The 72,089-nt window shown below is 32.8% G+C and overlaps 1 protein-coding gene and 1 long non-coding RNA gene across 2 annotated transcripts; both read left to right on the forward strand.

The window, feature by feature from the left end:
* Positions 1-41,462: 41,462 nt before the first annotated feature.
* On the forward strand, positions 41,463-43,868 carry LOC139891285 (uncharacterized). The gene is made up of 5 exons (XM_071874240.1): positions 41,463-41,542; positions 41,686-41,824; positions 42,218-42,349; positions 42,460-42,550; positions 43,177-43,868. Exons 1-5 carry the CDS (start codon positions 41,475-41,477, stop codon positions 43,335-43,337), a joined length of 591 nt encoding a protein of 196 aa, XP_071730341.1. The 5' UTR covers positions 41,463-41,474; the 3' UTR covers positions 43,338-43,868.
* Positions 43,869-46,015: 2,147 nt separating this feature from the next.
* Positions 46,016-46,593, forward strand: LOC139891286 (uncharacterized). Its single transcript, XR_011773600.1, has 2 exons — positions 46,016-46,404; positions 46,498-46,593. It is a non-coding gene; the product is annotated as an uncharacterized lncRNA (long non-coding RNA).
* The last annotated feature ends 25,496 nt before the right edge of the window (positions 46,594-72,089 follow it).

Below are 72,089 nucleotides of genomic sequence, written 5' to 3' on the forward strand. Positions count from 1 at the left end.
ACATATTGTTAGTAAACAGGGAATACAAGTTGATCCTGCCAAGATTGAGGCAATCGAGAAGTGGGAAATTCCGAAAACTCCTACTCAGATTCGTTAGTTCCTAGGGTTGGCAGGTTACTATAGAAGGTTCATTCAAGATTTCTCTCGTATAGCGACACCTCTGACTGCTTTAACGCACAAGGGGAAGAAGTACGAGTGGAAGGATGAACAAGATATTGCTTTTCAAACTTTGAAGAAGAAGTTGACTACCGCTCCAATATTATCACTACCGGATGGTAATGATGATTTTGATGTTTTTTTGTGATGCTTCGAGTCAGGGTTTTGGTTGTGTTTTGATGTAATGAAAGAAAGTTATTGCGTACGTTTTACGCCAGTTGAAGATTCACGAGCAGAATTATACAACCCACGATTTATAGTTGGGAGCTGTTGTGTTTGCGCTTAAGATTTGGAGACATTATCCTTATGGGGTCAAAAGTACTGTGTACACTGATCACAAGAGTCTTCAACATATTTTTGATCAAAGACAGCTAAATATGAAGCAGCGATGACGGGTTGAGATGTTGAATGATTATGATTTCGAACTTTTATATCATCCTGGAAAGGCTAATATTGTGGCCGATGCTTTGAGTCGAAAAGAAAGAGTTGAACCTCGTAGGTTTAGAGCCTTGAATATGACATTTCGAACTAACCTCGCAAGGCAGATTCTTGCAGCTCAATAAGAAGCCTTGAAGGAGGAGAATTTCGTAACGGGAAGGTCTGAGGCTTGAGTAAACTGTTAAATGTACGAACCGGTGGTACTCGGTATTTTGCGGGACACCTTTGGGTTTCGAAGTTTGGTGATCTACGACAACTTGTGTTAGATAAGGCCCATAAGTCTAGGTACTCTATTCATCCTGGTTCAGGAAAGATGTATCATGATCTTAAGGAGCTGTATTGGTGGCCTAATTTGAAAGCTGATGTGGCTACGTATGTGGCTAAATGTTTGACCTGTGTTAAGGTTAAAGCTGAACATCAGAAACCGTCTGGACTTTTGGTGCAACCTGAGATTCCCGAGTAGAAGTGGGAAGGTATTACAACGGATTTTATTACGAAACTACCGAGAGCTGTGGAGGTTATGATACCATTTGGGTGATTGTTGCCCAACTTACTAAGTCAGCTCATTTCTTGCCAATTAAGATAACAGATTCGAAGGAGAAGCTTACTCGTTTGTATTTGAAGGAGATTGTTTCTAGACATGGTGTTCCCGTATCTATTATTTCGGACCGAGACAGTCGATTTACATCGAGGTTTTGGCAGTCCTTACAAGATGCTTTGGGAACTAAATTGGATATGAACACTGCTTATCATCCACAGTCAGATGGTCAGAGTGAAAGGACTATCCAAACGTTGGAAGACATGTTACGAGCGTGTGTTATTGATTTTGGTAATGGGTGGGATAAATATTTGCCGCTAGCTAAATTTTCGTATAACAACAGCTATCATGCAAGTATTAAAGCCACACCATTTGAAGCACTGTATGGTAGGAAGTGTAGGTCTCCTGTCTGTTGGAATGAGGTTGGGGATGCTCAACTCACAGGTCCAGAGATTATTCATGAGACTACCGAGAAGATCGTACAGATTAAGGAAAGATTGAGAACCGCCAGAAGTAGGCAAAAGAGTTATGCTGATAAAAGAAGGAACGATATTGAATTTTAGGTCGGTGATCATGTTATGTTGAAAGTATCACCGTGGAAGGGTGTGGTAAGTTTTGGAAAAAGGGGAAAGTTGAATCCTCGTTTTGTTGGACCGTTTGAGATTATTGAGAGAGTTGGACCGATGGCTTATCGTTTGAAATTGCCACAAGAACTCAGTGCTGTTCACGATGTTTTTCATGTATCGAATTTAAAGAAGTGTTTGGCCGAGGCCAATAAGACTATTCCTCTAGAGGAACTTCATGTTGATAAGCAACTCCATTTTATTGAGGCACCTGTTGAAATTATGGGTCGAGATGTTAAGACTCTCAAGCAGAACATAATTCCTATTGTTCGAGTTAGATGGAATGCCAGACGCGGTCCCGGGTTCACTTGGGAGCGTGAAGATCAGATAAGGCAGAAGTACCCGCATTTGTTCTCAGATGCCGAGTCAACCCCTGCATCTGCTTAAATTTCGGGACGAAATTTCCGTAACGGGAAGGTACTGTAACGACCCTACTTTTTCCGTTATCTTTTACCGTTAATTATTTAACGACCGTTAACTGTTATTCATGCCACGTCATTTCTATGACCTATATTATTATTTTTGTAATAATATATTAATTATTATGTGTTATATGAATATTTGTATTCATAGTTCAAGTTGTACGTTTCTACGTGTCGTGGATTTCTATCCGGCGAATCTTTTCGGTTTTTAAACCAACGGTCGAGCTTTTGGGATTTTTAAGTCCTAATTATTTTAAATATGATATTTTGAGATCATATAATTATATATAGTATTTATATTTATTTTTCGTCGCGTATTTGTTATCTCTCCGAATTTTTAATCGCGTAGTCGTGTTTTCGTGTTTCGTGTTTCGTTCGAGCGTTCGGCCCACAAGAATTTTATCAAAGTATGAAGATGGCCCACTATGGGGCCCACCCTCTCAAAAATTTGGCCTAACCCCATCATGTAGTGGGGGAGAGCCTTACTTTTCATTTTTTTGATTCATTTTTGCAAGTCCACTTTTCATTTAACAAAACCTAGCATTCGATTATTTTCTTTCCTCTCTCTTTTCTCCCATTTTGGCCGTCACCTACTAGCATCACCATCACCATCATTTCATCAACAATTAAAGCTTGGATCATTCTATTATTTGTAGAAACGGATTCCTCTCGTTCTCCTCTACACGATTACATCTCTTGATTCTTGATTAGGGTATAAACTCTAACCCTAGATTTTTAATTTTTCTTATATTTTCTGTATTTTGATGTTATATTGATAGTATGATACTTACATGTTATTGTATTGATGATTGTATGCGTAAAATTGCTCGATTATACATGTTTTCGGTTTGATTAAATTGGGACAGCAGCATATTCGTTCATTTCTGGTTATGTAACTGTTATAAAAGTGAAAATAAAGTATTTAGATGAGTTACTCTCATCAAGACATTAACTTTGGACTCCGGATTCATGTCGTTTCGATTCCCGGTGCCCTAGATATGATCAAAGTGGTATTTTGTTAAAATTAAAATGTAATATTGATATGAACCAGGTTTGGTCGGACTTTGTGACCATATTTGGTGACTTTAGGGTGTGTTAGTGTGTTAGGATTAATGGTGGGACGAACTTTCATGTTCGGGCCATCTAAATCCGAGCCACGAATCACCCGTTATGGCTAAAACACGATTTTGATTGAATTGAAGTTCCAAGTGGTGTCATGGCTGATCACCACGACTTGTGGAATGTTCTTGGTGTGTTCTTGAGTGTACCAAAGTGTCGGGTGGTTTGATTAGGCGGAGATATATATAAGGCTCGCCGAAAACCGACACCCGGGGCTCAAGATGCAACCCGATGAACTGTTGATTTAAAACTTATGATTAATTATTAAACTTATGATATAAATAATGAATTTCATTATCATTTAATTACTTATGATATAAAAAGTAATTAATTTAATTTAAGACTTATGATATATATTTATTATATCATTTATTAATTACTTATGATTTAATTAAACTTATGATTAATAATACTTTTATTATTAATGAAAAATACTTATGGTAAGTATTAAGCTTATATTTTGAGATTATTATAATAAGACTTATAATATGGATTAATTAATTCTTTAATTATTATAAGGCTTAGTTATTATTTAATTATAATTTAATTATAATTTAATTATTAAATACTTATGGTTTAATAATTATAATTAGAAACTTATGATATGATTAATAATTCATTATTGATTAATTATACTTATGATATGATTAAAATTTATTATTTATTTAATAATACTTATATTATGACTAATATTTAATTAATTAATTAATTACCTATGTTATATTAATTATATCATTTAAACTTATGTTAACTTAATAATTCATTTTAATTTAATTAAACTTATGTTATGACATAATTATACATATTTAACGTTAATTAACATCATAACTTATATTATTATAACAACTTACACTTTTAAAATTAATGTTGACTATGTTTGACCAAGGTTGACTTTTGAGTTGACTTTCGGTTGACTTCGACTTTCAGTTGACTTTTGTTGACTTTCTAATTAAGGAAACTTTCCTAACTTATAAAATTTCCAAAAATAGCAACTTTCTAAATTTGGAAACTTTCCTAAAATAGAAACTTTCCAAAAATAGAAACTTTCCAAAAATAGAAACTTTCCTAAAATAGGAACTTTCCAAAAATAGAAACTTTTCAAAAATGGAAACCTGCTAAAAATAGAAACTTTCTAAAAATAGAAAGTGTGTGTCCGTACGCTGTTCCGATCAAACTGATGCATGTTGAGTGTTGTTCTATGTCTACTTGCAACATGTACAATAGCTATCATACTAAGACTTGACCTAAGTTAGTTATTTATATGCTTTATTTATAGGTCGGCGTTGTGATCATTCCTGATCACTTTACTTCATTTGTTGTTCGCATATTGTGTGGTTACTTCGTTTGCTATTAAGGTGAGTTATAGTCCCATTTTTCCATTTTAAATCTTTTGGGATGAGAATACATGCATTTTATTTTTACGTATTGGACACAAGTGGAAGTTGGTTTAAATTATTCATTGTGAATCGAACAAAAATATTCCCTAATCTGGTAATTGTAATCACTAGTTTCTACTGGTGAACGCGAATCCTACGGATAGATCTATCGGGTTTGACAACCCCATTTCGAGCTAGTCGCGCTAGCAATTTATAATCAGAATGTTTAGTACTTCGTATTTAGTTGAAGATACACTTGTTCGGTGTATATTATTAATTGTGTTTGGCAAGGGTAAATAAATGGTTAAGTGGTTACCAGGTGGCTCACGGAAAATGGAATAATGTTTTATTATATGTTTTCTAGCATATAGTTTTATGGTCCAAAAAGGAGTTTTTATGTTTTCAAACATAAATTTTTATGATTTAAATTAAATATTGTTTGCAATATTAAACCTATAATTCACTCAACATTTTTGTTGACAGTTACTCGCATGTTTTATTCTCAGGTTCATGATTAATTGCTTCCGCTGTACTTAGAGAGTCTGCATATTCATGATGGCAGCTTTTGTTAAACATTAACTTGCATTCTATTTTGATACATTTAATAGTGGATGTTGTTGACTTTGTTTTGGTCAACTTTTGGTTAAGTAATAATGTATGGTTTTTCCAAACTTACATATTTTGGTAGGTTTCCTCTATAGGAAATTATTTTTAAATAAAGAATGCAATGTTATTTATTAAATTCATATAGAGTTATGATCAAGCTGTGGGACCAAGATAACGATGGTCGTCAAGTGTACTTTGACGGGTCGTTAAAGGCATTGTGGTGTATATGTATATATATGTGTCATGTCTTTTGTTTCGTTGTTTAATCTTCTCCATTTTATAGAATGAAGATGAGAAACGGACACGACACCGAACATGATAACGGAGGTACGAGTGAGGACGCCGAGTTGACGGCCAAGATAGAGGCCATCTTTAAACGTCAAAAGGCGGAGTACCTGGTGGAAATCAAGAAGATGTTTTTAAATTCAATCGACGAGCAACTAGTCGATGTAGTAAAGGAACAAGTTAAGGCCGTTCTTCACGATGACAATGTAGGAAGACGGGACTTTTTTCTTTAAGAATTTTAAAGATGCTCAACCTCCCACTTTCGATGGCGAAAGAGACCCTCTTAAAAGTGCCCGATGGATCTCTGATATGGAGGGGGCTTTCTGTACTTGCGAATGTCCTCTCGATAAGAAGACAAGGTACGGGTGTAGTATGTTGAGGGGCGATGCTAAGTTATGGTGGGACGCAAAAATTCAAGTGTATGGTGAAGAACAATGCATGGATTTCACTTGGGATGAATTCAAGACGGAATTTTTCAATGAGTACCAAACTTCGGCCGATCTTACTAGGCTTAAGGACGAGCTACGTTCCTTGAGGCAAGGTTCGATGGATTTGAACACTCTCAAATCCGTGTTTTTGTCCAAGACCCAATTTTGCCCGGAGTATGTCAGGAATGATAAAATGTTGAAAGAAGATTTCTATCGAGTCTTGAATGATAACTATCAAGAGAAAATTAGTGTGAACGTGGTGAAAAGCTTTGATGAGTTGTTCAATATGGTGAAAGGTTTTGAGGCGCTCGTGTTAAGAAATAGTGGTTTTACTTTTAGTAAGAGGAAGTTCGATAATTCGAGTCAATCGAGCTTTTCCAACAAAAAGAACAAGAAGGGCTCCGAAAGTGTTAATAGTGTGAAGAAAGGGGGCTTCGGTGGTCATGTACCCACTTGCTATACTTGTGGGCAAAAAGGTCACATCTCTCATGATTGCCCAAACTCATCTTCTACAACCAAGGTCACTTGTTTTAATTGTGGTAAAGAGGGGCACAAAAGGCAGGAATGTCCCGACTTGCGTAATGATAATGTTAAGAAGTTAGAGAAGGCGGCGGGTACGGCAAGGGGTCGAAATTATTTGATGACCAATGATGAAGCTAAGCAATCAAACGAAGTTGTCTCAGGTACTTTCATGGTTAATTCTAATCCGGCAAGGATACTTTTTGATAGTGGTGTTAACTTGTCGTTCGTGTCACCAAAATTTGTACCTAAACTTAATAAACCATTAGCTAAGTTAAGTCGTCCAGTAGAAGTCGAAATAGCAGACGGCAAGACGGTGCTATTGGTTGATGTGTGTAAAAATTGTGATGTTGTGTTTGGTGCCGAAAGTTTTGAAATTGATCTCATCCCTATGATTTTGGGTGATTTTGATGTCGTTGTTGGTATGGATTGGCTCGATCGAAATAGAGCCGATATAGCATGCCATGAAAAGTTTATTCGTGTGAAGACCCCAAGTGGGGGAGAGTTAATTATTCATGGCGATAAGCGAAGAAGACTTGTGCCGATATGTACTTTTGCACGGACACGTCGTTTCCTTGTTAGTGGTGGCATGGCTTTTCTTGCCCATATTGTTGACACTCGTGATGAGCCACCACCCATTCGTGAAATTCCGGTGGTTAGTAAATTCGAAGACGTTTTTTCGGACGAGTTACCGGGTGTTCCGGCGGAAAGACAAGTTGAATTTCTCATTGAGTTGGTTCCGGGGGCTACTCCCATTGCTAAAACTCCTTATCGTTTAGCACCAACGGAAATGCAAGAATTGTTAAATCAAACACAAGAGTTACTTGAAAAGGGTTTTATCCGACCGAGTGCTTCGCCATGGGGCGCTCTGGTTTTATTTGTGAAAAAGAAGGATGGTAGTATGCGGATGTGCATCGATTATCGGGAGTTGAATAAAGTGACGATCAAGAATCGTTATCCATTGCCTAAGATTGACGATTTGTTTGACCAACTCCAGGTTGCAACGTATTTCTCTAAAATCGACCTATGGTCCGGCTATCACCAAATGCGGGTCCGTGAGGAAGATATCGAGAAAACGGCTTTTCGAATGCGTTATGGGCATTTTGAATTCGTAGTTATGCCTTTTGGTCTTACGAATGCACTGGCGGCATTCATGTATCTTATGAACCGAGTGTGCCAACCTATGTTGGACAAGTCGGTGATTGTGTTCATTGACGACATACTAGTCTACTCGAAAAGTATGAACGAACATGAACGTCATTTGCGTGAAGTATTGAAGACGTTACGAAAGGAGAAGTTGTATGCTAAGTTCTCCAAGTGTGAATTTTGGCTAAGGGAGGTTTAATTCCTTGGCCACATTGTGAATGAAGACGGTATTCAAGTAGATCCAGGGAAGATAGAGACGGTGAAGATTTGAAGGCAACCGACTACGCCTATAGAGGTTCGAAGTTTTCTCGGATTGGCCGGTTATTATCGTCGGTTTATCCAAGACTTTTCTAAGATCGCTTCATCATTGACAAAATTGACGAGGAAGAACGCGAGATTTAATTGGAATAAATAGCAAGAAATTGCTTTTCAATTGCTAAAAGAGAAGTTGTGTCAAGCTCCGGTATTAGTATTGCCGGAAGGAGTGGAAGACATGACGGTTTATTGTGATGCTTCATTAAATGGGCTCAGGTGTATTCTAATGCAAAGAGGTAAAGTCATTGCTTACGCCTCACGACAACTAAAGGAACACGAAACAAGATATCCGACTCATGATCTTGAGTTGGTGGCGGTTGTGCATGCATTGAAAATTTGGCGCCATTACTTGTATAGTGTCAAGAGTACGATTTATTCGGATCATAAGAGTTTGAAACACCTCTTCAATCAACGAGATTTGAATTATCGCCAACGTAGGTGGATGGATGTGGTGAAAGATTATGATTGTGAAATACTTTATCATCCGGGCAAGGCGAATGTGGTCGCGGATGCGTTAAGTCGAAAGAGTCATCACCCGGCGTTACGATTAGGATTGTTACGTATGATTATTACTAACGATTTTCTTGAAAAACTTAGTGTGATTCAAATAGAGGCTTACGTTCACAACAAGCATGCGGAACGAATAGTGGGGCAATCGGAATTCATTACTATGGGTTCGCGTGGTTTGTTGTCTTTTCAAGGAAGAGTGTGGGTGCCTAAGATGGGTGATTATCGACAAGTGCTACTTGATGAAGCACATAAGTCAAAGTATTCCATTCATCCGGGCACGACGAAAATGTATCTTGACTTAAGGAAAGATTATTGGTGGTCGGGCATGAAACGTGATGTTGTAAAGTATGCTGAGCAATGCGTCACGTGTTTGCAAGTTAAGGCCGAGCACCAAAAGCCGTATGGAAAGTTACAACCGCTGGAAATCCCGAAATGGAAATGGGAGCACATTACCATGGATTTTATTACAAATTTGCCTAAAACGGCGAGAACCCAATTTGATTCGATTTGGGTGATAGTGGATAGGTTGACGAAAAGTGCTTTGTTTCTTCCCATTAAAGAAGCAATATCGTCGAAGGCCTTGGCTAAGTTGTTTATCAAGGAAGTAGGGTATCGAGACACGGGGTTCCTATATCTATTTTTTCGGATCGAGATACCCGTTTTACATCTCGGTTTTGGGAAAAGTTTCATGAAGATATGGGTATGCAATTAAAATTAAGCACGGCGTATCATCCTCAAACGGACGGTCAAACTGAACGTACGAATCAAACTTTGGAGGATATGTTACGGGCGTGCATTATTGATTTCGGTGGTAGTTGGGATGAACACTTACCTTTGGTGGAATTCTCGTACAATAATAGTTATCATACTAGTATCGGGATGCCACCTTATGAGATGCTTTATGGGCATAGGTGTCGAACTCCAATTTGTTGGGGTGAAGTGGGTCAAAGAGAAATCGGGAGTACCGATTTGGTTTTGGAGATGAATAACAAGATTGATATTATCCAGGATCATTTGAAGAAGGCTCAAGATAGACAAAAATTGTATGCCAATAAATGTAGACGAACGATCGAATTTCAAGAAGGTGACATGGTGATGCTTAAGGTTTCGCCATGAAAAGGTATCATTCGATTTCGAAAACGGGGAAAGTTAGCTCCTCGGTTTATTGGGCCATTTAAGGTTTTAGCTCGTGTTGGTGAAGTCGCGTATCGTTTGGAATTACCCGAAGAGCTTGCAGGGATTCATAATACATTTCATGTTTCCCATCTCCGTAAGTGTCTTGCGGATGATTCATCTTGGGTGCCATTAGACGAGATTGAGCTAAACAATAAGTTAGAGTATATTGAGGAGCCGATTGCTATACTCGATGAGAAGGTCAAAAAGTTGAGACATAAAGAGGTTAGGACTTTTAAAGTTCAATGGCGATGGAGTAAGGGTTCCGAGTTTACTTGGGAGCCCGAAGAATTCGTGTTGGTTTATCTTCCTTCTTGTCATGAGGCTTGGATCGCGAGGACGCATTCCGATTCAAGTGGGGGAGAGTTGTAAGACCCGAATATTTTCCTTGTTCATATGTGTAATTAGGTTGAATGAATTGTGGGGTTTCTTTGTATATTTTAAAAAAAAGAGAAAAGAGTTCTGCCCAGGCTATCCGCGCGCCACGCAGGATTATGGCGCGCCTCTGCTGTGACAGCTCACCCTTCTCTTTTTAAATTAGATATTTTGAGGGCTTTTTGGTAATTACACATGGGGGCCAGAATTAAAGGCCCTAGATCAGTCTTGGAGCTTCATTTACTCCATCTTCAACAACCCTTATCACCTCCATTTAATATCTAGAGAGAGAGTAAGATCCTAGTGTGAGAAAACTCATTTTGGAGAAGAAGAAGAAGGAATCTTGCTTAAGCTCAAGTTATAAAGTTGTTCATCTACTTCCTAGCTACATTTTGAGTGTAGTGGTATGCTTTAATCTTAATTTCCTTGTTAATTTGATTAAGGGTTAGGGTTTGGGGTAAATGATGAACTTAAAACCCATTTGTGGGTGAATTGGGTGTTTTGGGTGAAATTGGGTCATGTAGACTCAAAGATGACTAACTAGGGTTTTCAAAGTGTTAGATTGATGTTTATGAACTTAAATTAGTTAGTAAATTGCTAGCACACCTATATATATGTAAGTGGGGGTTGTGTGGGTTAGTGGATGACCCAAAATGGGTGTGTTGACTTTAAATTGGTCAAATGGGTCAAAATAGACCTAAGTTAGTTAATGTTTGTGATTAATGCATAAACCTTGTATTGAAATGTGTTTTAAACCTATCTTGGTTAATGTTAGGGTTTTGGTGTGAGTTGACCCGATTTTAGGGTTAAGTGTCCAAATGGGTCAAAATGACCTAGTAATGGTGAGTGTTGTGAGTTTGACCAACTTGAATGAATGTTTTATTATATGTACATTGTAATAGGTGCGTGACCTTGAAGTTTCAAGCTTGGTTTATTGATTCACCGAAGACTTTGAGGTGAGTGGAATAAGTATACATGTACGTATATGATGTGTTTATTTGTATGAATGGATATGTGTTGTCCAAGATTAGTGATATATGCGTTGTACACTAACGGTTTTATGGATGGATATGTGTTGTCCAATTTAGTGCTATATGTGTTGTACACTAATGATTTTGATGAATGGATATGTGTTGTCCAGGGGTTAGTGATATATGTGTTGTGCACTAATGGTTGTTATGAACGCCGGTGGGAAATTTGAGTACCATTCCTCTTACGATTGGTTAACCATGGTTGTGTGAGTTGTGTATTAGCATATTCAATTGTGAACTATATGCTATTTTGGTCGCTAGCTTATTATGTATTGCGGATATTGGTTTGTGCATGATGGTTGCATATTTGTGAAATTGCTAGCTTGTTATCCGGTATTGTGTAAGTGAATGCAAGTAGATAGATTATATATGCATATGTATAATTATTGCATTCACTAAGCTTTGCTTACCCTCTCGTTGTTTACCTTTTTATAGGTTCGATTGTGGACAAGGGTAAGGGCATTATCTTGGGTTAGAGATCCCGCTTTGTTGTTGGGGGACGCTATTTGGATGAGTTAGCTTTTGGAGTTCGACCGAGACTTGGGTAGTTTAACCCCAAACACCATGCTCGTAGTGTCGTTTGGAAATTAAACTAATGTGGTCAAAACTCAAACTTTTGTATGAAACTCGTAAAACGGCCGATGTGGGCCCCACTTTGTAAAACTCATTTTATGTTTGAATCGTGTTAGTTTTACATGTTTGAATATGTTGTTAAAAGCGTTTCGTCTAAGTGTGTCGGGAAGTGGGCGATCTTTTTCACAAAAAAGGAAATGTTGGACAGACCGTTTTGGCGCGCCGCGCAGGCCTTTGGCGCGCCGCGCCACTATGCTGAACAAAATAATTTTTTTTTTATTTTGCATATTTCGACTGCGATTTGGTTTGGGTTGTTTCAATATTAATAGAAATAACCTTCGCTATTTATATCTAGCAAATTAAGTGATAAGGATTAAATATCTAATTGTATAACAATGGTTCTTTTAGCTAGACACAATGTTAAAAATACCTAGGTTACATTTTAATATTTACAAATGATAACAATCCATTTCACTAGGGCTCTACATCTAAGCAAACACTATAGAAAATTAGCTACTCATTATAATAGGGCGAACATAAAAATATAAATATACAAACATAATAATAACAATAATGATAATGATAAAAAATGATAACAATAATTTTAGTAGAACACACTTACGAAAATCTTCACTTTCATTAACTTCAAATGGTAGAAAATTACAAATTACAACACTCTTGCACTCGAACAATAATACCCTTAATATTGAAACTATCCTAATTCTTGAACTTGAAATTTATTTGGTACAGAAGTGAAATATAAATAAATTGATACGTAACTAAATATGGAGATAATTGAAGTAGTATGATATTCTTCTTAATTAACTCTCTCTTGTCTCATCCCTCTGATCAGTACTCCGTAATATATCATATGAGAAGTAGTAGGTGGAGAGCAAACTAATCTGCCACTCATAAAGAAGGTTTAAACTAAGAAAAATAAGCCGTCCCATTTTCTCATTGATCTGTATTTTCTTTAATATATTCCATGTGTTGTTGTAAAGAGACTTCAAAAGAATTAGTATTTTACACAAAAAGGAACCATCCTTCGTTGAAAAATTGAATATGGATATTGAAATGGTTCCTTCCCACTTGCAGTAGATGAGTTTTATATTAATATATGTGAATGCCCCCTCATATAAATTGACTCTTGTCTTCTTTGCCCTTTCAAACCAACAACCACTTGACCTTTCAAAATATATATTAGATTATTAAAAATCATTGTGAAACTTGGTCATGAACGTGAGAAGCATTATGGTCGCGACAATCATTTAGTGAACGTGAGAAGGAAGCTTGCGAACACGATGCTTCATGTTTTTTTTTCGAACTTTAGCGTGTGGTCGTGAGGCTTTATGTTGAAATCTTTCGTTGCTTTTTAGAAACCTTCATTTATCGTACTTTTGAGCTTGAAATCTTCAATATTCCACAAGAATACTTCATTCTCCACATTAGGCATTTATATACATTTTGAACTAGTTACAAACCGAAAATTACTAAAATACAATTGAAATCATAACATTTCGTATTCAATATAGCATGGTGTTAGAAAGATTGAACATAGTCTAGTGGAATTTATTCTGATGGGACTTAAGTATTTTAACACTTGTAAAAGTCAACCATGGACTATGGTTTAATTCACAATGTGAATCCTTTAGGCATATTAAATTATGTGAGTTTACTATTGATCAAGAGGATTATACATCTACAAGTTGTTGGTTTTTAACACTTAGTATAGATGGGGTATCTTGGATCATATAAAGGTTGATCTTGAGATTATTGATATTATAAACTTGTTGTCATTACTTCTTGGTTCTAGAAGTGGATTGGCCAAGATATGTTTATAATTATAATCTCACCTCTAATGTTATGGTAACATTTGTGAAATGCCCCGTCCTAATCCATCGGGACGAAGTCATCAACATTTGATCCCAGAGCAATGATCAACTCCAAATAATGTCCTTAAAATGAGCAAATGCACAGCGGAAGATTTCTTTCATACCTGAGAATAAACATGCTTTCAAGTGTCAACCAAAAGGTTGGTGAGTTCATAGGTTTATCTTAAAACAATAAAATTCAACATTTTGATAGACCACAAGATTTAAATCCTGCATGATACAAATGGGCCCGAATCCTATACCCACCTGTAATGTACATGCGATATCTTTTAAATACAGTACACCTTTCTCGTGTACGAAATCATCTTTCATAAATCTTAGTAACCGTACACATATCTCGTGCACAAAAATAACATACACATAATCTGTGTATAAAATCATTCTCTCGATACATAACATTCATATCAATTGGTGGCAATTATCATGTCCACATAATTCAACAGTGGCAATTATCATGTCCACATAATTCAACGGTGGCAATTATCATGTCCACATAATTCAATGGTGGCACTTATCATGTCCACATAATTCAATAATAATCCACAGAACTTCTGTCTGCATAATAATTCATTCGAGGAATGTTTTGCTTGTGTCTATCTCGTCAAACATTTATAAAAGCATTTCATGTATTCGCAGTTCAAAACATATTTCAAGAGCATTTAATAAAGCAGTTGTAAAACAGTTATAAAACAACGCATGTATTCTCAGTCCCAAAAATGTAAAGAGTAAAAGGGAGCAAATGAACTCACCATACGGTATTTTGTAGAAAAAAATACATATGACGACATTTAACAAGTGTAGGATTGGCCTCGGATTCACGAACCTATATCAATTATATATATTAACACATATAAATGCAATCGAATAAATTCATATATAATTATTAGTGATATAAATTATATGTCTTTTATATATATGTATATATAATGTATTAAAATTAATATTTATAATAATGATAACACTAATAGTAAAAATAATAATAATGATAGTAATAATATAGTTGTAAAAATAATAATTTTTAGTAATAGCAATACTAATAATGATAATAATAATGTTAATAATAATAATAATAATAATAATAATACTTATAATTATAACATTAATGATAATAAAGTTAATAATACTTAATACTAAATAATAATAATAATAATAATAATAATAATAATAATAATAATAATAATAATAAAAATAAAAATAATATAATATTAATAATGATAATAATATCTAATAATAATAATGATAGAAATAAATTAAGAGAGTATACCCCTTAAAAGTTTTTCCTAAAAAGAAATGCCTTGGACTACGCTAGAACCCATGACCTCTTGCTTAAAAACACACCCTCTTTAACATTCATCTGTCATTGCGTTTGTGTTATAAACCCCGATTAAATCCTATATAACTCGTTTTAATCAGTTCTCCTCCTCCTTAAAAGTTTGATTGACCAACTATACTCTTTCCCATTACCCAGTTCGGCCCATCAAGAAGAATACGGCCCAACAAATAACTAGTCCATTTGTTATTTAAAGGAAACCCAACATACAGTCTGGTAGCAGTATAGATTCGATCAGGGGGAAAAAAATAACCCGTAGGAGCCTAGATTCGAACTCAAGACCTTTTGATTAACACCCACCCTCCCAAACCATTCATCCAGTTGCTACTTTCTGATTTAACTATCAATTTAAATAGTTATAACCCTTGTTATTTCATGTATCAACAATTATTATCATCATTTTCCTCGAGTTCACTGTATCATCATCTTTACCGTTATATCGTCGTCTTCCATCCTTAACAGATTCTTTGTTAAGAACTGAATAGAAACAGAAAATTTCAAGCTGTAGTAACAGCTAGTACGAGTGGGTTCTTGTTCATTATCTTCTCTTCATCACTTCTTCATTCCATCATCATTATTGTTACTTCGCCGTCATCTTTATCGTCATCACATCGTTCTATTTCCCTCATTAACATAATGATATCATGCATCATCATTAATATCACACTCATCATAACATTACAGTCATCATCCTCGCCGTTCGTTCGATCATTACTGTCACTGTTCATCTCCTCCTTTGTGGGTTTCATGATGGTCAGTTGTGGTAAAACAGGAAGAAAGAAACAACGGCTGTAACAGTAGGTAAACCGTAACAATTTTACAAAGGTAGGTCGGGTGATGTCCCCGAATAGAAGTGAAGGAAAAGGGAAAGAGAAAAAAAAATAGAGAGCGATTGTGATAGATTGTTCTCGGACTAGAATAGGAGATAGGAAGAATATATGATGGTGGTTTTCGTGATGGGTGTCGATGGTGGTAAAGATTTGATTGGAGATAATGGTGAGAGTGGTTGTTCATGGTGACCGAGATGGTTAAAGGATTGCAACAGAAACCTTCGAGTAGCAGAAGTGGGTTTTCGAACAATTTGGGTTTTGGGTTTGTGACAACCGGTGTATTAAGTTGTTTGCACAACGAACAGAAACAGAAAAATAACATGGGTCAATCATGGAAGTGGTTTGTTGTAATATTGATGAACCGAAAAAGATATATTTTAATTGTTGGTGGTGTTAATTGTGGTGACTTGTTGGCCGAATATAAACAGAAAGAAACTAGAAGTAGAAGGTGGCGGTTTATCTATGGTTTTAAAACAGGAAATGGTAGTCTGCAGTTGGGTTTGTTATATGGTGATGGTGATGAATTGTGTATGTGGGTGATGTATGGTGGCGATGGTTCTCGGTGGTGGTGTAGTGGTGGTGATAGTGGTGGCTCACGATGGTGTTAGTAGTTGACGAGTGGTGCAAGTGATAGTTTAGGGATGAAGATGATTCTCTAATGTTATGGTATATCACACAATGTATATTTATATTACATAGATGGATAGCTGAATGGAAATAAAAGAAATAAAGAAAAGATGAAATAGAACAAGATGCATGAATTGCTTAGCTGTTATGAAAATGAATACGGAGTATTATATTAAAAAGAAATAAATATTATAATCATTTATAACCACAAATTAAGAAACGTGTAAAAATAGGAAAATAGTAAAGCCATCATTCATTTTGTAATATACTGCCGACACTTTAGATATTTTTACTTCGCGGAGTGCTATATCGTGTCCATTGCTAAACAGTTGACGTATGAAAGTGTTCCTAAAAATCCCAAATTTTTAGATTAAATATATTTAATTATTTCACTCATTAACTGTTTGAAACCTGATTAAAAAGGTTCGATAATTATTTATTTTCTGTTCCAATTTAATATGTACGGAGTACTAATATTTAAACTAAAAAGGTAAAAATATTTCTATCAAGTCTATAGTCCTCGTAATCAATTTACAGTCCAACTTTTATTTTAAATCTTCATGAACTCATTTTATATCTATATTAAAACTAACGAAACGTCAACCGAGTGTCACTGACGTTTACTAATCGAAATCATTCATTTTCCATTTACTCTCTCTCTATAAATAATCAGTTTTAAATAACAAGTTTTATCACATAAGTATATATCATATATTTTTAAACAAATAGATTTAATATTATTTTATATATTTACAAGTAGTATTTATATTTATATACATATATCTATTTACATTTAGTTGTTCGTGAATCGTCGAGAACAGTCGAAGGGTGATTGATTACATGAATATAGATTTTAAAACTTTCGAGACTCAACATTACAGATTTTGCTTATCGTGTCAGAAACATATAAAGATTAAAGTTTAAATTTGGTCGAAAATTTCCGGGTCATTACAATTTGTACACAAGGATAATGGGGATACATTATCAAGGGTGTATAAATTATAGGGTTACATTGATTACTTGTGAAAGGTGGACATATGCAAGAACTAATCAATCAATTGATTTGAGAACTCATAAGTTTCTTACGGTATAGTAAGAACTTTGTAAATCCTTAGTTTAAAGGATTGCAAAAGAAAGGAAATTGATTGAGGTCATAATGAATGAGATGAAAGTTCATGGTGATCCCTAGTGATGGGATGTCTTTGACTAAGGCATGTATTTGAAACAAGTAAAAGTCTAGACACTTATGCCTTAGACAAATTGTGATGCGTGAGGTTTATCACAAATGAAGTGATGTATGTGAATTTTGTCGTGTTACAACAAAATTTGACTAAATCACTTGAGAAAAGCATTAGCCGGTAGTGCGCACAAGTTGGCTAATGTTGTGGGATTGAAGTCCATTTGATCTTCCATAGTGGGATACCCAATTCCCTTATAGTACAACGCTAGGAGCTGAATTCAATGAGGAAAGCTACTATCTGAAGATTGGAACACATTTAATATATGATCCCAAAGTATGTTGTGACGATCGCTCCAAATCCATATGGACAATACGTCATTCATTGATTTCATTGCGAGGTATTTGACCTCTATATGATACGTTTTGTAAACATTGCATTCTTTTGAAAAGGCACACCATAAATGAATATTTAAATCAAAGGTTTTCGACATCTGATGATTTCTACATATAGACAATCACTGTAAATAATAGTTTACAATAGTACTTCCGTTGACAATGCAGTCAAAATAAGATACATGGTGATAATTTGGTGAATGCAACGTTTCCTTGAAAAGTATGTCATGTAAGACTCCATGCACATAGCTTGTCTAACATATAAGCAACAGCGGAAGACTTCTAGGAAACCTGAGAATAAACATGCTAACAAGTGTCAACACAATGGTTGGTGAGTTCATAGTTTTAATATTTCGCATAATCTGTGTATAAAGGTGGATCACAAGATTTCAGTTGTTTCATCCAAAAACGTTTATCAAAATATTCTACAAGATTGAGCACCCTGGTAACTAAACTTAACGTATATATAATTTGTATCCTTTGTGTAATCATCTTAATAGTACACGCAAACCAACGTGTACGCTTCTCAAATAGCATACGTCCGTTAAAAGGCTAGCGCTCTAGCTCAGACGTGGATATCAAGCCCTATGGATCCATATACTACTACTCGCGCCCACCAGTTCTTATAACTGGTAGTTACTAGTTACCAAAGCTAAGGGATTTTCGGTTCAAACTCAGTGTAGAATTTAGTATGTACTTGTATCCATTGCGTTTAAAATAAAGTGCATGTATTCTCAGCCCAAAAATATATATTGTAAAAGCAATTAAAAAGGGAGCAAATTAAACTCACCTTAGCAGCACATAAAGTTGTTCACCAAAACGTGACCGAAACTCGAAATATCAAATAACCGTAGATCTTGAAATGTCCCGTTCTTATTGATTAAAAACGTTCCATATTAATTGATTTCGTTGCGAGGTTTTGACCTGTATATGAGACGTTTTTCAAAGACTGCATTCATTTTTAAAACAAACCATAACCTTTATTTCATAAATAAAGGTTTAAAAAGCTTTACGTAGATTATCAAATAATGATAATCTAAAATATCCTGTTTACACACGACCATTACATAATGGTTTACAATACAAATATGTTACATCGAAATCAGTTTCTTGAATGCACTTTTTACACAATATCATACAAACATGGACTCCAAATCTTGTCCTTATTTTAGTATGCAACAGCGGAAGCTCTTAGTATTCACCTGAGAATAAACATGCTTTAAACGTCAACAAAAATGTTGGTGAGTTATAGGTTTAACCTATATATATCAAATCGTAACAATAGACCACAAGATTTCATATTTCAATACACATCCCATACATAGAGATAAAAATCATTCATATGGTGAACACCTGGTAACCGACATTAACAAGATGCATATATAAGAATATCCCCATCATTCCAGGACACCCTTCGGATATGATATAAATTTCGATGTACTAAAGCATCCGGTACTTTGGATGGGGCTTGTTGGGCCCAACAGATCTATCTTTAGGATTCGCGTCAATTAGGGTGTCTGTTCCCTAATTCTTAGATTACCAGACTTAATAAAAAGGGGCATATTCGATTTCGATAATTCAACCATAGAATGTAGTTTCACGTACTTGTGTCTATTTTTTAAATCATTTATAAAACCTGCATGTATTCTCATCCCAAAAATATTAGATTTTAAAAGTGGGACTATAACTCACTTTCACAGATTTTTACTTCGTCGGGAAGTAAGACTTGGCTACTAGTTGATTCACGAACCTATAACAATATATACATATATATCAAAGTATGTTCAAAATATATTTACAACACTTTTAATACATTTTGATATTTTAAGTTTATTAAGTCAGCTGTCCTCGTTAGTAACCTACAACTAGTTGTCCATAGTTAGATGTACAGAAATAAATTGATAAATATTATCTTGAATCAATCCACGACCCAGTGTATACATATCTCAGTATTGATCACAACTCAAACTATATATATTTTTGAATCAACCTCAACCCTGTATAGCTAACTCCAACATTCACATATAGAGTGTCTATGGTTGTTCCGAAATATATATAGATGTGTCGACATGATAGGTCGAAACATTGTATACGTGTCTATGGTATCTCAAGATTACATAATATACAATACAAGTTGATTAAGTTATGGTTGGAATAGATTTGTTACCAATTTTCACGTAGCTAAAATGAGAAAAATTATCCAATCTTGTTTTACCCATAACTTCTTCATTTTAAATCCGTTTTGAGTGAATAAAATTGCTATGGTTTCATATTGAACTCTATTTTATGAATCTAAACAGAAAAAGTATAGGTTTATAGTAGAAAAATAAGTTACAAGTCGTTTTTGTAAAGGTAGTCATTTCAGTCGAAAGAACGACGTCTAGATGACCATTTTAGAAAACATACTTCCACTTTGAGTTTAACCATGATTTTTGGATATAGTTTCATGTTCATAATAAAAATCATTTTCAAAGAATAACAACTTTTAAATCAAAGTTTATCATAGTTTTTAGTTAACTAACCCAAAACAGCCCGCGGTGAAACTATGACGGCGTAAATCCGATTTTACGGTGTTTTTCGTGTTTCCAGGTTTTAAATCATTAAGTTAGCATATCATATAGATATAGAACATGTGTTTAGTTGATTTTAAAAGTCAAGTTAGAAGGATTAACTTTTATTTGCGAACAAGTTTAGAATTAACTAAACTATGTTCTACTGATTACAAGTTTAAACCTTCGAATAAGATAGCTTTATATGTATGAATCGAATGATGTTATGAACATCATTACTACCTCAAGTTCCTTGGATAAACCTACTCTAAATGAGAAAAAAGGATCTTTGGATGGCTTGAAAGTTCTTGAAGCAGAATCATGACACGAAAACAGTTCAAGTAAGATTTTCACTCGAAATAAGATTGTTATAGTTATAGAAATTGAATTAAAGTTTGAATATTATTATTACCTTGTATTATAAATATAACCTACTGTAAGTAACAAAGGTTTCTTTATCTTGGATGATTACTTGGAATGGATTTAGAAAACTTGGAAGTAAACTTGCAATCTTGGAAGTATTCTTGATTTTATGAAACTAGAACTTTTGGAATTTATGAAGAACACTTAGAACTTGAAGATAGAACTTGAGAGAGATCAATTAGATGAAGAAAATTGAAGAATGAAAGTGTTTTTAGGTGTTTTTGGTCGTTGGTGTATGGATTAGATATAAAGGATATGTAATTTTGTTTTCATGTAAATAAGTCATGAATGATTACTCATATTTTTGTAATTTTATGAGATATTTCATGCTAGTTGCCAAATGATGGTTCCCACATGTGTTAGGTGACTCACATGGGCTGCTAAGAGCTGATCATTGGAGTGTATATACCAATAGTACATACATCTAAAAGCTGTGTATTGTACGAATACGAATACGGGTGCATACGAGTAGAATTTTTGATGAAACTGAACGAGGATGTAATTGTAAGCATTTTTGTTAAGTAGAAGTATTTTGATAAGTGTCTTGGAGTCTTTCAAAAGTGTATGAATACATATTAAAACACTACATGTATATACATTTTAACTGAGTCGTTAAGTCATCGTTAGTCGTTACATGTAAGTGTTGTTTTGAAACCTTTAGGTTAACGATCTTGTTAAATGTTGTTAACCCAATGTTTATAATATCAAATGAGATTTTAAATTATTATATTATCATGATATTATGATGTATGAATATCTCTTAATATGATATATATACATTAAATGTCGTTACAACGATAATCGTTACATATATGTCTCGTTTCAAAATCATTAAGTTAGTAGTCTTATTTTTACATATGTAGTTCATTGTTAATATAATTAATGATATGTTTAATTATCATAATATCATGTTAACTATATATGTATCCATATATATGTCACCATATAGTTTTTACAAGTTTTAACGTTCGTGAATCACCGGTCAACTTGGGTGGTCAATTGTCTATATGAAACCTATTTCAATTAATCAAGTCTTAACAAGTTTGATTGCTTAACATGTTGGAAACACTTAATCATATAAATAATAATCTCAATTAATATATATAAACATGGAAAAGTTCGGGTCACTACAGTACCTACCCGTTAAATAAATTTCGTCCCGAAATTTTAAGCAGTTGGAGGTGTTGACGTATCTTCTGGAAATAAATGCGGGTATTTCTTCTTCATCTGATCTCATGCTCCCAGGTGAACTCGGGTCCTCTACGAGCATTCCATCGAACTTTAACAATCGGTAACTTGTTTTGTTTAAGTCTCTTAATCTCACGATCCATTATTTCGACGGGTTCTTCAATGAATTGAAGTTTTTCATTGATTTGGATTTCGTCCAACGGAATAGTGAGATATTCTTTAGCAAAGCATTTCTTCAAATTTGAGACGTGGAAAGTGTTATGTACAGCCGCGAGTTGTTGAGGTAGCTCCAGTTGGTAAGCTACTGGTCCGACACGATCTATAATCTTGAATGGTCCAATGTACCTTGGATTTAGTTTCCCCCGTTTACCAAATCAAACAACGCCTTTCCAAGGTGAAACCTTAAGCATGACCATTTCTCCAATTTCAAACTCTATATCTTTTCTTTTACTGTCCGCGTAGCTCTTTTGTCGACTCTGGGCGGTTTTCAATCTTTGTTGAATTTGGATGATTTTCTCGGTAGTTTCTTGTATTATCTCCGGACCCGTAATCTGTCTATCCCCCACTTCACTCCAACAAATCGGAGACCTGCACTTTCTACCATAAAGTGCTTCAAAGGACGCCATCTCAATGCTTGAATGGTAGCTGTTGTTGTAGGAAAATTCTGCTAACGGTAGATGTCGATCCCAACTGTTTCCGAAATCAATAACACAAGCTCGTAGCATGTCTTCAAGCGTTTGTATCGTCCTTTCACTCTGCCCATCAGTTTGTGGATGATAGGCAGTACTCATGTCTAGACGAGTTCCCAATGCTTGCTGTAATGTCTGCCAGAATCTTGAAATAAATCTGCCATCCCTATCAGAGATAATAGAGATTGGTATTCCATGTATGGAGACGACTTCCTTCAAATACAGTCGTGCTAACTTCTCCGTCTTGTCATCTTCTCTTATTGGCAGGAAGTGTGCTAACTTGGTGAGACGATCAACTATTACCCAAATAGTATCATAACCACTTGCAGTCCTTGGCAATTTAGTAATGAAATCCATGGTAATGTTTTCCCATTTCCATTCCGGGATTTCAGGTTGTTGTAGTAGACCTGATGGTTTCTGATGTTCAGCTTTGACGTTAGAACACGTCAAACATTCTCCTACATATTTAGCAATATCGGCTTTCATACCTGGCCACCAAAAATATTTCTTAAGATCCTTGTACATCTTCCCCGTTCCAGGATGTATTGAGTATCTGGTTTTATAAGCTTCTCTAAGTACCATTTCTCTCATATCTCCAAATTTTGGTACCCAAATTCTTTCAGCCCTATACCGGGTTCCGTCTTCCCGAATATTAAGATGCTTCTCTGATCCTTTGGGTATTTCATCCTTTAAATTTCGCTCTTTTAAAACTCCTTGTTGTGCCTCCTTTATTTGAGTAGTAAGGTTAGTGTGAATCATTATATTCATTGATTTTACTCGAATGGGTTCTCTGTCCTTTCTGCTCAAGGCGTCGGCTACCACATTTGCCTTCCCCGGGTGGTAACGAATCTCAAAGTCGTAATCATTCAACAATTCAATCCACCTACGCTGCCTCATATTCAGTTGTTTCTGATTAAATATGTGTTGAAGACTTTTGTGGTCGGTATATATAATACTTTTGACCCCATATAAGTAGTGCCTCCAAGTCTTTAATGCAAAAACAACCGCGCCTAATTCCAAATCATGCGTCGTATAATTTTGCTCATGAATCTTCAATTGTCTAGACGCATAAGCAATCACCTTCGTTCGTTGCATTAATACACAACCGAGACCTTGCTTTGATGCGTCACAATAAATCACAAAATCATCATTCCCTTCAGGCAATGACAATATAGGTGCCGTAGTTAGCTTTTTCTTCAATAATTGAAACGCCTTCTCTTGTTCATCCTTCCATTCAAATTTCTTCCCTTTATGCGTTAATGCAGTCAAGGGTTTTGCTATTTTGGAGAAATCTTGGATGAATCTTCTGTAGTAACCAGCCAATCCTAAAAACTGGCGTATGTGTTTCGGAGTTTTCGGGGTTTCCCACTTTTCAATGGTTTCAATCTTTGCTGGATCCACCTGAATACCTTCTTTGTTCACTATGTGACCGAGGAATTGAACTTCTTCCAACCAAAATGCACACTTTGAAAACTTAGCGTACAGTTTTTCTTTCCTCAATACTTCTAGCACTTTTCTTAAATGTTCTTCGTGCTCTTGATCATTCTTTGAGTAAATAAGTATGTCATCGATGAAAACAATGACAAACTTGTCAAGATATGGCCCACACACTCGGTTCATAAGGTCCATGAACACAGCTGGTGCGTTAGTCAATCCAAACGGCATAACCATAAACTCGTAATGACCATAACGCGTCCTAAAAGTAGTTTTTGGAATATCATCCTCCTTTACTCGCATTTGATGATATCCAGAATGTAAATCGATCTTCGAATAAACTGACGAGCCTTGTAGTTGATCAAATATGTCGTCAATTCTCGGCAGTGGATAACGGTTTTTGATGGTAAGTTTGTTCAACTCTCTGTAGTCAATACACAACCTAAATGTACCATCCTTCTTCTTGACAAACAAAACAGGAGCTCCCCATGGTGATGTGCTTGGTCAAATGAAACCACGTTCTAATAGTTCTTGCAGTTGGCTTTGCAGTTCTTTCATCTTGCTGGGTGCGAGTCTATAAGGAGCACGAGCTATTGGTGCAGCTCCTGGTACAAGATCTATTTAAAATTCAACAGATCGATGTGGAGGTAGTCCCGGTAATTCTTTCGGAAATACATCGGAAAATTCTTTTGCGACGGGAATGTAAAGACCTGTCCTAATCCATCCGGACGAAGTCCATATCGATTACAAACAATTCACAACAGTTGATTACATCGCGAGGTAATTGACCTCTATATGATACATTTTACAAACATTGCATTCGTTTTTGAAAGACAACTTTCGTTACATCAACAGTTGATAGGCATGTATAGCATTTCATAATATATCCAAATATAATTGACTTAATAATAATCTTGATAAACTCAAAGACTCGAATGCAACGTCTTTTTAAATATGTCATGAATGATTCCAAGTAATATCTCTAATATGAGCAAATGCACAGCGGAAGATTTCTTTCGTACCTGAGAATAAACATGCTTTCAAGTGTCAACCAAAAGGTTGGTGAGTTCATTAGTTTAACATAAATAATCATTTCATAATTTTAATAGACCACAAGATTTCATATTTCCATTTCTCATAAACATACGTCCCATGCATAGAGACAAAAATCATTCATATAGATTGAACACCTGGTAACCGACATTCACAATATGTATATAAGAATATCCCCATCATTCCAGGATCCTCCTTCGGACATGATATAAATTTCGAAGTACTAAAGCATCCGGTACTTTGGATGGGGCTTGTTGGGCCCGATAGATCTATCTTTAGAGTTCGCGTCAATTAGGGTGTCTGTTCCCTAATTCTTAGATTACCAGACTTAATAAAAAGGGGCTTATTCGATTTCGATCATTCAACCATATAATGTAGTTTTGATTACTTGTGTCTATTTCGTGAAATATTTATAAAAGCAGCGCATGTATTCTCAGTCCCAAAAATATATATTGCAAAAGCATTTAAAAAGGGATTAATGAAACTCACCTAATGTATTTTGTAGTAAAAATACATATGACTATATTGAACAATGCAGGGTTGGCCTCGGATTCACGAATCTATATCCATTATATATATTAACACATATAATTGTAATCGAACAAATTATATATGTATTCATGAGTCATTTCATTTTATAGTTTATATGTTTCATTAAATTATTAATATAGTTATGTTGTACGTATTGAGTATATTTTTACATAATATTACTTGTTTTAAAATAATAGTTATAATAATAATACTTTTATTAATAATGATAATAATAAAAATGTTACTTTTAATAAAAATGATAGTTTTTAATAAAAATGATAATAATAATAGTAATAATAATAATAATAATAATAATAATAATAATAATAATAATAATAATAATAATAATAATAATAATAATACTAATACTAATAATAATAATAGTAATATTAAGTAATAAGTAAACTACCTCAAAGAAGTAGCCCTTTAAAGATGTCCAAGTCCGGGTTTGAACCCGCGACGTCCCGCTACCCGATAACGTCCTTTTAACCTAATATCTGACTACCTTATTCTTCTTCATCATCTATTTAACTTCCTAACCCAAATCATCATTATTTATGTTCATTGTTTCATGAATCATAACATCATAACTCATTATTACGATCATCATCTTCATATCCGTCATCATCATCAAGTCATCACCGTATCATCAAATATTTTTATCATAATCACCACTTTATTAATCTTGCTCAAAATTTTACTCTTATACTACTTATCATCATTATCATTAACTGTCCGACTAACTGTGACCAAAGTGAGGTTCTGCCCAACAGAGAGTATTAGTCCTCGGCCTAACAGAGTCCACGGCCCAAATAACCAATAATGGCCTAACAGTTTTCTTTTTCTCATTTTCATAATCTATCACTAATCTAAGTCATCATCTTATATCCTTGTTTCACTATTAACATATAAGTTTTATCATAATCTTAATCATTATCCAATTATCATAGTTATCATATCACATCATCATCATACTCATCACCATCTTATGAACATCATCATCATTTTGATCATAATCATCATCTGTATCCTAATTAACATGAACCGAATAACCAAAACTATATATAACAAAAAGTTTTTCGTGGGTTTTGCATGAATAATCAGCCCAGCATGTAAACGAGACTTGGATCACAACCCAAATATTATGAGTTGGATCTCAATCCAACAAGATGACGTTGCCCAACAGAGAAAGGAAATCGGATCAGTTAGTTTAATAGGAAAAGGATCCAGCGCACAAGAATACTTGTATTGATTGACTTCTCTAGTTACCTCATACATCATCATCATGTCACATTCCATTATCATATTTGTAATAGACAGTTACCAACTAAATTGATAATACTTGGTATAACACAAAAGTCTCACTTTCTTTACAGCTCATAATCAATCCTAATTACTTTATTGTTTCAATACCGAATTACGCGTAATTATCATCATGAATATTTTATTTTCGTTATCATCTAACAGAAGCAAGGACGGTGCAGTTCAAGCGTAACCAGAAACTCAAGTTGCAGTAGGTTTTCGATTGTAATGAGATTAATGGTTGTTGAATCCAAAACAGAAAGATATTAAAGTCTTTAATGGTGGTGTGGTGATTTAGGGGGTTGAAGTGACGACGATTTGATGATGGTGGTGGTTCTAAGTGTTGGGTGGCGGCAGTAGTAGAGGCAACAATATAGAAGAAAATCTTGGGTTTTAAACATTTATGTTCGAATGAAAATAGAAATTGTAACATTAAAGGTGGTGGGTTTGATCAGAATAAATAGCAGCTGCAAGTGGTGTTTTGTAGTGATAGTAGGGTGGTTCGATGAAGGTTTTGGTGGTTACAGTAATACCAACAACAATAAAGTAGGGATGATCGTGATAGAAACAGAAAGTATAAACAACAACAAGCTGTAGTAATAGTTACCTTACATCAAGGTAATGGCTTTGGGTCTGTTTGAATTGAAAAGAGATCACAGCAGTAGCAGTAAGTTTTCAAGTGATATTATTTGTTAGAAGATGATGGGTCGATGGTGAACTTGTCTCGTTCGAGCAACAGAAGGGATAGGAAAAAGATAATGATGATGACTGATGGTTTGTGATTTGTTTAATCGTGAAAACAGAAAAAATATAGAAAGGTGGTGAAGTGGTGATTTGTACCCGGAAATAGTAGTAATAGGTATAGGAACAAATGGTGACCGTTTGTTGTTTAATTTGATGAAGATAATGAGATTGATGATTTGTGATATGGTGATGGTTGATATCGTGGTCGATGGTGAATGTTTGTAGTCATGGGTGGTGATGGAAAATGAAGAAGATGGTGATGTTGTGGAGATCATAGGGATTGTGGTAGTAATGGGTTGAGGAGGGTAATTAAAGATGGTAATGAAGAAGTGGTGGGGATGGTTGAAGAGAATGATCATGGTGGCGAGCAGGAGCAGCAACTCAAAAATGGGTTTTCATATCTTTGTATGTGATGTATGCATATGTATATATTTAAAAGATATGTAGATATAATAAGATAGATAAAAGATAGATAAAGTGATGAAGTGGTGTCGATGGAATTAGAAACAGATACTAGTTTTTGGGTTGTTGGGTATGTGTAATCATATATTCATATATATATAATATTGTAAGGGAATTAAAAAGCATAGTAATCCTAATTACATCATATACAGTAGTTGATTGATATATGTAACAAATTTTATTGGATGTAAGTGTTTGTAAAGAATAAATATATGATTATATTAATAATAATATAAAGTAATACTACAATAACAATCATGAAATAAAATTGTGCCAACTTAATTATTATATGCCGACAATTTAATTTTGAATAGTATATCGTGGTCCGTTGATAAATCAGTGGCGAATAAAAGTGTTCAGAAAAAAAAACCCTATATTCTTAAATTAACTATATTTATTTATTTTGTTATTATGGTATAAAATTCAATCATTAACTATTAAATAAAAATTACATTAATTATTCACTCCCAATCCCAAGTAAAATATAAAAAATTTTAAAATTAATAACTAGGTCCTAAATACATTTTTAGTAAGCCTAAAGTTTATAGAACTCATTTTCGGATCACCGTTTATTTTAAAATCATATAAGTTCAAATTTCACTTCTCTAATTAAAAAATCGAAACTTCCAACAAGTATATTAAATAATTATATACAATATATATATTCACTTTAATAATAAACTTTATTTTATCTTATATTATTTTATTTTACAAAAATTAATTCCAATAACTAATTAATATAATATTTCAAATTATATTTCGAATTAATACACATATCTATACTTTTAAATATATATACATCTATTTACAAATAGTTGTTCATGAATCGTCGAGAACAGTCGAAGGCCAATTGAATATATGAAGACGGTTCAAAATTTTCCTAGAGTCAATATGACAGACTTCGCTTATCGTGTCGAAATCATATAAGGATAAAGTTTAAATTTGGTCGAAAATTCCCGAGTCATCACAGGGAACATCATTGATGCTCTTTTCTTCAGTTTGTACTTTCTCGACGTGTGCTAGAACAGCATAGCAACCTTTTCTTATTAGTTTTTGTGCCTTCAAATTACTAATAAGATGTAGCTTCATGTTGCCCGTTTCTCCGTACACCATTAAGGGTTCTCCTTCTTCTCGTACAATGCGAATTGCATTTTTATAACATACAATCTCTGCTTTCACCTTCTTCAGCTAGTCCATGCCAACTATTACATCAAAACTCCCTAACTATACTGGTATCAAATCAATCTTAAATATTTCGCTACCCAGTTTAATTTCTCGATTCCGGCATATATTATCTGCTGAAATTAATTTACCGTTTGCTAATTCGAGTAAAAATTTACTATCCAACGGCGTCAATGGACAACTTAATTTAGCACAAAAATCTCTACTCATATAGCTTCTATCCGCACCCGAATCAAATAAAATGTAAGCAGATTTATTGTCAATAAGAAACGTACCCGTAACAAGCTCCGGGTATTCCTGTGCCTCTGCCGCATTAATATTGAAAACTCTTCCGCGGCCTTGTCCATTCGTGTTCTCCTGGTTCGGGCAATTTCTAATAATGTGGCCCGGTTTTCCACATTTATAATAAATTACATTGGCATAACTTGCTCCGACACTATTTGCTCCGCCATTACTCGTTCCGACACCATTTGTTCCTTTCGTTCTGTTAACCCCTGGTCCGTAGACCTCACACTTCGCCGCGCTATGACCATTTCTTTTACACTTGTTGCAAAATTTGGTGCAGAACCCCGAGTGATACTTTTCACACCTTTGGCATAGCTGCTTCAGATTGTTATTGTTGTTGCGGTTGTTATTGTTGTTGGGATGATTGTTGTAGTTGCTGTTGTTGTTGTTGTTGTTGTTGTTGGGCAGTTTGTTGTAGTTGCGATTGGTGTTGCGATTGTTGGGATAATTGTTGCGATTATTATTGTAATTGCTGTTGTTGTTGTATTGGTGATTCTTATCACCGTTTTCCTCCCACTTTCTTTTGACTTGCTTCACATTGGCCTCTTCAGCCGTCTGTTCTTTAATTCTTTCCTCAATCTGGTTCACTAGTTTGTGAGCCATTCTACATGCCTGTTGTATGGAGGCGGGCTCGTGTGAACTTATATCTTCTTGGATTCTTTCCGGTAATCCTTTCACAAATGCGTCGATCTTCTCTTCCTCATCTTCGAACGCTCCCGGACACAATAGGCACAATTCTGTGAATCGTCTTTCGTACGTGGTAATATCAAATCCTTGGGTTCGTAACCCTCTAAGTTCTGTCTTGAGCTTATTGACCTCGGTTCTGGGACGGTACTTCTCGTTCATCAAGTGCTTGAATGCTGACCACGGTAGTGCATAAGCATCATCTTGTCCCACTTGCTCTAGATAGGTATTCCACCATGTTAACGCAGAACCTGTGAAGGTATGCGTAGCATACTTCACTTTGTCCTCTTCAGTACACTTACTTATGGTAAACACCGATTCGACCTTCTCGGTCCACCGTTTCAATCCGATCGGTCCTTCGGTTCCATCAAATTCCAAAGGTTTGCAGGCAGTGAATTCTTTGTAGGTGCATCCTACACGATTTCCTGTACTGCTAGATCCAAGGTTATTGTTGGTATGTAGCACAGCCTGTACTGCGGCTATGTTTGAAGCTAGAAAAGTACGGAATTCCTCTTCATTCATATTCACGGTGTGTCGAGTAGTCGGTGCCATTTCCTTCAAAATAGTCAAATGGAACAAGTTAATCATACAGAATATTAAGAGTAGTTAATAGTATTTCGTAGTATAATATGAACTCATTTATAAAAGCTTTTTCTTCATATTAGCGTTTTATAAGTTTAAATTCGGGTAGTACCTACCCGTTAAGTTCATACTTAATAGCTAATATACAATTCAACTACTACAATTCTATATGAAAAACTGATTATAATAATATTTCGCGTTCAAACTTTTATACAATATTTTACAAACTTACAATACCTCTTATTTTACATAAAGCATGAAATATAGCACAAAATAACTTTGATACAAGATATAGTTGTGAAGATAATTCTACCTAGTACACAGGTCGTTCAGCAAAGGCAATAAAGACACGTAATTCATACGTCCAGAAACAAGTCATGCATTCTGGTTTTACTAGGACTACTTCTCATCCTTGGTCTTGTGGAACATAACCGTTATGGCCGTTGATAAGACAGCGTGTTGTAACGTCGTCAAAGGGACGAGGGTTACGTAATGACCAACAGTCTCGTAATAACCTAAAAACCTCCTTTCTTACCCCAATTACCGACTCCGTCACTTGTGGGAATGTTTTGTTTAATAGTTGTAGCCCGATGTTCTTTTTCTCACTTTGGTGAGAAGCGAACATTACTAACCCGTAAACATAGCATGCTTCTTTATGTTGCATGTTAGCCGCTTTTTCTAAATCATGAAGTCCTATATTCGGATACATTGAGTCAAAATAATTTCTTAACCCGTTGCGTAAAATAGCATTTGGGTTCTCCGCAATATATGCGTCAAAGTAAACACATCGTAACTTATGGGTTTCCCAATGTGATATCCCCCATCTTTCAAACGAAAGTCTCTTATAAACCAAGACATTCTTGGAACGTTCTTCGAATGTCTTACAAACTGATTTCGCCTTAAATAGTTGTGCCGAAGAATTCTGACCGACTCTAGACAAGATTTCATCAATCATGTCTCCGGGTAGGTCTATTAAAATATTGGGTTGTCTATCCATTTTGTGTTTTTATACTGTAAAATAGACAAGAGTTAGATTTAAAAAAAAATACTTATTAATACAAGCAATTTTTACATATATCATAAAGCATAAGCACACTATATTACATATATTACACCACACGAATACAACTATCTTATTCCGATTCGCTCGTTTCTTCTTCTTCGGTTTTGGTTCGTTTTGCCAAGTTTCTAGGGATATATGATGTTCCCCTAATACGAGCTGTCGTTTTCCACAACGGTTTAGAAAAACCTGGTGGTTTAGAGGTTCCCGGGTCATTGTTACAACTTAAGGACTTCGGGGGTTGACGATACATATAAAGTTCATCGGGGTTGGAATTAGATTTCTCTATTTTTGTGCCCTTTCCCTTATTATTTTCTTTTGCCTTTTTAAATTCAGTTGGGGTAATTTCTATAACATCATCGGAATTCTCGTCGGAATTCGATTCATCGGAGAATTGGTAATCCTCCCAATATTTTGCTTCCTTGGCGGAAACACCATTGACCATAATTAACCTTGGTCAGTTGGTTGAGGATTTTCTTTTACTTAACCGTTTTATTATTTCCCCCACCGGTTCTATTTCCTCCTCCGGTTCCTCCTCTTCCGGTTCTGATTCTTCTTCCGGTTCTGATTCTTCTTCCGGTTGCTCTTCGGGAACTTGTGAATCAGTCCAATATATATTCGACTCTTCGTTATTATTAGGTGAGTCAATGGGACTTGTGCTAGAGGTAGACATCTATCACACAATATCAAACATGTTAAGGGATTAATATATCACATAATATTTACATGTTAAAAATATATAGTTTCCAACAAAAATGTTAAGCAATCATTTTTAAAGAAAACACGGTCGAAGTCCAGACTCACTAATGCATCCTAACAAACTCTATAAGACACACTAATGCAAATTTTTTGGTTCTCTAAGACCAACGCTCGGATACCAACTGAAATGTCCCGTTCTTATTGATTAAAAACGTTCCATATTAATTGATTTCGTTGCGAGGTTTTGACCTCTATATGAGACGTTTTTCAAAGACTGCATTCATTTTTAAAACAAACCATAACCTTTATTTCATAAGTAAAGGTTTAAAAAGCTTTACGTAGATTATCAAATAATGATAATCTAAAATATCATGTTTACACACGACCATTACATAATGGTTTACAATACAAATATGTTACATCGAAATCAGTTTCTTGAATGCAGTTTTTACACAATCATACAAACATAGACTCCAAATCTTGTCTTTATTTTAGTATGCAACAGCGGAAGCTCTTAGTATTCACCTGAGAATAAACATGCTTTAAACGTCAACAAAAATGTTGGTGAGTTATAGGTTTAACCTATATATATCAAATCGTAACAATAGACCACAAGATTTCATATTTCAATACACATCCCATACATAGAGATAAAAAGCATTCATATGGTGAACACCTGGTAACCGACATTAACAAGATGCATATATAAGAATATCCCCATCATTCCGGGACACCCTTCGGATATGATATAAATTTCGAAGTACTAAAGCATCCGGTACTTTGGATGGGGCTTGTTGGGACCAATAGATCTATCTTTAGGATTCGCGTCAATTATGGTGTCTGTTCCCTAATTCTTAGATTACCAGACTTAATAAAAAGGGGCATATTCGATTTCGATAATTCAACCATAGAATGTAGTTTCACGTACTTGTGTCTATTTTGTAAATCATTTATAAAACCTGCATGTATTCTCATCCCAAAAATATTAGATTTTAAAAGTAGGACTATAACTCACTTTCACAGATTTTTTACTTCGTTGGGAAGTAAGACTTGGCTACTGGTTGATTCACGAACCTATAACAATATATACATATATATCAAAGTATGTTCAAAATATATTTACAACACTTTTAATACATTTTGATGTTTTAAGTTTATTAAGTCAGCTGTCCTCGTTAGTAACCTACAACTAGTTGTCCACAGTTAGATGTACAGAAATAAATCGATAAATATTATCTTGAATCAATCCACGACCCAGTGTATACGTATCTCAGTATTGATCACAACTCAAACTATATATATTTTTGAATCAACCTCAACCCTGTATAGCTAACTCCAACATTCACATATAGAGTGTCTATGGTTGTTCCGAAATATATATAGATGTGTCGACATGATAGGTTGAAACATTGTATACGTGTCTATGGTATCTCAAGATTATATAATATACAATACACGTTGATTAAGTTATGGTTGGAATAGATTTGTTACCAATTTTCACGTAGCTAAAATGGGAAAAATTATCCAATCTTGTTTTACCCATAACTTCTTCATTTTAAATCCGTTTTGAGTGAATCAAATTGCTATGGTTTCATATTGAACTCTATTTTATGAATCTAAACAGAAAAAGTATAGTTTTATAGTCGGAAAAATAAGTTACAAGTCGTTTTTGTAAAGGTAGTCATTTCAGTCGAAAGAACGCCGTCTAGATGACCATTTTAGAAAACATACTTCCACTTTGAGTTTAACCATGATTTTTGGATATAGTTTCATGTTAATAATAAAAATTATTTTCCCAGAATAACAACTTTTAAATCAAAGTTTATCATAGTTTTTAGTTAACTAACCCAAAACAGCCCGCGGTGTTACTACGACGGCGTAAATCCAGTTTTACGGTGTTTTTCGTGTTTCCAGGTTTTAAATCATTAAGTTAGCATATCATATAGATATAGAACATGTGTTTAGTTGATTTTAAAAGTCAAGTTAGAAGGATTAACTTTTATTTGCGAACAAGTTTAGAATTAACTAAACTATGTTCTAGTGATTACAAGTTTAAACCTTCAAATAAGATAGCTTTATATGTATGAATCGAATGATGTTATGAACATCATTACTACCTTAAGTTCCTTGGATAAACCTACTGAAAAAGAGAAATAATGGATCTAGCTTCAACGGATCCTTGGATGGCTCGAAGTTCTTGAAGCAGAATCATGACACGAAAACAAGTTCAAGTAAGATCATCACTTGAAATAAGATTGTTATAGTTATAGAAATTGAACCAAAGTTTGAATATGATTATTACCTTGTATTAGAATGATAACCTACTGTAAGTAACAAAGATTTCTTGAGGTTGGATGATTACTTGGAATGGATTTAGAAAACTTGGAAGTAAACTTGCAATCTTGGAAGTATTCTTGATTTTATGAAACTAGAACTTTTGGAATTTATGAAGAACACTTAGAACTTGAAGATAGAACTTGAGAGAGATCAATTAGATGAAGAAAATTGAAGAATGAAAGTGTTTGTAGGTGTTTTTGGTCGTTGGTGTATGGATTAGATATAAAGGATATGTAATTTTGTTTTCATGTAAATAAGTCATGAATGATTACTCATATTTTTGTAATTTTATGAGATATTTCATGCTAGTTGCCAAATGATGGTTCCCACATGTGTTAGGTGACTCACATGGGCTGCTAAGAGCTGATCATTGGAGTGTATATACCAATAGTACATACATCTAAAAGCTGTGTATTGTACGAGTACGAATACGGGTGCATACGAGTAGAATTTTTGATGAAACTGAACGAGGATGTAATTGTAAGCATTTTTGTTAAGTTGAAGTATTTTGATATGTGTCTTGGAGTCTTTCAAAAGTGTATGAATACATATTAAAACACTACATGTATATACATTTTAACTGAGTCGTTAAGTCATCGTTAGTCGTTACATGTAAGTGTTGTTTTGAAACCTTTAGGTTAACGATCTTGTTAAATGTTGTTAACCCAATGTTTATAATATCAAATGAGATTTTAAATTATTATATTATCATGATATTATGATGTATGAATATCTCTTAATATGATATATATACATTAAATGTCGTTACAACAATAATCGTTACATATATGTCTCGTTTCAAAATCATTAAGTTAGTAGTCTTGTTTTTACATATGTAGTTCATTGTTAATATACTTAATGATATATTTAATTATCATAATATCATGTTAACTATATATGTATCCATATATATGTCATCATATAGTTTTTACAAGTTTTAACGTTCGTGAATCACCGGTCAACTTGGGTGGTCAATTGTCTATATGAAACCTATTTCAATTAATCAAGTCTTAACAAGTTTGATTGCTTAACATGTTGGAAACACTTAATCATGTAAATAACAATCTCAATTAATATATATATAAATATGGAAAATTTCGGGTCACTACAGATCTCAACCTAGAGAACATATGTTGGTCAATAAATGTCTATCAAGCTAGGTCAGGTCATAGTGTATAACAATCCTAATGCTCGAGATCGACATACAAAAGTTATCCAAAGTCGTTTCAAAAAGTCAATTTTGACAATAGTTCAACAAAACGAGACATACCTTATATAAGGATTCATTTACTCGGTTGGTAATATTCAAAAATCCAATTTATCAATCTCGTAAACAAGTTGTTTAAATCTTAATTGTAGATTCAAAAGCAATTTCAATTAACGTTAATCATAATTCAGTTGATCATATCTTTTAATCCGTTCATCGAAATTATTCGATATCTAAATGAAAAGTTATTGATTTTTCGTCAGCTTTCCAAAAACATGTATATCATATACCTTTTACCAGTAATATATGTATTTACTTCGTGATTCATCATAACTGTTTAACGATAAAATTTAGCATACAAGCATGCATAAATATATATACTCGAGCACTAGACATGGATACACAATTAATGTATAAAAGATAAAATATGAGTGCTTACGTATCAATATTGAGATTCAATATTGTAGGAAAGTACGTAGACGTAACAGAGATGATAAACACTAGATTTGATTCACAAATATACCCTCGAACATTACCCATAACCTCCTTGACAATAACCCATAATTTCCTTAGCTCTATCCCGCTCAAAAACCCATTTTGAAGGAGACACGCTCATAACCTCGTCGTAGTATTTTAGGTATATATACTACTAATAATAATATTATAATAAGATTAATAATAATAATACTATTAATCTTAATAATAATAATAATAATAATATAAAAAAAATAATAATACAGAGGAATGAATCGAGCTTTTATAGTATGTGGCCTGCTACAGTACCTCATGCGATCTCATGAGTTTTCAATGTTTTTGCCATGCGATCGCATGGCCGCCTTATCCTGTTTTTGTTTGCTAGTTCGTCGACATCAAATAGTGTTTACTGTAGCAAAATAGTGTTTACTGTAGCAAATAGTGTTTTACTGTAACAAATAGTGTTACTGTAGCAAATAGCGTTTTCACTGTAGCACTGTAGCAAAATACGGTGTCACTGTAGCAAATAGTATTTTACTGTAGCAAATAGTGTTTTACGGTAGGAAAGTCATTTTACTGTAGCAAATAGTGTTTTACGGTAGGAAAGTCGTTTTTACTTGTACACATATATATATATATATATATATATATATATATATATATATATATATATATATATATATATATATATATATATATATATACATACATATAATTGTTCATGAATCGTCGAGAGCAGTCAAATGTAATTTAATACATGAAACAGTTCTAAAATTTTAAGATTCAACTTCATAGACTTTGCTTATCGTGTCGGAAACATTAAATCATTTAAAGATAAAGTTTAAATTTGGTCAGAAATTTCCGGGTCATCACATATGTGTTCGGACCCGTGAGATAAAGAAGGTTGAAGTTAAATACTTCTTAATAGTTGTCTTAAAAAATTGCATCGCGGGAGCAAGATTATAAGAAACTACTTATGTGAACATGAGGTTAAGCCGCCTCAAGAAAGCTTGGGACTTAGCTTTTGATATGTTCATGAGAGGATTGGGACACATGGCTTATAACAGTGTCGGGTTAATTGTAGAAAGTATGGAGCTAGTGTGTATATTATCGACAGGTTTTCAAATGAATTGATGGGTTCAAACTATTAGACCACCTTCGAATTCTTGCACGTGTAATATACTATGTGTAAATTCAATCCATGTGACATTTACACTTATGCACTAGTTATCTATTTGTTAGTATTTTAGTAATCAAGGATCATACTAAAATGGGGGAAATTGTTGGTGATTTTAGCATGATCCAACGTTATTTTAGTTGATTGGATTGCTAAGTTGAAAGTTCTCGAACCATTGAAACGCTACACGAATTTGGGGAGTGTGGAGTACACGTTCGTAAAGTGTAAAATGGTTTGAGGATATGTTAGTGAGCTTGGAAATAACATTTGGAACTTAAGGAATGCGAAACACGACTTGAAAGAATGCGAAACGCGACTTGAAAGGCTAAACACACTTGAAAATAAGCTTAAACTTAATTTTCGTGTGCAGTAGCTTTAAGCCGCGGCACGACTCCTGGGCCCGCGACGCGGCTTAAGGCATGATTTCAAGGTCGAGAGTTTTTGCATGTTTGGAAGTGTTTTGCTTTGTTAGTCCGCGGCGCGGCTCCAGGACCCGCGGCGCGGCTTAACACTGAACTCGCTAAAAAGGTGTCTTTTCAACCCAAAAGGCACATTTGAACCCCAAACGTTTATGGGATTGTTCCAGGACATTTATGAACAGTTTTTTCATGTATTTGGACTTGTTTAAGCACAAATACATGGGTGTGACATTCCAAGCATTGTATGGATTCATACGAAAATGTGTGACTCTTCAAAGACACATTTTGACTCATTATAAATATATGGATTCATTTCCATATGAATGGTTAGACATTTTGTACAATGTTCCAGATTTTGAACATGTCTAACACACTTTCAACACAAAACTTACAGATTATACAATCTACAATTGCAAGGAACAATTATCTTTTGGTCAAGACGATTGTTCATACTAGTCTTATCCTAATAGTGATTTCGTGTAACCCGTGACCAAGTGGGTCGAAATACTCTATTAAGAAAGTGTTCACACGATTCTACTATCAATCCGGTTGTTGATTTTTTACCCACTATTCCAATATTTCTCCAACACAATTCCACGAAAACAAATACGCACCTTAAATCTATATACTCGCAAACATCTATGTAGTTCTTGAAGATACAGTGATCGATCCGATAGTTTTCAACAACCAATATTTGTTATTTTATACGGGTTCTTGAGAAATGCACAATTTCGTCAAGGTAATGGCTCGATTCAAAGAGGTTTTCAATTCATTGTGGAAATGCTAGTCAATTAGAAACACAATTATATGTTGTCTTTTTGTTTGATATTATGAATGATTGTTTGATTTAGGAAACAAACTTGATTTGAGAAATACACAATTTCGTCCCTACTAATTTCATTCAGAAAACACAATTGAAATTTGTATACACAAATTCATCCATATTAATATTTACGTTTCTGGTATCTACTAACAACAACTACATACAAGTTATAAGCTTCTAATTCTCAGTTCATGTTCTTTGAATTGTAAATAAATTGATGAACACGATATTCATTTTGCAGGGATACCTCAACTACAACAATGCTAATTATTTCACCATATTCACAAAGTTCATAATGAAATATCTTCCCTGAATTGGGTAATGTACTTTGAAGAATACGTATATGGGCTCACAATTATAATCATTAAAGTTCCAATTATGTTCATTTCAATTTTGAAAATTTAATTTTAAATATATCAATTAATTTATTAGTTGCTCTTTATAACTACATTAAATGAATGACAAATTAGACATTTCATCAATATATCTTAAATCTAAATAAAAATTCAAACATGACTGTTTTTTGAGACGGAAGGAGTATTTTAAGAAGTGTACTCGTAGCACTTTTGTTTAATGAAAATGTTATTTTATTTATAATGTTTTTGTTTTTGTTTTGTTTATTATGTATAGATTCAATTCAATTAGAAAATTATCTACAGTAACTATCAATTGAACTATCAATTTTGACTTTTAAAACCAGCTTTTCAAAACTAGATATATATATAGTAATAGTTATGAAAATGTCATAAATTGAAGGCTAAAGGAGTGATTTAGTGCCCATGTTGCTTGACTAAGGGATCAGAGTCTCTTTACCTCCTTTTACTTTTTTTTTTTTTCCTTTATACCCATTTATTCTCTTACTTTTAATTTTTTATAATACACTCCCTTAGTATATTTTTTCTAATTCATTTCTCTCACTTCTATTCTTTTATTTTTAAATTATTTTTCAAATTTAACATTTCTTACAATTTTCATATGACTTATTTTATTTTATATTAGTTTTTAAAATATTTTATTTAAAAACTTCTATTTTACTTTTTCGTTTCTCCTTTTCGTTATAATTTTTTTTTCTACTCCCATGCTTTACTATCTAATAACAAGAATATTCAAATTATGTAGATTTTAACTATTTTAATTATTAATTTGAAACATATTTTTTCTCTGATTTTGTTAAAGTTATTAAAATTTAAATATCTAATTTAAAATATAAATTGTGTACAATGAAAAACTGACTAATTATTATGTTATATATAAAAAATAAGGGGTCTGCCGCCAGCTTCGCCGCATCGCGCGACTGGAACGAAAACTTGTTGTATTCATTTTGTTAAATATATCAATTTTTTTTGTAGCCAACAAAGCTGCACGGACTTACAGCCATGTTAAGCCCATTTTGGAAAAGAAACGGGCTGTATCCACATAGTACATAGGTTTTCTAGGTGACCGAATAATGCACTTACGCAGCCATGATTAATTTTTAAGCTTCAAGTAAACGACCAAAAATCTTACCAGTCAATTAATCCCATTAATGCTCAAGTAAACAGGGCCTTCATCACTTCTGTCGGCGTTTCTTTGTTTCTCGAGTGTAAAATCAGAGTGAGCATTCCATTCCCTTTGTTTTATTCTGATTATACGTCGACTAAGTGTACGGAACTTTTCAGAGATTTCAGGTATCTCTCAATTTCTCAGATTTATGATACATTCACACTGTCATCGATCCTTAGAAGTACACAATTTCTGTATACGGAGCTAATATCCCTGTCTGGTTGTTTATTAGGTTAAGATATACAGTACATTGAAAGGTATAACTCCAAATTTTTGTACTTAATTGATTTTACATGCATCTAGGGTTCATATACTTATGAGTAATATGTGGTTTGATGTTTAAATATTGCTGTTTTTTTTATTATTTTAAATTTAATTTTTTTGTATTAAAGTGGAAATGATAAATAAGAAAGTGATTTAAGCTTTATAAGCGTATGAAAGATATGATTTTCTGTAATTAACTTTTGCATATTCTTTTGCTAAACTTATAAGCTAGATTGTGGAAATGAAACCAAATCATGTTTATTTTGGATGATTTGGGGCCTGCCTGGGCTTTTCATTATAGAAATGCGGATGCCGATAATGAGTTGAATTTGAATTTAAAGCGCACACATTTAACTTCAGTATAATCGTTAACATGGCTTCAAGCTAGGTGGAACGATGAATTAAGATTACGTTATCTAAAACTGCATGTTTTTTCTTTTCAGAGAAAGCAACTTGGAGATTAGACGGCTAGTGTTGTAATGGTGCGTGCAAGTACTCAAGCTTGTTGCCTTCTGCTTTGCATCATAACGATACAAGTCGTATGCAGGTACTTTCTTGCATGATCAATTATTTGATCGGTTAACTTTGACCACGTTTTCCACCACTTATAGAAATACAATTACGAGTGTAGTTTCTAATGATACATAGATGGTTGCTGATATTTAGTTTTATGTGCTGCAAACGTTAAAGGGCCGACCAGTATGTCTTGAATGTTGGTCAAGAATTACAAAAGGAAACTCTACCATTACAATCTGGATCCCGTATCTACCAACTTCAAGGACTTAGACCAAGCACGTGGTACGAAGTCAAGATATCGTATCCTGCTTCTGTAGGTACAACACATCATCTTCTTTAGAGCTGGCAAAGTGGGTGGGTCAGTGGGTTGGGTAAAAGGTCTAAACATGTCCTGGTCAGAACTCAAAACAGGCATTTTATCTTTCCTTTTGTTTCTTATATAAATATAATATAAAAACATAATTAAAGTAATGTATTTAATATGGTTAAATCGCATATATAGTTAAGATATTAGTAATAAGGTTGAATTAAGCGATCTAACAAGTTGTCAGCATACACTTCTAGTGCGTTGAATACATCTGACTCATTAAATATGTAATATAACCCAAAATACTTTTTCATATAAATGGGTCAAAATTGCCACCTCTAAGCATCTTGTTTGGTTACGTTGTTGCCGCTGAACTCATGTTACTCTATGTTTTACAAGATACCCGCTAGCTTTTCTTTACAACTCAATAAAGGAGATTCAGATTTACTGCTAAAGCAAAATAGGAAATTACTGAACACTGAAAAGTTGATTTTCAAGAATGATGATGATTCAGACTTACGAAATGATCAGGTTTGAGTTTCGCTCATTGTTGCATTTTTTGATTATATAGCTTATTTTGAATTTTAAGAAGCTTATAATTGAGTTTTTTTTTTTTTTTTTTTTTTTTTTTTTTGTTATAGAGTCAAACGTATGTCATGTTGACCGTGGAGCCAGAGGGAGCGGTAGCAATACCTTATGGAAAGGAGAGGGAAATGGTCATTTACAACATAGGTAACTTTCACATCATAAACAAACAAAACCCAATACCACATAGGTGGTATATGGGGGAAGTGAGATGTAGACAATCCTTCCCCTATCCGAGAATATAGACAAGTCATTTCTCCACCCAGAGTGAAAAACACTCTCAAAAGTAGAGAAACTCATCCCTCTCTCTATTCGACGGATAGAGAGATTGCTTCCGAGTGGACCTCCGGCCAATAAGTAAGAAAAAAAAATTTAAAATAAAAATAAAATTGAGACGCCATGAAAATGGTAAAATCAAATTTCCATGGGTTTTAAATCCTACCTGAATATTACTTTAGGCTCTAACAGTCAGTCAAGTCGCCAATAACTTTCACATCATGTATTGCAATAATGATAATGATGATGTTGATGCTCGTATTTGTCACTGTTCAGGTGGGTCTAAAGGGTCGGAATTCGCACAATATACATATACATATATACATATAATGAATAAAACCCTTTTAAATCAGTTTATCCTAAAAGATCATTATACAACTACTATAAAATTCTGAGAGTTGCGGGCCAAACTGACCCGTGTAAATTACCCTTTTTCACATGATATCCAACCCACCCATTTTGCACTTTTAATTAGAGGCTGCGCAATTTTTTTGCAGTTTGCGATGAACTAATGCTAGGTATCCCACACAAAGCTTGGTGGGTGGTGATTCTGGCAGTTGTTTGCTTGGGTATGGCATTTGTGATCCCTTCTTTTCTACCACCACTTCTTCTAATGCATTCAGATCGAACTCGAGGGTTGACTTCCAAGAATTATTGACTTGATGATCCTGATAAGCTGATTTTGAATCGCCTGATATTATTATTTAGGCAGGAAGGATAATTTTAACATTTTTCATTAACCCATAACTTTGTTACATTATGGAATTTGACCACACTCAATATCTTGTCTGGTTTCCATTTTCGACTTGATTATTTTAAAGATCTTATTAACGGTCTCTTGTGCACTTCAAATATTTCTCTATTTATTTTTTGAATAAAAGAAATGGAGTTTCTTTCCTCCAACATCTTAGCTAACAGCTTGTTTTCACTGTATGCGGAAGGAAGAAGTCAATAGCTCAACGTATGTTTGCAATGTTTACCAATCTTGTCTGTTTAAGTTTCTATGAACAATATCTTGTTGCTCGAAATTGTGTTTGGAATCATTGTGGGTTTATCAGAAAAACGTACACTTCTTGTCTGTTTAAGTTTCCTGCCATATATAGTATTGTTTTGGGAGACGTGGTTTATGATTTATGGCAGGAAAAAAAATCTCATATCCTTAAAGGCAATTGTAAAACGGCCCCAGATTAACTAAAGATACTATCTCTTTGGTTCGTTTAAGGCTCTTGTCTTTTTGGTTCAAAAAGTCTCGAAATGCTTTAAGACTTATACAAGTTTGGGAGTTAGATTAATCACCAAGGCATGATAAAGTACCGTATTAAGGCTCAAGTTTTGTTCCGTTTTAGGTTGGTATTCTTCGGCTCGAATTTCGTGTTATGCAATTTTCTTGGTAGTTTGTTTGCTGTGTTTTTGGTTATTCGGCATGTCAGGATATCCTTTTTGTATTGTAAAGCAAGTTGTCTCAACAATCACGTTTGTTATCATGATTGTTACTCGTAGAGTCGTAGTATGTTCAGTGGCGGAACTTGAATGAATTCTTTGAGGGGGCAAAATTATTTAATGTCTAAAACATACTCACTCAGTCTCATATCTATTACACGTCCATAAATGAAAAACAATAATTTGATAAAAATCCTTCGTGCCTCTACTATATTCATGTATGACAAAAAGATAAGTAAAAAGTAAGGAGTATGAATGGAAAGTTAACAAAAAAAATATATGTGACATATACTTTTTCTTAAACTATGTATTTTTTGTCCTGGAACAATAGATATGAGACGGAGGGAGTATTTAATAAAATGGATGATTGTATTAAACAAGTATTAAACAAGTATAAATACAATATTGTATTAAACAAGTATAAATACAACACTATATAATACTTTTGTCAACAAACTTATTACCATCGTTTATAACGATGAATTCGTTAATTGATGAATGGTTCAAATTCGTTAATATACCCTTGCATATATATTAAAAATTAGTTTATCCGTCTTATATTTATAGTCCAGTATTCCATTTGGGTTGTTCCAAATTAATAGTCCACTTCCATATATAGATAAAAATAATAAGGTAAAATTTCATTATGCCTTTAATGTATGTAGATAAAATTAAAGAGAGAGAAAATAAAGGTAAAACAGAAAAGTAAACAAAAAGTAGAGTATTTTTATGACATTTTCTTAAACTGTGTATTTTTTTTTATCTATGGACTATTAATTTGAGATGGATTTAGTAGTTATAAGTAAATTAAACTAATTTGTACATTACTAGTGTGTGATATGTTGAAAAAGTACAAGGAATAAGTTAAATATTACTCCGTATGCTACTTTATACTGAGTAAGTATCAAATCAATCTAAATTAAAATAGTGAATATGACATAGATATAGATATACTCGGTAAATAATAATTTTAATTCAACTAAGAAAACAAGAAAAGATAACATGAAAGTATGACAAGTTAATGACACAAAAAGCTTTTACATGTTTCATTTTTCAATTAAAAATTATTTCTCTTTCTTCAATTTTTTCATCTAACCCTCTTCCTCTTTGCCTCTTTTTTCAGTGTTTTTGTTTCAAAAGAGCTCATATCAAACTATAATCTTTCCTAAAATCAATATAAATAAACACTAATTGCTCAAAATTCAGGGGGGACGGACACCCCTCCCGGACTATAGTAAGATCCGCCCCTGCCTGTATGTTGTTACAGAAATACTGATTGATAAATTTATTTGTATGTATAAAAATCAAGTTTCTACTATTTTTTTTATCATAAAACATGAGAAAATGAAGTAATAAAATATTAATCATTTATCAGATGTATTCATTTTTACAGATCTATATCCCTCTCTCATCAGATCTAACATTCATCTCTCTAAAAACATTCATCATCTTCATCGACCACAGATACATCTCAAATCTCACCTTCATCAAAAATCAGAAAACACAAAAAATATCTCAGATCTAATTTTCATCTTCATCTTCGTATGTATTTTCATGAAAGTTTGGGGGTCTTCAAGTTTGAAAATAAACATACAAAAGAAGCTCATAATCATCATTCTTACCGTTAACCTAACCTTCTTCAACTTCTAGCTCGAATTTACAACTACAAATCAAGTGAATATCTAGAGTTCTTTGAAAAGAGACTCTACCATTACAAACTGGATCTTGTATCTACCAACTTCTGCTTCTGTAGGTACAATACATCATCTTCTTTGGAGGTGGCAAAGTGGGTGGGTCAGCGGGTTGGGTAAAAGATCAAAACATGTTCGAGTCAGAACTCAGAACAGGTCTTTTATCTTTCTCTTTGTTTCGTATATATAATTATATATAATAAATATAAATAATTAATTAATGTAAGTAATGTATTAAATATGGTTAAAGCACCTGTATAGTTAAGATATTAGTATTAAGGTTGAATTAAGAGATCTAACAGGTTGTAAGCATACACTTCTAGTGCGTTGAACCCATCTGACTCCCAAAATATGTAATATAACCCAAAATACTTTTTCAAATAAATGGGTCAAGATTGCCACCTCTAAGCATCTAGTTTGGTTACTTTGTTGTGGCTGAACTCATTTTACTTTATGTTTAACCAGATACCTGCTAGGTTTTCCTTACAACTGATAAAAGGCGATTCAGATTTACTGCTAAAGCAAAATAGGAAATTACTGAACACTGAAAAATTGGTTTTTAAGAATGATGATGCAGACTTACAAAATGATCAGGTTTGAGGTTCACTTATGGTTGCATTTTCGGTTATGTAGCTTATTTTGACTTTTAAGAAGCTTGTAATTAAGTTCGTTTTTCTTTTGTTATAGAGTAAGACGTATGTCATGTTCGCCGTGGAGCCAGAGGGAGTTGTAGCATAAAGAACACATTTCAAAAAATTAAACGTTGTTAAAAATAAGTCATTATATGACTAGTCCGTGTCTAGAAATTATTGTCGATTACTGTATCAATAATATGTGTGAATTATTATGTAGGGCCGGATCTTTTCTTTAAGGTTAAAAGTGGTGGGTCCTCAGTGTAGAAAATTGTGTCTAAATAATGTATATTAGGTACGCTTGAATTATTAGGTGAATATTCGGTGAAATATGCCATTTGAATTCGCCTATATAAACTTATGTAATTTCATTTGAGAGGTATCGAAGCATATACACTTCTCTCTCAACGTTTGTAAAATTATCGAGTGCAATATCAAGGTTTGTTTTATAAATACTTTGTCTGTCTTACTAATCTGTTTTAATACTTCTGTATTTTAGTTTATGACTTTGTACTGTTATAGAAGTAGCGATCCATTATCATCGTAATCTTTAATTTTACATTTTTTTTACGACACAATTAAATTTTTTTTACATTTTTTATTTTTTTTAAAAACATGGTAAAAATAAAATTAAAAATCTTTTTGGCTTTTATCCCACTTTAATCAATCAAATATTATCAAAAATATACACCCCTCTTTTCGGTAAAGTAATTTCGGTTCCATGACCTAATTTAACTCATGACGAATTTTTGAAATATTTTGGGTTGATTGATTAAAGATATTTATTCCTTAAGTATAAACGTTAAATTTCGCAGTGATGTAATAAATTTTTTGTATGATATCAATAATTTCGGTCGCAAGGCCTAATTTTATTGAATACCAATTTAATACTTTATAGCGAACAAATTAGCGTTTATTATCAAAAGGTTAAAAATAAAAATAAAAATAAAAACTGTACAAACTTACATGTGAAATAGATTTCTTAGTGATATGCTCTAGCCCACTCATAAGATAGTCGAACTAATTGGTTTTCCATGGCTACATAGGCGTAACCTCGAGCATTTAACGTTTTTTCTTCTAAACATATAAATGGTCCATCTCTGCATAAAGTAACAAATTCGGTGTTTGAATAGGTTTGATTATTTGAACATTTACCTTCGTGTGACCATTTTCCGCATTTGTGACATTTTTCAAGGTGTCGTGCTCTTCTTTTCGCTGCGAATTTTGATTTTTCCTTTACCAAATTGTAACTTATTTTCTTCGCATCTGGATTCTTTTCTTACTCCGTCCAATTTTTCTCTGATTACTGATACCAGTTCACTCGGAAGTGTGTCATTATTACGTTTAGTAATCAAAGCGTGTAGCATTAGACCATGGTTTAGTTCACAGGAAGTCTTCATTTCGTAAAAACCTAAAAAAATAAAAATTCAGAATGGGGGGAGAAGACTAGTTCTTTAGGGTCTGCTAGGGAAAGACCATTCGGGTTCTATTTTCGAGAACTACACAAAAACAGAAAATCTAACTCTAACAGAAATACATATTATCCTTTAAAGACTTGATTCTCCCCACACTTAGTTAGCTGTGGTGTCGAAATTGTGATTAACTTCGTTGTCGACTTCCATCGGACTATCTATGTAATGTTTAACTCTGTGACTATCAACTTTAAATTCAATCCCATTTGAATTTATTAATTCTATCGTTCCGTATGGGAAAACTCTTTTGACTATGAATGGTCCAGACCATCTTGATTTCAATTTTCCAGGAAATAGCTTGAATCGTGAATTGAAAAGAAGAACTCTGTCTCCTTCTTTAAATTATTTTGAACTTCTGATTCTTTTATCATGCCATTTCTTCGTTCTTTCTTTATAGATTAACGAATTTTAGTATGCTTCATGTCTTAATTCTTCTAATTCGTTCAATTGACTTAACCGTAGACGTCCAGCTTCATGTAAATCAAGATTACATGTCTTCAAAGCCCAAAATGCTTTGTGTTCAATTTCTACTGGAAGAAAACATGCTTTTCCGTAAACGAGTTTAAAAGGTGTGGTTCCAATTGGAGTTTTGTAGGTTGTTCTAAAAGCCCAGAGTGCATCCTCCAATTTTATGGACCATTCCTTCGGATTTGATCCTACGATTTTCTCTAGAATACGTTTTAAAGCTCGGTTGGTATTTTCAACTTGTCCACTTGTTTGTGGATGATATGCAGTGGAGATTTTATGAGTTACTCCATATCTTTTAAGAACTTTCTCAAGTTGATTATTACAGAAATGATTATCCCGATCACTTATTAAAGCTTTCGGTGTTCCAAACCTTGCAAAAAGACGTTTTAAAAAGTTGACTACAACTCGTGCATCGTTAGTTGGGAGAGCTTGTGCTTCCGCCCATTTAGATACATAATAAATGGCTACGAGAATATATAGATTATTATGAGATTTTGGAAATGGACCCATAAAGTCAATACCCCAAATGTCAAATACTTCACATACTTGAATGACATTTTGTGGCATTTCATCACGTTGACTTATTTTTCCGGCCCTTTGACAAGCATCACAGGTTTTGCAAAAAAGGTGTGCGTCTTTGTAAATTGTAGGCCAATAGAATCCAGTATCGTAAACTTTTCTTGCTGTGAGTTGAGGCCCATAATGCCCTCCTGTTGGTCCTGTGTGACAATGGTTTAAGATTTTACTAGCTTTATCTCCGAATACACATCGGCGTATTATTCTATCGGGACAACTTTTAAACAGATGTGGATCTTCCCAGAAATAGTGTTTTATGTCACTAAAGAATTTCTTTCGATTTTGGTACGATAATCCTTTTTCAAGGAATCCACATACTAAGTAGTTTGCATAGTCTGCAAACCATGGAATTTCATTATAATCTATCTTCAATAGATATTCATCAGGAAAGTTGTCTTGTATGGCCGATTCATTTAGAACTTCTAATTCAGGATTTTCAAGACGAGAAAGATGATCAACGGCGAGATTTTCTGCTCCTCTTTTATCTCGGATTTCAATATCGAACTCTTGTAAGAGTAAGATCCAACGGATTAATCGTGGTTTGGCATCTTGGTTCGAAAATAGGTATCTAAGAGCAGAATGGTCAGTATAGACCACCGTTTTTGCTAGAACGAGATATGAACGAAATTTGTCAAAAGCAAAGACAATAGCAAGGAGTTCTTTTTCAGTAGTTGTATAATTTATTTGTGCTCCTTGTAACGTTTTACTAGCATAATATATAGGTTGAAATCGTTTTTCAATCATTTGTCCTAAAACGGCTCCCATTGCAAAATCACTTGCATCGCACATAAGTTCAAATGGTAGATTCCAATTTGGAGTTATAATGATCGGCGCATTAGTGAGTTTCTCTTTAAGAATATTAAAAGATTTGATGCATTCATCTGAAAAGATGAAAGGAGCATCCTTTTCTAGGAGTTTATTCATAGGAGTGGCAATTTTAGAAAAATCTTTAATGAAACGTCGGTAAAAACCGGCATGCCCTAGAAAACTCCTAACTCCTCTAACATTGGTGGGATGTGGAAGTTTAGCAATTACATCTACTTTAGCTCTATCCACTTCAATTCCTTCCTTTGAGATTTTATGTCTAAGAACGATGCCTTCTTTAACCATGAAATGACATTTCTCCCAATTAAGAACTAGATTTGATTGTTCGCATCTAATAAGCATTCGTTCCAGATTAATTAAACATGATTCAAATGTATCACCGAAGACTGAAAAGTCTTCCATGAAAACTTTCATGTATTCTTCTATCATGTCGTGAAAAATCGCCATCATGCACCTTTGAAAGGTTGTAGGGGCGTTGCAAAGTCCAAATGGCATGCGTTTGTAAGCAAAAGTACCATAAGGGCACGTAAACGTGGTTTTCTCTTGGTCCTCGGGTGCTATTGGAATTTGAAAATATCCGGAAAATCCATCAAGAAAACAATAGTAACTGTTTCATGCTAATCTTTCCAACATTTGATCAATAAAAGGTAAGGGAAAGTGATCTTTTTTAGTGGCATCATTTAATTTTCTATAATCAATACACACACGCCATCCTGTTACAGTTCTAGTAGGAATAAGCTCATTTTTCTCATTTGTAATGACAGTCATGCCACCCTTCTTAGGCACGCATTGAACTGGGCTTACCCATGGACTATCAGAAATTGGATAAATTAAACCTGCATCTAGTAGTTTAACAATTTCTTTCTTAACTACATCTTGCATATTAGGATTTAGTCTTCGTTGGCGTTGCACATACGTTTTATGACCTTCTTCCATAAGGATTTTATGTGTGCAATACGAAGGACTTATTCCTTTAATATCATGAATCTTCCATGCAATGGCTGGTTTATGAGCTTTTAACACGGAAATGAGTTGAGATTTTTCATTTTCAGTAAGAGAAGACGATATTATTACAGGGAATTCAGATTCACCATGTAAATAAGCATATTCCAAATGGTTTGGAAGTGGCTTTAACTCTAATGTCGGAGGTTCTTCTATCGATGATTTATATCGATATCTGTCTTCTTCTTTTAGCATTTGAATTTCTTCTGTTGTTGGTTCATATCCATTAGCTATTAGTGTAGCTAACATTTCAGTTTCATCAATTGGTCCAGTTCCTTCTCCTAAAGAACATTTTCCTGTTCCTTGTAATTCTGGAAATTCTTCTAACAATTGTGCATGTGAATCTATAGTTTGAATATAATAACATGTATCATCTGCAGATTGCGGTTGTTGCATTGCTCTATCAACTGAAAAGGTAACACTCTCGTCCTCTATATATTTAGGGTCAGTTTCTTACCAAACACGTCTATCATTGCTTTAGCCGTGTTTAAGAATGGTCTTCCTAATATGAGAGGAACTTGAGTATCTTCTTTCATGTCCAGAATAACAAAATCTACTGGAAATACTAAAGTACCAACTTTAACTAGCATGTTCTCCATTATCCCTCTAGGATATTTTATTGATCGATCGGCTAGTTGTATGCTTATTCGTGTTGGTTTCAATTCTCCAAGGTCTAGTTTAGTGTATAGTGAATACGGCATTAAATTTATACTAGCACCTAAGTCTGCCAATGCTTCTATTGAACTAAGACTACCCAGAAAACATGAAATTGTGAAACTTCCTGGATCAGGTAATTTTTCTGGTATCTTATTCAACAGCACTGCTGAACAATTAGCATTCATAGTAACGGCCGAGAGTTCTTCCATTTTCTTTCTATTTGTGATCAGATCTGTCAAGAATTTAGCATATCTAGGCATTCCTGAAATCACATCAATGAAAGGAAGATTGATATTTATTTGTTTAAACATATCCAAAAATTTGGATTGCTCGGCTTCAAGTTTCTCTTTTTTCATTTTACTCGGGTAAGGAAGTGGTGGTTGGTATGGTTTAACATAAGGTTTAGCCTTAACTGTGTTATCTTCATTAACCTTTTCAACTACCGGTTCTTTTTCCTTATCTTGCTCAGGTTGTGGTTCTTGTGGAGTAGGAATAGCTTCATCTGAAATTACAGGTATTTCAGGTGGTTTAAGTGTTGTACCACTTCTTGTGGTAATGGCTTTAGCTGTTTCATTCCGGGGATTAGCATTTGTATCACTAGGTAAACTTCCCGGTTTTCTTTCACCTATCAACCTTGCTAGGTTACTTACTTCTTGTTTCAAATTTTGAATAGAAGCTTGTTGATTTCTAAATGCTTGAGCATTTTGTTCATTGGTTTGTTTTTGAGATGTGAAAAACTGCGTTTGAGTTTCAACTAGCTTCGTCATCATATCTTCTAAATTCGGCTTTTTATCATCGGGTTGTGGTGGTTTGTTTTTGAAAATTAGGTCTTTGCTGGTTGTAAGTATTATTGGATACTTGTTGATTGCTAGGACCTTGTTGGTTGTTGTATGGAACATTTCGGTTATAATTCTCGTTTTGATTGTAAATTGGTCTTGGCGGTTGATAATTATTCTGATAATTATTTCCAGGCCTTTGGTTTATGTATGAAATATTCTCTCTTTGTTCCATTGTTAGTTCAATACTGAGACAATCCTTTGTCAAATGTGGTCCTCCACACTGCTCACAACTAATTCGTATTGAGTGTATATCCTTAGTCATCTTTTCCATTCGTCTCTCGACAACATCTATCTTTGCGGAAATGGAATCTAAGTCATGGCTAGAATCGGCTCTAGCTGCTTTAGATGATCTAACGATATCTTTTTCTTGGTGCCACTCATGTGAGTGGGAAGCAGTGTTATCAATAATTTTGTAAGCATCAGTTTCTGTTTTCTTCATAATGGAACCACCAGCTGCTATGTCTATGTCTTTTCTTGTAGTGATGTCGCATCCTTGGTAGAATATTTGTACTATTTGACAGGTGTCTAAACCATGTTGCGGACATCCTCTCAATAACTTTCCAAATCTGGTCCACGTCTCATATAGAGTTTCATTTGGTTTCTGTGTGAACGTAACAATTTCTCCTTGAAGTCTTACGGCTTTAGATGCCGGAAAGAATTGTTTAAGAAATTTTTCAACTAAAACATCCCATGTATCAATCGCCCCTTCAGGTAACGATTCCAACCAATCTTTGGCTTCTCCCTTTAAAGTCCAGGGAAATAACATGAGATATATCTGTTCATCCTCAATTTCTCGGATTTTAAATAGTGTGCAGATCCTATTAAAGGTACGAAGATGTTCATTTGGATCTTTCTTCGGCGCACCACTAAATTGGCATTGATTAGTCACCAAGTGTAGAATTTGTCCTTTGATTTTATAATCTGGCGCATTAATGTCTGGATGAGTAATTGCGTGACCTTGGCCAGTGCGTTTAGCTCTCATTCGGTCTTCCATACTTAAAGGTTCCAGATTTTCCATAATTGAATTTGTTGAATCTGAATCACTAGAGGATTCTGATTTAATGGTTCGTTCCTCAACAATCTCTGTTTGAATGATTGGTGGTTCCGGAGGAAAAATTAATGGTTCAGGATATATGAATCGTCCCTGAATATTCTCCGGATTCTCAATTGTGAGGTTGGGTTCAAAAAATGGATTATCGGAAATTTGAATTGGAGTACTTGGTCGACTGGATGACGATTCTAAAGAAAAATCAACGGCGACAATATTAGCTAGATGTCTTGATCGAGTTACAGGTGGTGAACGTACAAAAGGTGGTGAACGTCTTGCTCGGTGCATTCACTGAATATCCTATTAGTTTTTAAAAGGAAAGAAAAATTATATAAGTTATCCAATTAATAGACTTTTCTGATTTTGCCCACGTTACGAATAGCCAAAAGATGCAGCAGAGGGGCATGATTCGTTTGGTCTCAATATAATTGAGTACTGTTTGGCTCCAATAACCCGGTCCACGTACAAATCCAACTATTACTACGAACAGAAAATTTTGATGTCTATCAATTTAACCACTTAAAATAAATTTTCGTAATTTAAAGAAATTTAGATAAGAAATAGAGAAAATTCTAAGTCCTAAAAACTAGAATGGCGAGAAATAAGAAAGAAAAAGAGCGCGTCGATATTAAAATTGGAGAAATAAGAAAGAAAAAAATATATTAATGTTATGCGAGGTGTATATGAAATAGTATTAACTTTATTGCGAAATACTATTAAATATGCTACAATTTTACACAAGTTATTTATTTATTTATTTATCGATTGGATATACCTAAACCTTGCTACAACACTTATAGGCAGTGTACCTAATCGTACAGTAGTGTAATTTTTAGTAAGTCCGGTTCGTTCTACAGGGAAAATCTTTAAACAAAGCTTAACGCTATATTAGTTTTAATTTATAAATATATATATATATATATATATATATATATATATATATATATATATATATATATATATATATATATATATATATATATATATATATATATATATATATATATATATATATGTAATATTATTATTATAAAGGGGGGGGGGGGTTTTTTACCGTTTAATGACCGGTTTGTCGATTTTAAAATTTTAGTCGCAGAAATAAATAAAAGACTTAATTTAAAGCGTAAAGTAAATAACGATAATGAAATTGCGATAAGTAAAAGTGCGATGAAATAAAATACAATAATTAAAAAGTGCAATTAAATACAATAACAATAAATAAAAGTGCGATAATTAGAAGTGCAATTAAATATGAAAATAAAGGAAATTAAATATGAAATAAAATAATTATGCTTATTTAAACTTCCGTAATCATGATGTTTGACGTGTTGATTTTAGTTTTATTCCCATGGGTTCATTGTCCTTTGTCCTGGATTATTTAATATGTCCGTCTGATTTTTGTTCATAACAGTCCATCAGTCATAAATATAAAATGCGAGTGTCCTCGTCAAATTATCCTTATACCCGAAGTTAAATATTCCAACTAATTGGGGACTTAAACTGTAATAAGGTTTTAATACTTTGTTTAATAATTACACCAGGATATCGACTGCGTGTAACTCAAGGTTTTAATACTTTGTTATCAATTATGCCAAGTGTCCTTGTACATAATTTCACCCCTGTTTTAATAATTCCATAGACTATTAATTCATTCCAGTGTCCGGTTAAATGAACGATTATTCGTACATATAAATATCCTGCCCATCATGTCCGATTGAGTGTATATGGTTATTTATGGGTACGTTCAATTGTAAATCTTTATATTAAAATTAACAAACTATCATTTAGTTAAACAAATATAAAGCCCATTAATAGCCCATAGTCTAATTTCCACAAGTGTCGTTCTTTTGTCCAAACCCCAATTATGGTACAAAGCCCAATTACCCAATTTTAGTATTTAGCCCAACATCATGATTACTTCGGCTTAAATAAGCATAATAATAATTTAGCTACGAGACATTAAATTAAAAAAGTTGAACATAACTTACAATGATTAAAAATAGCGTAGCGTTACACGGACAGAATTTCAACTTACACCCTTACAACATTCGTTAACATACCCTTATTATTGGAATTAGAATTAAAATTAAAATTATAATATATATATAATACGTTGAGTAAGAAGAAGGAAAAAGATGTGTAGAATTCAGAAAAACGCGTTGCCTTTTATAGGCCCACACTGAAATTTGGTGCTCCGCGAGTCACGGCCCTTGTTGCCTTCGAACTCCGCGAGTCGCGGAGGTAATATTTACAGCTCACACATCTTTGGATCCTTTCTTGCCGACGGATTTTATAATATAAATATAATATAAATATATAATTTATATAATTAATTATATATTATATTATATTTATATATATAATTAATTTGTAACTTTCGCTCCGTTGCGTCGCGCGTTGCGAGTTGACTTTGATCCCGGTTCCGGATTTTCGAACTTCCTTGCGTACTATTTTATATCGTGTACTTTGCGTTTTGTAACTTGTACTCTTGTCATTTTTAGACGTTCTTCATCAATAATTTGAACCTCTTTGATTGTATTTTGTACTTTTGAGCTTTTTGGTCGTTTGCGTCTTCAATTCGTCGAATCTGTCTTTTGTCTTCACCTTTTATTATTTAAACGAATATCACTTGTAAATAGAACAATTGCAACTAAAAGCTTATCTTTCTTGAGGGATAATGCTATGAAATATATGTTCGTTTTTAGTATTATCAAATATTCTCACACTTGAGCGTTGCTTGTCTTCAAGCAATATAGTCTTGAAATACTAGAATCACTTCTTTATTCTTCACACTTTGTACATCAGTGATTTCTATACGGCGGTATAAACAATGGTAGTAACGATGTGGGTGTGTTTTTGGGTGTGTTTTCGCAGAAAATATGGAAATGGGGAAAGAGACTGGTCTAATCGACCAGTTATTATTTTTCTGTATTTTCTGAACTCCGCGAGCTTTTATAAGGGTGAGCTTGAACACACAAAAAGGTGGTTGCATTATCATCGAATTATTATTATTCATTAGATTCTAATACAACTACTGCTTTACTAGTATTCTTAATGGTAACCAAGTGTTTAAATAATTTTTTTTTTAAAAATCTGAAAGAATTTAACCCCTTCCCACACTTAAGATCTTGCAATGCCCTCATTTGCAAGAAATCAGTAACAATTTAAATTATTGAGGGTGATTAGCGTAGAAAAATGATTAAATTTTACCAAAGTTTCCAAACATATTGTTGTTTGTGTTGAATGATAAATTGTGTACATCATTTGTTCATTCCGTATTGTTGTTATTTCACATATATTTTGCATCTTGTCGTCAAAATTAGTTGCTTTTGCTGAACTTAATGCCAGTCTTTGAAAATGCGTTGTTTTACCCTGTTGTGTACATAAGATAAACTGCAAACATATATACATATTTTTAAAGTTTGGTATATTACCCCACATTCAAAAATTATTAAAATCTAATAATAAAAGTTATAAAATTATAAAAACTATTACAATATCAACATAAGTGCTAAATGTAGTAACATTACAAAAAATAAAATAAATAAAACTAAATAAACTAGGGTTGATACTGATACCAGTAGGGGTTCCATGCATAACCGTATGTGTTATAGAATGCTCCAGCTGGGTTATAAGTAGGATACGGTAGTTGGATCTCTATAGACCAGGGAGGAAATACGGGCTTTGGAGTAGGAATATAGTTTCTACCTACATGTTGGCAATGAGCTATGATGTGGTTTTGATGAACTTGCCAATCTTCAAATGCTCGATGTCTAGCATTTTCATACTCTTGTGAAGCTATAAACCTTTGCATTTCTGTCATTTCATTTCCCCCTCCACATTACATGGCTGTTGATTTCTTTCAACCTGTGGATGTCTTCCATTATATTGTACTGCGGCGTTATTTCGCCTCTTCAAAACCTTAGCACCATGATATACATTTAAACCAATTGTATCGTGGGGTTCTGGTTCTTCGATTAATAATTCCCCCGACTTATATCCACATCGAGATACTCAGCAATTAATGTAATAAATATACCACCTCCTATTATACTGTGCGGTCTCATCCCCCTAACCATAGCCGGTAAATAATAACCCACACAATAAGGTATACTTACAGCGCTTTGTGGGTCTCGAATACACATGTGGTAAAATAAATCTTGCTCATTTACCTTTTCCTTATTTTTACCTCGCTGTGTAATCGAGTTCGCTAGAAACCTGTGAATTACTCTTAACTCAGCTCTATCTATATCCGTATAAGAGTAATTTCCCCCTTTAAATCGGTGATGGCTAGTCATTTGACTCCATACACCATGCGTATCAAAATTTTCATCAATCTTTCTACCATTTAATATCAACCCTTGACAATCGGCAGATGCTAGCTCCTTAGGCGTATATATACGTAAGGCCTGAGCCATGTCTAGTAGAGACATGTGGCGCATCGAACCTCCTAACAAAAATCTAATAAAAGTTCGATCGGTTAAAGTAGCTACCCGATCATTTATTTCTATACTACACAATAATTCTTCACACCATACTTTATATACAGGTCTACGCATGTTGAATAATCGTACCCAATCGTTAAAAGTAGAATTACCATACCTCTGTGTAAGTAATTCTCTAATCCGTTCGCCCAATCCTACAGCTTCTAACGGTTCCCATTCTATTACCCTAGGTACTTCAACAGCTTTAGAATGAAGAGTGTGCAAGCCCCTTTGGTATTTTGAATAATCTATCTGTGACAACCCGGAAATTTCTAACCAAATTTAAACTTTAATCTTTATAAGTTTCCGACACGATAAGCAATATTTGTTAAGTTAAATTTCAAGAATTTTAAACTATGTTCATACATTCATTCAACCTCGACCAAGTTCCAACGATTCACGAACCATTAAACGAATATGATTATATATGTATATGTGTATATATATATATATTATAACTTAAAACGTAAACAAAATATTAGATTAAATACTTTATATGATTGTATCTGTTTCAAAATGTTTATCAATGGAATTAGAAGATAAGATCAAATGATTGAATTATCAGATATATTAAATTATGATTACAAGTCTCTGTTGAAAGGCCCACGTTGATTTGAGAAATCTTTCCATTTTAACAATATTCGAAAAATGGTAAAGTGATTTATAAATAAGAACAAATTGTCAATCATTGAGAACTAGAGAAAGGATAGTGGAAGATTGAATCTCATAAAGACTCGATTGATCTATTTAGTTTCAAACGTACAAAAAGGTTTTCAGTTTAAAAAGAACTTTATTATTAAAACGTATATAACTTTTATAAATATCTAGAACCACTTTTGAAAACTCATTTCTTAACTAGTATGATAAAGATAACGATATTTATATTTTATTTTATTAAATATATATAACGATTTAAATTAATATTATATATATTTATACGCGTATTATACGTACATAGTTTTATACTTTTACTATACTTAAACTTTACCTTTACTTTATTTTTACTTTACTTTAACTTTAATAATTCACTTTAATAATTCATACTTTAATAATTCACTTTAATAATTCATACTTTAATAATTCACTTTAATAATTCATACTTTAATAATTCACTTTAATAATTCAAAAATCTATTATAAATAGAATTCAATAGGTTTCATTATTTCATAGAAACTTGAAAATATTTTTCTCTAAACTCTCTCAATCGATTTACATATATATATTTACTCCGTATTATTTCAAGATATTATTAGTATACATAAAATATTACGACGGAGTGCTGTCCGAGTGGTTTCGAAATTGTTTTTCGAGTAGGATAGGATTAAGGAAATTATGGGTTATAGCTATGGAGGAGTATGGTTCATAGGTATGCTCGTGAGGTCAATATAGTGTTTATCATTTTCGTTGCGTCTACGTACCTTTCCTGCAATGTTGAATCTCAATATTGATACGTGAGTACTCATAATTTAACTTTTACATACTAATAGTGTATCCCTGACTAGTGCTCGAGTATTTAGGATTATGCATGCTTGTACTTTTGATATTGCCCTTAGACATGTTAGTTTGAATATTGAATTAGTTACACTTGCGGTTGAGATAAGGTATAAGATATGCATGTCCTTGGAAAGCTAGCGAAAAATTAAGAACTTTTCCTTTAGATATCGAATAGTTTCGATGAACGGATTAGAAGTTATAATCAATTGAATTTTCGATATTTTTATTAAAAATGATTATTATTATCGTCGTTTTTATCGCCGTTCTAGTTTTATCTTATTATTATCATTATTATTATCTTTATCAATAAAAGGGATTTATCATTAAAAATTGTTATTTTTTTTATTACTATTGTTATTATCGTTAACGTTATAATTAGTATTATTATTATTATTATCCAATTATTATTATTATTATTATTATTATTATTATTATTATTATTATTATTATTATTATTATTATTATCATTATTAATATATATATCATTATTTAAAAATGGTTATTGTTATTATTATTATTACTATATTATCATTAAGATAATTATTAGTATTATCGTTAATAATGTTATAGTAACTATCATTATTAATATTAGTGTAATTAAAGCAAATATTTGTAACACCTAATTATTTTGATTACTATTATTATCATTATTATGAACACGATATAAAAGACAATTAAAAGCTATTAAACGAAACGATTAGAAAATAATGAGTAAGAGTATCATAATGAAATTAAAATATTATAAGATATTGATTTAGATAAAATTATCGTTCTTATTATTTTTATCATTACTATTATTATTAAAAATATCGTTAGTATTAAAACTATCATTTTAACAAAAATTATCATTTTAATAGAAATGTCATTGTTACTCTAAAATATCATTATTATTATTATTTTAAATAGAATTATTATTTTAAAGATAATATTAAAAATTATCGTAAATATTAACGTTATCATAATTAGAATTATCGTTTTATCATAATGTCATCTTAGTAATTATAAATATTGATATTTTTATAATAATAATTATTATTACAAAATAATACAACTTTTACTTACTATCATTATAGATATTATTTTATCAAATAAATATGTGATACAAACATATTTTACTACGTGTAATAACTTACTTTAATAATACCTATCATATTATCTTTATGATATTAAATGAACCCTATAAATTTTATTACTTAATATATATAAAAGTATATTTTATTATATAAAATTAATATAAAAATTTTATTTATTAATAAATAAATTATATTATTAGTCTAATAAATCTTTTAAAAATATTTAAAAATATAAAATGACGATATTTAAACTATATATTAATCATGTATAGATTTTTGGAAATTATTTTGAGTCAAATTTACTTTTGTTGACTTTTGCATATTAGTCTCGAGCATTAGGATTGTGGTACACTATGGCTTGACCTAATTTGTTAGACAAATATTGACCAACACATAAATATATATAATTAATTTAGGTTTGTGAATCCGAGGCCAACCTTGCACTTGTTCAATGACGTTATATGTATTTTTACTACGAAATACAGTATGGTGAGTTTCATTTGCTCCCTTTTACTCTTTACGTTTTTGGGCTGAGAATACATGCAAATGCTTTATTAACTGTTTTACAATATTTATATGCGTGAGTTTCATTACTCCCTTTTTAAATGTTTTTGTAATATATATTTTTGGGACTGAGAATGCATGCCCTTTTATAAATATTTTACGAAATAGACACAAGTAATCGAAACTACATTATATGGTTGAATGATCGAAATCGAATATGCCCCTTTTTATTAAAGTCTGGTAATCTAAGAATTAGGGAACAGACACCCTAATTGACGCGAATCCTAAAGATAGATCTATTGGGCCTAACAAACCCCATCCAAAGTACCAGATGCTTTAGTACTTCGAAATTTATATCATGTCCGAAGGAGGATCCCGGAATGATAGGGGATATTCTTATATGTATCTAGTTAATGTCGGTTACCAGGTGTTCACCATATGAATGATTATTTTTGTCTCTATGCATGGGACGTATATTTATGAGAACTGGAAATGAAATTCTTGTGGTCTATTAAAATGATGGAAATAAATGATTATGATAAACTAATGAACTCACCAACCTTTTGGTTGACACTTTAAAGCATGTTTATTCTCAGGTGTTAAAGAAATCTTCCGCTGTGCGTTTGCTCATTTTAAAGATATTACTTGGAGTCTTTCATAGCATATTTCGAAGAACGTTGCATTCGAGTCATTGAGTTCATCAAAGATTATTATTAAATCAATTTATAGTTGGATAGTGGATATTATGAAATGGTATGCATGCCTGTCAATTTTCGATGTAAAGAAAGTTTGTCTTTTAAAAACGAATGCAATGTTTGTAAAATGTATCATATAGAGGTCAAATACCTCGCAATGTAATCAACTATTGTGAATCGTTTATAATGTATATGAACGGGTCCTTTCAGTTGGTATCAGAGCGGTGGTCTTAGCGAACCAGGTCTGCATTAGTGTGTCTAACTGATAAGTCGATATGATGCATTAGTGAGTCTGGACTTCGACCGTGTCTGCATGTCAAAAGTTTTGCTTATCATTTTGTGTCGAAAATTAACTACTTATCATCCTCAGGAAATTACCTGCTTATCATTTTTAGTCTAAGACACGTCTTGCTGCATTGATTGCATGAATAGTGTATAGACAAAAATTCATATCTTAGCATATCTGCTAAATCATATCTTATCGTATCTGTTACTTTAAACTTTGCCTGACATATCCCGCAAAGTCCTCCGTAATCTACGAAATCTTTTGATCTACGAAATCTTTTGATCTATATATATATATATATATATATATATATATATATATATATATATATATATATATATATATATATATTCTATGTAATTAGAATACCATCCGTTAGCCAAAATCATTTCATATAAAAAAAAATAATCCTTTATCCAATCGTACGAAATGGAATTCGTCATCCGTTCAAGTCACTCAGATTCCGAAATGGAATCCCATTCAAGCTCCGAAAGCAGTGTGACCGGAATAGATCAACCAATCAGTCATCACCTATTCTGGATGAATTGGGGATGTGTTCGTAGCCTCCTCAATCATTGGAGACAAGAAGAAGGTGATCCCTTCCATCCACCACATTGCCCTCTTGACGAAGAACCTGAAGCACTTACCGGCGAACCTGTCCAAAACACCATTTTCTCGCTCATTTCCAGAGTATCTCGTCACGATTATATATTACATCAAATTTTAGATTTTATTTATCCGCTCGTCCGAACCGACAATCACCCCGGTGTAATAGAAGAAGTCAACGAGCTTCGCGCTCGGGTAGTGGCTTTGGAGAATATGGTGCAGAGATTACAAACACCAGCAGCAGCATCAGCAGCATAACCAGTACCACCATCATCAACGCCAACAGTACCATTACCACCTCCAGCCACAACCGCGTCGTAAACCCCAACTTCACAATCTGTCCCACGAGCATCAACGTCATACGCACCATAGATACCAAGGAGTACCAACAACAATAACTGACGAAGTATTAATTCATAACTTCATTGGAGAAACATTCCGCGGCGATTATGTAATCTCTAAAGTCTTAGAGATAATCTAGCCCTAACCATAAATCAGTTAAACGAACCAAAATGATAGAAGGAAGAGTAGAAACCCTGACAAAAACGGTGTATGATTAACAAGCTAAACTTGCTTTACCAACAGCATCAACAGTACCGTCAGCGTTACCAGCATCGTCAGTACAATCAACATCCGAATCAACAACACCGATAACATCACAAACTCTGTCAGTTCAAGAATCACTGTGGACATCATTACGAATCAATAACGTGTATATTGTATCAACGAGTTATGAAGAATTAACTCATTCCCTCTGAAGAAATTATATGTATAATATATATATATATATATATATATATATATATATATATATATATATATATATATATATATATATATATATATATATATATATATATATATATATATATTTTGAAATAAATCTTTCCGTGCTAAGCTATTGTGTGTGAATCTTAACTACTCGGTTAATTCATATTACAAATATGCAATAATGTACGTGCTTCGGCCGCAACTTAACCAGCGTTAACTACAATCTCTGTCGCAATTCAACAAATTCCAATTCATAATAAATCAAGTATATATTTGATTTTAAACTTTCATCATCGATGTACCCGAAACTTTTCAGATAACATCATTCGTACTTTGCGAAATTCACAAGAATTCCACGAACCAAACATCATACATCAACAAATAACGAAGTATTGATTCATAATTTCAATGTCATTAAAGAAATACTGCGTAAAAGTTATGTACTTTTTAAAGCCTTTAGGGATTATTCAATTCTAGTTTCAACCGTAAATCAAATTAGTTTAATTTAACATTAACTCATTAAATCTATGTTACATCTGAAGAAAATATACATATATATATTTTCATAAAGACTGTAATAAAATTCTTTTGTACAAAATATTAATTGTGAAATTTTTTTTAACGGGTAGGTAATACCCGAGAGATATATAAATTCACAATTAATATGTTACATTCTTCGAATCTGATTCAGCAAATCATCCATTATACTCCCTACAGTCACAACAATATACATTCTTTTATAGAAATCAAAACAACCATACTCATTTAAAATTTAATTACATATTCTGATTTTGAAATCTCAAAATTTAACTTGAGATATGACCAAAATCATCACTCTTAGATCCTTACATCTTTCACAAGCTATATTTTGACTTCAAAACTATGTTAGAACATCAAATGTATGTTAACGATTACAATCTGTGTTCAAACCCTTCGAAAATTTCTGAAGACACTTCGAATGATGAGCAATCGAGATGATGATCCAACCACATGTTACCCACAGTTATGTACCCGAAAAACTCTTGAAACCAAAGTAAAAGTTTAAACAACGTATCCGCGTCAGATTCTTTGGCATTTATTAGCAAAAATAACTTTGTGACTCCTATTCAAAGTAGCCAGTTTTGTCACAGCTCCAGCAAGTCAACTTCGACTTTTCAGTCAGACTAACCTTATTATAACCTTGAGATATACACCATCGTTACCAGGAAACCTTTTACATTCCACCACATTATTAGCAGATGTACCAACAACTTCATTACCCTTTGACTTTAGCCTCTCCAAAAAGTCATTATAATTATTCATTGAAACCCCATCATTTACTCATTCGCATCTTGTAATGAGAATTGCCATACGAATCATTGGGAATTAGCAATCAGTATTTTGAAACCTCGCAGCATGTCTACGCCAATAGTTATATGTGTATATATAACGTCTATCTTCTGGACTTAATTTGAATGTGAAGTTTCTGAAAAATACTCCGAACTACGAATTGGTTCTCCGAAAAAAAATGCTGATGAAGCAGCAAAAACTATAAACGACTTTAAACGGTAAAAGCTGGATGATAATGATGAAGTGTGCTGGCAAAGCGCAGAAAAAGAGAAGTTTTGGAACTGGAAAACGGATTGAGCAAAGTAGGAAGGAGGCTGTGGACAAATTACAAAGACTGAACTTGACTTCAAAGGATCCAAATGATTCAGTACCTGCTGAAGTAATTAACGAATACCTTGCTCCTGACTCTAAACCCCTGCGGACAATATTCTTCATCATCCTCTGATATTAGAAATTCTAAAATATCATCATATCTTTCATTATAAATATCCTCTATATTTCTGAAGATATTTTCTTAATTTTTCTTATTTGAAATCATTTACCTCTTCGCGCTATCTGTATTACATCATAAAAGAAACTATTCTAGTTTCTAAATTCTGAAACATTCAAGTTTAAAATAGGAATATTTTGAAGTAGTGTTGAGAACTGAAGCATGAATTAGTATAATATAATGACACTTGATCAATGTGATTATATTACAGTAAGTCATGCTGAGTTTCTAAATGGAACGTGATGATTCACAGATCATAACATCATCGTGTGCTATGTTATACGACTCTTGTATTCTACTTAATCTCTAAAATATCAAGAAAATATTTCTTGATGATTCGGCCTTTTCCAAGGTATTCTAGTAATTTGACAAGTCAAGATCGTGCCATCACAATTTCCTTCCTAGAACATTAACAATGTTCATTCCGAAATTCATATCTGTGAATTCTGGACCATTACAAGCGGTGGTTAATCGCAAGAAGAAGAAACAAAAGGACAAAACTCCGAAATAGAAATTGGGGTATAAATTGCAGCAAATAAAAGAGAGCATTAACTGTGAATGATAATGATTATAGAAGACAGAAGCAGAGACTTTGAAATATAAGGGAACATATAAAGCCCAACGACAAATCAGAAATTATAAACCATATATATCGATGCATATAGCAATATAAAGAGACGGGAGAACTAGAAACACTATAAACCCAAGAGTATAGTAGAAGTAAATAGATTCTTCCGGCGGTAGATGAAAAAGAAGAATGACCGATATGAAAGTTAGAAGTATATCGAGAATCAGAACTGGATGGAGCATATTGATGAATACTTTAAAATATGAGTTGAGGGGGAAAGAATAGAAGGTGATGAAACATGACTAGGAACTTAGAAATCAACAAATTTAACTCACACAATGGCGGAATAGGTGAATCAAATCCTCTAGTGAATAGGTTAAATTTTTTTTTTTTGATTAATTTAGTCAAACCACAACTAAATCAAGTGTGATTAGATCAACACCTAGAGCTATTATTCACCACCTGGGTGATTTGGACTGAGAGAGAATCGGAGGAGCTCACTAGATCTGAGTGTGTATAACAAATGAGAGGCTTAATCAAAAATGAAGAACATAAGACTTTATATACCCCTGCTGTTGACTCACCCATACGATTCATTCATCACACGTACGAGTTGGCTTCATCAGCCGTACGGGTGATCACTCACTCGTGTCTTCTCATTTAGGTTGTAATTGTGACTTAGCTCAGCATCAACCGTGCGTATGAGCCTGTCAGCCATACTAGTGAGGCTTCACTCGTACATCTGACTAAGTCTAACATAGTCAAACATCTAAATCTCGTTCCTGCAGTTCCTGTAACCACATACAAACACGGATAGGATAATAATGAGTAATCATGGTAGCATGTAAAGTGTTGTACCTACAATGGACGTGGGTAGATGACTAGGGACTTGCATAAAATGCATCAACAGAAGGTGTGAGTTGTAAGGAAACGAAGGAGGTGAATTTATAAGAAAATCTCTGACAGAACAATTAATATGGATGATCGCATTTAAAGCGGATCCTAATTCCCTTGATTACCGGAGAGTCAAATCTTATTAAGAAGATTTTCTTCAAATCCCTTGAAATCTGGGAATCAATCATATCTACGTCAAATGATAAGATGAATCTACACTCACTCATTTCACTCTTCTATGTTAGCTTCATTCGTACTCTTCATATAAATGGATTGTTTATCCAAATTATTCGCTGATGATAAAACTCTAATTTTCAGCCCGTATGCATCATGAAAACATACTTATTATCATTCACGACCTTTCCACTCAAATTTCGGGACGAAATTTCTTTAACGGGTAGGTACTGTGACAACCCGGAAATTTCTAACCAAATTTAAACTTTAATCTTTATATGTTTCCGACACGATAAGCAATATTTGTTAAGTTAAATTTCAAGAATTTTAAACTATGTTCATACATTCATTCAACCTCGACCAAGTTCCAACGATTCACGAACCATTAAACGAATATGATTATATATGTATATGTGTATATATATATTATAACTTAAAACGTAAACAAAATATTAGATTAAATACTTTATATGATTGTATCTGTTTCAAAATGTTTATCAATGGAATTAGAAGATAAGATCAAATGATTGAATTATCAGATATATTAAATTATGATTACAAGTCTCTGTTGAAAGGCCCACGTTGATTTGAGAAATCTTTCCATTTTAACAATATTCGGAAAATGGTAAAGTGATTTATAAATAAGAACAAATTGTCAATCATTGAGAACTAGAGAAAGGATAGTGGAAGATTGAATCTCATAAAGACTCGATTGATCTATTTAGTTTCAAACGTACAAAAACGTTTTCAGTTTAAAAGGAACTTTATTATTAAAATGTATATAACTTTTATAAATATCTAGAACCACTTTTGACAACTCATTACTTAACTAGTATGATAAAGATAACGATATTTATATTTTATTTTATTAAATATATATAACGATTTAAATTAATATTATATATATTTATACGCGTATTATACGTACATAGTTTTATACTTTTACTATACTTAAACTTTACCTTTACTTTATTTTTACTTTACTTTAACTTTAATAATTCACTTTAATAATTCATACTTTAATAATTCACTTTAATAATTCATACTTTAATAATTCACTTTAATAATTCATACTTTAATAATTCACTTTAATAATTCAAAAATCTATTATAAATAGAATTCAATACGTTTCATTATTTCATAGAAACTTGAAAATATTTTTCTCTAAACTCTCTCAATCGATTTACATATATATATTTACTCCGTATTATTTCAAGATATTATTAGTATACATAAAATATTACGACGGAATGCTGTCCGAGTGGTTTCGAAATTGTTTTTCGAGTAGGATAGGATTAAGGAAATTATGGGTTATAGCTATGGAGGAGTATGGTTCATGGGTATGCTCGTGAGGTCAATATAGTGTTTATCCTTTTCGTTGCGTCTACGTACCTTTCCTGCAATGTTGAATCTCAATATTGATACGTGAGTACTCATAATTTAACTTTTACATACTAATAGTGTATCCCTGACTAGTGCTCGAGTATTTAGGATTATGCATGTTTGTACTTTTGATATTGCCCTTACAGGTTAGGTTGAATATTGAATTAGTTACACTTGCGGTTGAGATAAGGTATAAGATATGCATGTCCTTGGAAAGCTAGCTAAAAATTAAGAACTTTTCCTTTAGATATCGAATAGTTTCGATGAACGGATTAGAAGTTATAATCAATTGAATTTTCGATATTTTTATTAAAAATGATTATTATTATCATCGTTTTTATCGCCGTTCTAGTTTTATCTTATTATTATCATTATTATTATCTTTATCAATAAAAGGGATTTATCATTAAAAATTGTTATTTTTTTTATTACTATCGTTATTATCGTTAAAGTTATAATTAGTATTATTATTATTATCCAATTATTATTATTATTATTATTATTATTATTATTATTATTATTATTATTAGTAGTAGTATTATTATTATTATTATTATCATTATTAATATATATATCATTATTTAAAAATGGTTATTGTTATTGTTATTATTATTATTACTATTTTATCATTAAGATAATTATTAGTATTATCGTTAATAATGTTATAGTAACTATCATTATTAATATTAGTGTAATTAAAATAAATATTTGTAACACCTAATTATTTTGATTACTATTATTATCATTATTATGAACACGATATAAAAGACAATTAAAAGCTATTAAACGAAACGATTAGAAAATAATGAGTAAGAGTATCATGATGAAATTAAAATATTATAAGATATTGATTTAGATAAAATTATCGTTCTTATTATTTTTATCATTACTATTATTATTAAAAGTATCGTTAGTATTAAAACTATCATTTTAATAAAAATTATCATTTTAAAAGAAATGTCATTGTTACTCTAAAATATCATTATTATTATTATTTTAAATAGAATTATTATTTTAAAGATAATATTAAAAATTATCGTAAATATTAACGTTATCATAATTAGAATTATCGTTTTATCATAATGTCATCTTAGTAATTATAAATATTGATATTTTTATAATAATAATTATTATTACAAAATAATACAACTTTTAGTTACTATCATTATAGATATTATTTTATCAAATAAATATGTGATACAAACATATTTTACTACATGTAATAACTTACTTTAATAATACCTATCATATTATCTTTATGATATTAAATGAACCCTATAAATTTTATTACTTAATATATATAAAAGTATATTTTATTATATAAAATTAATATAAAATTTTTATTTATTAATAAATAAATTATATTATTTACTCTAATAAATCTTTTAAAAATATTTAAAAATATAAAATGACGATATTTAAACTATATATTAATCATGTATAGATTTTTGGAAATTATTTTGAGTCAAATTTACTTTTGTTGACTTTTGCATATTAGTCTCGAGCATTAGGATTGTGGTACACTATGACTTGACCTAATTTGTTAGACAAATATTGACCAACACATAAATATATATAATTAATTTAGGTTCGTGAATCCGAGGCCAACCTTGCACTTGTTCAATGACGTTATATGTATTTTTACTACGAAATACAGTATGGTGAGTTTCATTTGCTCCCTTTTACTCTTTACGTTTTTGGGCTGAGAATACATGCAAATGCTTTATTAACTGTTTTACAATATTTATATGCGTGAGTTTCATTACTCCCTTTTTAAATGCTTTTGTAATATATATTTTTGGGACTGAGAATGCATGCCCTTTTATAAATATTTTACGAAATAGACACAAGTAATCGAAACTACATTATATGGTTGAATGATCGAAATCGAATATGCCCCTTTTTATTAAAGTCTGGTAATCTAAGAATTAGGGAACAGACACCCTAATTGACGCGAATCCTAAAGATAGATCTATTGGGCCTAACAAACCCCATCCAAAGTACCGGATGCTTTAGTACTTCGAAATTTATATCATGTCCGAAGGAGGATCCCGGAATGATAGGGGATATTCTTATATGTATCTAGTTAATGTCAGTTACCAGGTGTTCATCATATGAATGATTATTTTTGTCTCTATGCATGGGACGTATATTTATGAGAACTGAAAATGAAATTCTTGTGGTCTATTAAAATGATGGAAATAAATGATTATGATAAACTAATGAACTCACCAATCTTTTGGTTGACACTTTAAAGCATGTTTATTCTCAGGTGTTAAAGAAATCTTCCGCTGTGCATTTGCTCATTTTAAAGATATTACTTGGAGTCTTTCATAGCATATTTCGAAGAACGTTACATTCGAGTCATTGAGTTCATCAAAGATTATTATTAAATCAATTTATAGTTAGATAGTGGATATTATGAAATGGAATGCATGCCTGTCAATTTTCGATGTAAAGAAAGTTTGTCTTTTAAAAACGAATGAAATGTTTGTAAAATGTATCATATAGAGGTCAAATACCTCACAATGTAATCAATTATTGTGAATCGTTTATAATGTATATGAACGGGTCCTTTCACTATCCAACGTCTGTCTAATCTCAAGTTCGGGTGCAAATCTTCCACGTGCATATCTGAAAATGTTATAACTGGATGAGGTATATCTTGTTTGTAATTGTTATCAACATCCTGTTGTTCCGCATTCTCAGGAGGAGCAATGCGAGCTTGGGATGAAGATTCACCCCTTTCAGTCTGCAAAACACATCAAACACAATTTTTGTGCATCCAAATATGCATTAGTGTCAGCAAAATCATCAATCAAAATAATTATAATGACATGTTCAATTTATATCAAACTTATGCTCATTTTCATATTTTTATCAAATCTACACTTTTTCAAATAAGCATATACGAAAATGTTCGCCAAGTTCATAAGCATTCAACTCAAATAACATGTCAAAATAATCATTATTAGAAATTAAACAATTTTCAAATGGCATTATCTCTCAAAAATCAAGTTCATGAATTTTAGACTTGAAAAAGTCCACTTTAATTCTCAAAAATCATGTTTAGGCTCAAAGTTTGGATCATTTAACTACCTAAACATGTTACACTACTTAATTTAGCAATAATTCATGACAAAAATCGGCCATAACCTGTCTATATCAAAAAGCCCCAAATTGCTCAAGAATACAAACCCTAGATTACTCAAAATTTGAAGTTTAAGACTTCTAATCATGTTAAATAGCATCAATCTATGTTATACAAGCATAATATATAAACAATTTAAGCATAATTACACTAAAAAGCATCAAAATCGAATTGGGTATAAATTTGTTCAAGAACACTAATTTTCGGATTAAAGGGTATTTTGATGTAGAAATTTACCGATTTCCTTGAGAAAGTCCTTGTTAATAGTCTCCTCATTGTGATTTTGTGAAAGATTTGATGAAAAACGGCCAAAAATTTCGGATTTGTGTGTGTTTTTGTGTGTGTGTGTATACGATTATTTTAAAAACTTGATGTTAATTGAGACCCAAAGCATTTTGCGTTTTGAAGACATGTAATCTTGATTTACATGAAGCTGGACGTCTACGGTTAAGTCAATTGAACGAATTAGAAGAATTAAGACATGATTCGAAATAGTTGATTACAAACAAGATGCAATTAGTTTTAAAGAATAAATAGTTGGCGCAATTATTTACACCTCGCAATACACCTCAATAAATAAATTATATACCTTGTTATGCGAACTAATATATACTATTTAGTTGTAAGGTAGTATGGTCAAATAAAGGTATACCTTCTTATTTAATATCCATATGAAATATAACTAATATATACTAATATTTAAATAAACGAAGATAACCTTTGTCAAATGTGGTCTTCCACACTGCTCACAACTAATTCGTATTGAGTGTATATCCTTAGTCATCTTTTCCATTCGTCTCTCGACAACATCTATCTTTGCGGAAATGGAATCTAAGTCATGGCTAGAATCAGCTCTAG

Source organism: Rutidosis leptorrhynchoides, chromosome 2, assembly GCF_046630445.1.
Source record: "Rutidosis leptorrhynchoides isolate AG116_Rl617_1_P2 chromosome 2, CSIRO_AGI_Rlap_v1, whole genome shotgun sequence".
Classification (NCBI taxonomy): domain Eukaryota; kingdom Viridiplantae; phylum Streptophyta; class Magnoliopsida; order Asterales; family Asteraceae; genus Rutidosis; species Rutidosis leptorrhynchoides.

What these genes read in the sequence shown, in the direction of transcription:
- LOC139891285 (XM_071874240.1), top strand. Translation starts at nt 41,475, where the DNA reads ATGGTGCGTGCAAGTACTCAAGCTTGTTGCCTTCTGCTTTGCATCATA. An exon ending in ACGATACAAGTCGTATGCAG is followed by an intron (nt 41,543 to 41,685) that starts GTACTTTCTTGC and finishes CAAACGTTAAAG; the next exon opens with GGCCGACCAGTATGTCTTGA. An exon ending in AATGGTCATTTACAACATAG is followed by an intron (nt 42,551 to 43,176) that starts GTAACTTTCACA and finishes ATTTTTTTGCAG; the next exon opens with TTTGCGATGAACTAATGCTA.